A 72,089-nucleotide genomic window follows, 5' to 3' on the forward strand; every position below is an offset into this window, starting at 1 on the left:
AAATCCATGTGTATATATAAATTTTATTTGCTATTGTGAGTCAATTTTATATTTCAGTTTAAGATAAACAGTATGACATTTGCCTAATTTGCAATTTAATCAAGATTATGTTAGACTAGTCAAAATGGAGTCTTTTAAACAATTTTTAAAGCAAAAATAATTGTCAGTTCATTTTATCTTTTGAAAGTATAAATTATTCTGGTTGGATCATTTGCAACAATGACAACAAAGATGCTTTATTTTTCTAACTAGAAAAGAGGTTAATTTACAGAGGCTTAGAAAGCCAAGACTAGACAACATAGACTTGGTTGACTTTTAGTTACTTACAATGCATACAATGACATCACATATTTAAAAAATTTTCTGTATTCAGCTTGTGTTTCTTCCCAAGAAACTGAACTTTTCTGTCAAATGCACTTGGTTAAATGGATGAATTTGCTTCACAAAATGGATTCATTGCAAACTTTATATGTAAATCATAGATATCACTAAAGTTTTTTATTCCATCTTCTTGTCTAACATCATGAAGCATAATAAATCTCATATAGCCTGCAGTAACAAAAGCAGAAACAAATCACTCATTGAATTTGTCCACAGTTTTTGGTTACATATTGTTAGATAGACACATATTTTCATCTATTAGGTCAAGGGCTGCATGAACTATGAACTGGTTTGGGTAATGATGATCATCCTTAGAATCCACTTTTGCAACTGGTTAAAAATTCCACTTTAAAACCTAGATGATCATGATGGCCTACAATTATAATTAGAAGCTTCCAGAAATTGTCTTCAATGTATAGCTCCTGTGGGCAAGATGCAGAACTTGTACCAGTTATGCTAGCCACTTCTTATTAAGGCTCCAACTCAGCAAAAATATTATGGGTTGCTAAAGGCTCAGATAATGGTTAGCATTTTATAGCTACAGTGTATTTTTAAAAATATTTAATATTTTTGCTTTTTTCAAGTATGTATAAAACAAAATATTGAGTTCCAGATTCTCTTCCTTCCTCCCCACCCCCAAACCCCATTAAGAAGACACATGTAAAGTTTTGCAAAATATTTCCATAAATCATATTGTAAAAGAAAACAGAGATCACCCCCCCCAAAAAAAAACCCTCAAGAAAAATTAAGTAAAAATATAAAAGAGTATAAAGGCAGGAACTCACTCAACCTCTACTCCAAACTGCTCCAAATTCTTTTAAATAATGTCTCTAAACAAATTTTAGAGCATCAGAATACCCAAAAAGTAGAACATTTTCCAGGTAAAAGCAATTTAGAAGTTCAACAGAAAAGAGTGGGACTCCAGCATGTAATCCTAGTGCAGGCCATGCCAGCACAGTCCTGAATCCAGCTTTAGCCCTGGCCCAGCTTAACCCAACCTCTGACTCAGTGGCAGTACTGGTGGCTTTCAGACCTTTCAGCCCGGAGATATCAGAGGACCTGGAAGGTCAGCACAAAAAGTCTATGGATCCAGAGGACCTGGAAGGTCAGCAGAAAAGGTCTGTGGAACCAGACTAGGAGCTCGGCATACAATCCCAGCACAGGACCAGTCCCAAAAAGTGACTTTTTAAAATTCCATTTTTTTTTTTTTTTTTAGAAATTATCCCTTCATAGTCAATACACATCTATGCCCTCTCTATACATAACTGTCATAATAATGAGAAAGTTCTTATGAGTTACAAGCATCTTCCTCCCTATGTAGGAATGTAAATATACAAACCATATTGAGTTCCTTATGATATCCCTTTCCCGGACCTGTATGTGCATGAATGTTTGTGGCAGCCCTTTTTGTAGTGGCTAAAAACTGGAAACTGAATGGATGTCCATCAGTTGGAGAATGGCGGAATAAATTGTGGTATATGAATATTATGGAATATTACTGTTCTGTAAGAAATGACCAACAGGATGATTTCAGAAAGGCCTAGAGAGACTTACACAAACTGATGCTGAGTGAAATGAGCAGGACCAGGAGATCATTATATACTTCAAAAACAATACTATATGATGACCAGTTCTGATGGACCAGGCCATCCTCAGCAATGAGATCAACCAAATCATTTCCAATAGAGCAGTAATGAACTGAACCAGCTATGCCCAGAAAAAGAACTCTGGTAGATGACTAAAAACCATTACATTGAATTCCCAATCCTTATATTTATGCCCACCTGCATTTTTGATTTCCTTCACAAGCTAATTGTACAATATTTCAGAGTCTGATTCTTTTTGGGTTTTGTTTTTTTTTTTTTTTTATTTAATAGCCTTTTATTTACAGGATATATACATGGGTAACTTTACAGCATTAACAATTGCCAAACCTCTTGTTCCACTTTTTCACCTCTTACCCCCCACCCCTCCCTAAATGGCAGGATGACCAGTAGATGTTAAATATATTAAATATAACTTAGATACACAATAAGTATACATGACTCAAAACATTATTTTGCTGTACAAAAAGAATCAGACTCTGAATTATTGTACAATTAGCTTGTGAAGGAAATCAAAAATTCAGGTGTGCATAAATATAGGGATTAGGAATTCAATGTAATGGTTTTTAGTCATCTCCCAGAGTTCTTTTTCTGGGTATAGCTAGTTCAGTTCATTACTGCTCCATTAGAAATGATTTGTTGATCTTGTTGCTGAGGATGGCCTGATCCATCAGAACTGGTCATCATCTAGTATTGTTGAAGTATATATGATCTCCTGGTCCTGCTCATTTCACTCAGCATCAGTTCTGTAAGTCTCTCCAGGCCTTTCTGAAATCATCCTGTTGGTCATTTCTTACAGAACAGTAATATTCCATAATTTTCATATACCACAATTTATTCAGCCATTCTCCAACTGATGGACATCCATTCAGTTTCCAGTTTCTAGCCACTACAAAAGGGCTATGCCACAAACATTCGTCACATACAGGTCCCTTTCCCTTCTTTATAATCTCTTTGGGATATAATCCCAGTAGTAACACTGCTGGATCGAAAGGGTATGCACAGTTTGATAACTTTTTGAGCATAGTTCCAAACTACTCTCCAAAATGGTTGGATTCGTTCACAACTCACCCAACGATGAATCAATGTCCAGTTTTCCCACATCCTCCAACAATCATCATTATTTTTCCTGTCATCTTAGCCAATCTGACAGGTGTGTAGTGTATCTTAGAGTTGTCTTAATTTGCATTTCTCTGATTAATAATGACTTGGAGCATCTTTTCATATGACTAGAAATAGTTTCAATTCTTCATCTGAGAATTGTCTGTTCATATCCTTTGACCATTTTCAATTGGAGAATGGCTTGATTTTTTATAAATTAGAGTTAATTCTCTATATATTTTGGAAATGAGGCCTTTAGTCTGATTCTTTTTGTACAGCAAAATAACGTTTTGGTCATGTATACTTATTGTGTATCTAATTTATATTTTAATGTACTTAACATCTACTGGTCATCCTGCCATCTGGGGGAGGGGTGGGGGAGTAAGAGGTGAAAAATTGGAACAAGAGGTTTGGCAATTGTTAATGCTGTAAAGTTACCCATGTATATATCCTGTAAATAAAAGGCTATTAAATAAAAAAAAAATTAAAAAAAAAAAAGATATTCCTTTCCCAATTACCTCCTTATGCTTCTTCTGAGTTCTGTATTTGAAAAGAAAACCGTCTATTCAGTTCTAGTCTTTTCATCAAGAATGCTTAAAAGTCTTCTACTTTATTGAATTTTCACCTTTTCCTCTGAAGGATTATACTCAGTTTTGCTGGGTAGATTATTATTGGTTGTAATCCTAGCTCCGCGGCTTGCTGGAATATCATATTCCAAGCCCTTTAATGTAGAAGCTGCCAAATGTTATATTATCCTAAGTGTGGTTCCACTATACTTGAATTGTTTCTTTCTAAATGTTTGCAATATTTTCTTCTTGATCTGGAAATTCTGAAATATGGCTATAATATTCCTGGGAGTTTTCATTTTGGAATCCCCTTCAGGAGGTGATCAGTGAATTTTTCTTTTTTAAATAAAAGGTATTTATTTATGTGTTTAAAAATTTTAACAGTATTTTATTTTTCCAGATACATGCAAAGATAATTTTCAACATTTACTTTTGCAAACGTTTGTGTACCAAAAATTTCCCCTTCTTCTCCTTTCTCCTCCTGCAAGACAGCAAGCATTTGATATGTTAAACATGTGTTATTCTTCCATACATATTTCTATATTCATCATGCTACACAAGAAAAATCAAATCAAAAGGAAAAAAAACATGAGAAAAGAAATAAGCAAACAAACAAACAACAATAAGCAAAAAATGAAAATACTATGTTTTGATCCACGTTCAGTCTCCATAATTATCTCTCTGGATAGGAATGACACTTTCCATCACAAGTCTATTAGAATTGCCTTGAATCATCTCATTGTGGAAAAGAGCCAAATCCATTACAGTTGATCATCATATAGTTTCTTGTTGCTATGTACATTGTTCTCAGTTCATGTAAGTCTTTCCAGACTTTTCTGAAATCAGCCTGCTCATCATTTCCTACCCATCAATAATATTCTATTGCATTCATGTACCATGACTTATTCAGCCATTTCCCACCTGATGGACATCTTTTTAATTTCCAATTCATCACCACTACAAAAAGAGCTCTTATAAACATTTTTGTACTTATGGGTCCTTTTTGGTAGATTGTTTCAATTTCTATTTTACCCTCTGGTTCTAAAGTAGATAGATAATTTTCTTTGATAATTTATTGAAAGAGGATGTCTAGGCTGTCTTTTTGATCATGACTTTCAGGTAAAACAATAATTTTTAAATTTTCTCTTTTGAATCTATTTTCCAGATCAGTTGTTTTTCCAATGATACATTTCACATTGCTTTCTATTTTTTTCATTCTTTTGGGTTTTTTTTTTTCCTACTGTTTCTTAGTTTCTCATAAAGTCATTAGCTTCCACTTGCTCTTTCTAAATTTTAAGGAATTATTTTCCTAGTGAGCTTTTGTACCTTCTTTCCCAATTGACCAACTTTGCTTTTTAAGACACTTTTCTCCTCATTAGCTTTTTGTATTTCCTTTTGTACCACTTTTTTTTTTTTTTTTTTTTTTTTAATTTAATAGCCTTTTTATTTACAGGATATATACATGGGTAACTTTACAGCATTAACAATTGCCAAACCTCTTGTTCCAATTTTTCACCTCTTACCCCCACCCTCCCTAAATGGCAGGATGACCAGTAGATGTTAAATATATTAAAATATAACTTAGATACATAATAAGTATACATGACCAAAACATTATTTTGCTGTACAAAAAGAATCAGACTCTGAATTATTGTACAATTAGCTTGTGAAGGAAATCAAAAATGCAGGTGTGCATAAATATAGGGATTGGGAATTCAATGTAATGGTTTTAGTCATCTCCCAGAGTTCTTTTTCTGGGTATAGCTGGTTCAGTTCATTACTGCTCCATTAGAAATGATTTGGTTGATCTTGTTGCTGAGGATGGCCTGATCCATCAGAACTGGTCATCATCTAGTATTGTTGTTGAAGTATATAATGATCTCCTGGTCCTGCTCATTTCACTCAGCATCAGTTCGTGTAAGTCTCTCCAGGCCTTTCTGAAATTATCCTGTTGGTCATTTCTTACAGAACAGTAATATTCCATAATTTTCATATACCACAATTTATTCAGCCATTCTCCAACTGATGGACATCCATTCAGTTTCCAGTTTCTAGCCACTACAAAAGGGCTGCCACAAACATTCGTGCACATACAGGTCCCTTTCCTTCTTTATAATCTCTTTGGGATATAATCCCAGTAGTAACACTGCTGGATCAAAGGGTATGCACAGTTTGATAACTTTTGAGCATAGTTCCAAACTACTCTCCAAAATGGTTGGATTCGTTCACAACTCCACCAACAATGAATCAATGTCCCAGTTTTCCCACATCCCCTCCAACAATCATCATTATTTTTCCTGTCATCTTAGCCAATCTGACAGGTGTGTAGTGGTATCTTAGAGTTGTCTTAATTTGCATTTCTCTGATTAATAATGACTTGGAGCATCTTTTCATATGACTAGAAATAGTTTCAATTTCTTCATCTGAGAATTGTCTGTTCATATCCTTTGACCATTTTTCAATTGGAGAATGGCTTGATTTTTTATAAATTAGAGTTAATTCTCTATATTTTGGAAATGAGGCCTTTATCAGAACCTTTGACTGTAAAAATATTTTCCCAGTTTATTGCTTCCTTCTAATCTTGTCTGCATTAGTTTTGTTTGTACAAAACTTTTCAGTTTGGTATAATCAAAATTTTCTATTTTGTGATCAGTAATGATCTCTAGTTCTGCTTTGGTCATAAAGACCTTCCCCTTCCACAGGTCTGAGATGTAAACTATCCTATGTTCCTCTAATTTATTAATGATTTCATTCTTTATGCCTAGGTCATGAACCCATTTTGACCTTATCTTGGTGTACGGCGTTAAGTATGGATCAATGCCTAGTTTCTGCCATATTAGTTTCCAATTTTCCCAGCAATTTTTATCAAACAGTAAGTTCTTATCCCAAAAGCTGGGATCTTTGGGTCTTTTGTACCACTTTCAATTCTCTTCCCAATTTTTCCTCTATCTCTCTTATTTGATTTTCAAAATCTTCTTCCATGGCCTGAGACAAATACTTATTTTTCTTGAAGGCTTTGGATGTAGGAATTTTGATTTTGTTATCTTCTTCTGAGTGTGTGTTTTGATCTTCCTTGTCACTGTAGTAACTTTTTTTAGTCAGAAATTTTTTCTATTGTCTCCTCCTTCTCCTAGCCAATTACTCACCTTTTAACTTTTGGTTAAAGTAGGGCTTCAGTTTTTAGAGTGGTGGATGCATTGTTGCAAGCTTCAGGAGTTTTGCACAGCTGTTTTCAGAGATTTTTCTAAGGACCTGAACACAAGCACTCTTTTTAGCCTTGGAATTGTGAGGAGAGTACCTGATTCTAGTACGCTAGAGTGGTTCCTCAGTGCTAGTAAAGAGACCCCTGTGAGCTGAGGCAGGAAGCTATTGCTACCACTGCCACCTCGTCCTGGTTTGCTGGATTCACTCTCACCCTACTGACAAACCTTTTCTGCTGACCTTCCAAGTCAACTTTGGTGTCTCTGGGCTAAGAGGTCTAGAAACTACCAGTACTGCTGCTGATTCAGAGGCCTCAAGGCCTGTTCCTTCTTTGGTGGCAGCTACCACCTGGTGGGGCCAGGGTTGTGCTGGCACAGCTTGCACCAGGACTGCGCTGGACTCCCACCCTGTTGCCACAGACCTTTCCTACTGACCTTCTAACTTGTCTCTGGCTGAAAAATGGTTCCACTCCATCTTTTTACATTTTCTGAAATTTGTTTAGGGTCATTATTTAAAGGTTTGGGGTAGAACTCAATAAGTCTGCCTTTACTCTGCCATCTTGGCTTTGCTTCTCCAGCAGTGCATTTTTACTTAAGGTATACATATTTTGTTATTTTTATAATATAATATAATAATAGCAAACTTACTAGACTACAGCATTGCATAAACATAACTGGGAAGCTAAAAGCTTCATGTAATTTGCTTTATTTCAAGATTTGATTTATGGTGGTGATCTAGACCTGAACCCACATTATCTCCAGGATATGCCTGTATGTCTCATGTTAGTTATTTAAAAAACATTGGTATTTTTTCCTAAGTTCTTAATAATTCACAAAATAGGACATTTTCTTCAAATCTGCTGATAAAATATGTTGTAATCATTAATATTAAGAATGTTATTGTAATAATGATGGCTAGGTGAGGCAGTGGATAAAGTGCTAGGCCTGAGGCAGGAAGATTCATCTTCCTGAATTTAAATTTGTTTTTATATCCTTACTAGCTGTGTGATCCTAGGAAAGTTACTTAACCCTCTTTGCCTCAGTTTCTTCCTCTGTAAAATGAACTGGAGAAAAAAAAAATGACAAATCATTTCAATATCTTTTCCAAGAAAACCCTAAATGGGTCATGAATAGTTGGACATGACTTAAAACCACTGAACAGAAATAAAAAGATTTAATAAATTTAGGTATTTTCCCATCTAGAGAAGCGGCCAATTGACAGTTGTCATCAAAGTACCATTTGTGCTAGTTCTTCACATAGTATAGGATGCTGTTTTCTGTTTCTTAGCATGTTAGAAGCTTGATAATTTGTGCATAGACTGGAATATTTTAAGTTTGTATTTTTTATATTTAAACTGCTATTAAACCATAGTACAAAAAATAAAAGTGTAATATGATTTTAATTTGAAAATACTACGTTTGTTTTTAGGAACTGAAACCTAAGTTTTATTTGATTTCATTTTCTTAAACTATAATTTGAACATATTACATACATTTAACAAGGTGGTCATTATTTTCATTTTAAGAGTTACTATATTGGAGATTTAAAAAATCAGAGCACTATGAAATGAAAATATAGTATTGACATTCCATTATCTGGTTTATTTGTACTGCTAGCATAGCAAATGCTAGTTTAAAAAAAAAAAAATCAAAATTAAAACTTTAGTGTAACATGCAACAAAAATTATCTTTAAATCAATTAACTTAATTATCTTTTATGAAAACAAATTTGATTAACAAGGGCCTTCTACAAAGTGCCTTTTTCACATCAAACATTTCAAACAGTCTTCTGATTTGTGAGGAAGTTTTTAATCATTGTTTTATTCTTTGACACATGTCATTGCAAAAAGAGCAACTTTTTAACGGTGGTAGTGGTGAGGCGTTTATATATGTATTGTTGGAATATGATAAGAAGCTATTTGATGCATTTTATCTTTTAGGTATCAGATATGGAAAGGAGTTGAAAACGTTTAGAAAATGTGTGGGTATAAGTGGAAATGTTGAAGGTATTTAGGCATTACAAAAATAAGGTAAAAAGGTAAATATAAACCAGTTTTCCACTATTAACTGAAGACATAGTGTTGTGAATACATGAAGAATGGACATGGCAGAATTCACTCTTTAATGTTGCTGAATGGAATTATAGCTCAAGTGGTTGGATGGATTAAAATAGTAATCCAAATTTAAGCATTCATTTTATCTCTGTTCAGTATTTTAAGTTGCAATACTTATTATGAAAAGGTAATTATTGGAAGCTGTTTATTCTAAATGCTTTATTGATAAATCATTAAATGAGTTCATGAATTTTGTAATACATCTTAAAATAAATGTTTTTTTTAAAAATATAGGCCTGCACTCCTCCCCACAATTTCTTATTCTTCTGTTGTCCCTGGAAGAATTGGTTTGATTTCCTGTATTCTTTTTTCCTTTCAACAATATTTATTCTTTGATTGGAAACAACAAGTAACTGTGTAGGAGTTCCATAAGAAAAAAAATACTTATTTGGGTTTCATTTATGAATTGTTAGGTACTATTATAATTTTTATTATGTTGGTATGACCTAAACACAAGTTATTAATATTTCTCCTGTTGGTACTTTCCTTAAATTCATGGAGAAAAAAGAATAATAAACTAATGGAACTTTCACCCAATCATGGCACAAGATCAGTTCTCTCTGCCCTTGATTCCAGTGGACTGGTTCAGCTGCATCATCAAGCAATGATCATCACTAAGCTGGATGGGCAGAGTATGTCTGGATGAGTATGAATAGAGGAACTGTGTTTTCAGACACAGTCTGAATTGTGTGGGTCAGTTTAAATATAGATTTATGCCATTTGGGTTCCATAAGTTCCCTGCAGTTTTCCAGCAATTTATGAATCCAGTCTGTTGCAACCTGCTGGATCAAAGGCTAGTAATTTCCCTCAATGACATCTTGATTTACTCATGGGACCTTTGCCAGGATTTAACTGTGGTAGAAACAGTTTCCAGCACCTGTACCAGAACCATCTGTTCTGAAAGTTGGGAAAGTGTCAGTTTGGTCAAAAGAAAGTAGAATTCCTGGTCTATATAATAAGGCTATAGTAAAGTGCAAATGGATCACTGAAAAGTGAAAATTTTCTTGTTATAGGAGGCAATCACAATAATTGGAGACTTACAGTGATGAGGTGGAATACCTTCCTGAGATGATGGCTGTGGGAGTTATTCTGTAATGGTTGAGGAAGCACTCCTCTGGTGTGCTGGTCCTGCTGGTGGCAGTTAATTAGTAGTTGTTATTGGTAGTGTCAAAAAAGTGCATTAATATTTCAATTCTGCACTAGTTCTTCCAATAATTGCCATTTTTCTTTTCTTTAGTTTTTGCCAATTTGCAAAGTATGTGGTAGAACCTCTGAATTTTTAAAATTTTTATTTCACTTTTTGTTAGTGATTTGAAACATTTTTTATATGATTATTGGTAGATTACATCTTCTTTTAAAGGATACCTCTTCATATTCTTTGACAAATTTATCAATTGGGAAATGGTTCTTGTTCTTAGGTTTTTATCAGTTTCCTATATATCCTGAATATCTATTTTTTACTAGAAAAATGCATCTTCTCTGCTCCTTATCCACCTCCATTAGCTTTCTTGAAGGTTCAGTTTAGGTGCCATATCCTAAAGGAAATCTTTTTTGATTTCCTCAGTTCTTGGTCAGGGGATACCCTCTGTCTCACCTCAAGTTTTCTTGTTATTTATGTAGAAGAGAAAAGATTGGGTTTAAATTTAGGAATATTAGGGCATCTAGTATACTTCAAGTAGCACATAGTCCTGAATTACATATATATATAACTTGATTCCAAATTAGGATTGCAAATTCAGCCTATTGCATATGGAATTCAGGGCAAAGGTGAACCTGCAGACCTTCCAGCTAGCTGATAGTGTATAGAGCCAATAACATTGTACATCAGCTGTAATCAGGAATAACTTTGTAGTTATGTCACTCTGACTCAAGCTGAGATTAGGAGTTTATAAATCTCAGATAATGGATGAAATAATCAGATTTTACTCAAGATTAGACCATTTGGAGCACACTAAAACTTTGTAGGTCCCCCTTGAACTGCCCCATTATCTTTGAAGAAAATAGCACTCAATACTCAAAGAAAGCATCAGCAAAACCCAGAAAAAAATATATAAGGATTCAAAAAAGTTTCAATATTCTCCTTAGAATATATATAATGTATAGAATCTAACCCTAACATAAAGTCCCAATTCAGGAGGCAAAGTTGGAAAAATGAGCAAATAACAATTACCCCTCCAAAAAAAACATCCATGATAAGAAACTGTTATAGAGCCAAGAATACCTAAAACATAAACTAAGAAGAAGAAAATGAACTTCGCAATATCTAAAGCAAAGCTTAAAAAAAAAAAAAAAAAAAAAAACTTGGTCACAACATTCCAAGAAGAAATGAAGCAAGAATAAAAAGCAGTCATTATAAATAAAATGAAATCTCTTAAGACATTGGGGAAAGAAATGAGAGCTCTCAACAAAAGACTTGCAAGGAGATTTAATAGGATTTTTTGGTTTTGTACAAGAGGTACAGACTCCTTAAAATTGGAATGGATCAGAAAGAAGTTAATTTCTCCATGAGACAATTTTTTTAATTCAAAAAATTAAAAAAATAACAAAATATTAAGTACTTCATATCAAAAACAAGTAACCTAGAAAACAGAACAAGAAGGGGAAAAACCCACTAAGAATTATTGAACAATTTGAAGATCATGACCAAAAACCAAGCTAATGACAAATAACCAAATATATTAGAACTATAAGGCAGAATGAAAATTTAAAGAATCCATTGGTCCCATGCTGAAAGAAACATCAAAATGAAAATTCCCAGCGATATCATTGCCAAAATCCAGATAATTCAGGTCAAGGAATATAGTAAGCACTCAAAAAGAAAGGATTCAGCACCAAGTAACGACACATCCTTGCTGCTGTGAAGGAGAAAGCTTGGAATACAGTATCTCAGGAGGCAAAAGATGAAGAATTACAATCAAGAATAATTTATCCAGCAATAGGGAAAAATGGATGTTACAGGAATTCCAAGTATTCTTGATGAAAATATCAGAATTGAATACAAATTTTGAAATAAAAACACAAGAATCAGGAGAAATATAAAAAATATACATATATTTGATCCATTAATGTTGGTCTCCTGGCTATTTACTGAACAAGACTCTCCATCTCTTGACTTGGGTAATTTCTTTGGCTACCTCCCATGCCTGGAATGCTTTCCCTCTTCCTATAAAAGTGGCTTTCCTTAAGTTTCATCTTTTACAGAAAGACTTTCCCAATCCTTCTTGAATCTAGTGCTGTTTTTCCTTTGAGACTTTCCCATTTGACCTATATATGCCTTAAATATATTTGTTTGCATATTGTCTTTCCTATTAGATTATAAACCTCTTGAAGTCTTCAGTACTTAGTAAAGTAGATGGCACAATAGTAAATACATAATAAATATTTATTGACTGATTAATTGGAAGGGATGTCAGTGGGTTTTGGCATCATCTGTATATGTATAAAGATGTATATATGTATATGTACATATCTCTACCACAGAAAAGAGTCACATACTACTGGACTTTGGGACTTGGGTTACAAATGTGAAAAGGATGAACTCAATCAGAAAATAGATTAGCAAAAGACTAAAAAACTTAATTACAAAGAATTGTTTGATTAAAAAGCAAATCAGAAAAACAACAAATAATTTCATCAAACGAAATGAAATCAATAAGAAAACATAATAAAATTATGGGATATGGCCAAAATAGTCCTTTTAAGAAAATTCATATTTTTAAATGTTTTCTTCAACAAAAGAGAAAAAGAAGAGATGAATGGATTGGTCATAAACAACAACTACCACCACCTAGAAAACCAACAAATTAAAATCCCAATTAAAAATAAATGAAAAATTTGAAAAATCAAAAGCATAAATAAAACTGATAGCAAAACGTCACTGAATTAATAAATAAAACTTAGAAATTTTAATTAATGAAAATAAGTCATTAGTTAATTTGATTTAAAGAAATTGCCAGCATCAAAAATAAAAAGGAGAATATACAACAGAAGATAAATAAAATTTTAAAAAACTATTTTACCCGACTATTTGCCATAAAATTGACAGCCTACAAGAAATTAATCAATATTTTTAAAATGTATGAAATACCCAGATTAACAGAATAAAAATCAGATTATTTAAATAATCCAAACTCATAAAAGGGATAAATATAATTTAGGGATTAAAAAAGGGGTAAAAATAAGCAATAAATGTACTCCCAGAGTAGGGTAAATTTATAAGCAAATTCTATCAAACATTCAAAGAATACTTAATTTCAATAATATACAAACTGTAAAAATAAAAAAAGAAGAGATCTTACTGAGTTCTTTATATGATACAAATATGATCTTTATGCCTAAACCAGAAAAAGTTAAGACAAGAAAAAAGTCTATATCAGTAAAGAATATAAACACAGAAATTTTAAATAAAATATTAGCAAAGAGGCTATAGAAATATATGAAAGAGGCTATATATTATGATTAAGTTGGATTTATATTATATTAGAGGAAGGTTGCTCTAATATTAAGAAAATTCTATATTCCACATAAATAAGAACAATAAAATCATGATTATATCATTAGATGCAGAAAAAATTTTTTTAATAAAATATAACTTATTTCTGCTAAAAAAATGCTAAAATATATAAATAAATGGACTTCTCTCTAACATGTGTAAATAATATCTTCCTAAAACCAAAGGTTAGTATTATATGTAATAGGGATAAATTAGAGACCTATTCAATAAGATCAGTGGTAAAGTAGGGATGTCTGTCTGTCATTATCATCACTATTTAATATAGTGCTAGAAATATTAACTATAGCAATAAAAGAAAAAATAAGAATAATTCGAGAAATACTAAGTGCTAAATAGATTGAGCCAATATAATGACACTAGTATCATAAGAAATGATTAAGAGGGTAACTTTGTAGAAACTTTGGAAGAATTTTTGAAGTGATACAGAATGATGAATACAATTTATGTAATAATAATGATGTTAAAAGGACAAACAATTGTGAAAGACTTAAAAAACTCTGACCAATGCACCACAATTTCAGATGATTCATTCCTTGAATGAGAAGTGACGAACTCAGGGTTCATAATAAGGCAAATTTTTGGATGTGGCCAATAAGGGAATTTGATTTGTTTGGCGATTATTATTTATTATAAGGGCTTTCTTTTTTTCCTTCCTTCCTTCCATCCTTCCTCCCTCCCTTCCTCTCTCCCTCCCTTCCTTGTTGAAAGGAGAGATGAGAAGGAAAGAAAACTAATATTTGTTAATTTAAAAAAAACTTTATACTTTTCAAAATATATGCAAAGTTTTCAACATTCACTCTTGCAAAACCTTGTATTCCAAATTTTCCAAATTCCCTCCCTTCCCCCACTCTCTCCCCTAGACAGCAATATATATATATATATATATATATATACATATATATATAATACAATATATATTAAACATATACAATTCTCCTATACATATTTCCACTTTTATCCTGCTGCACAAGAAAAATCATATCAAAAAGGAAAAAAATAAGAAAAAAGTAAGCAAACAATAAAAAAGGTGAAAATACTATGTTGTGATCCACATTTGGTCTTGATAGTTTTTTTCCTGGATGCAGATGGTTCTCTCTATCCATTTGTTAATTTAAAAAAATTTTCTTTTTAAAAATCAATATTGACTATGTGAAATCTTCAAGGTAAAGGACATTTTGATTGTGTCAGGAAAGCAACCATTTAAATACCATGGAACCACAATCAGAATTATGCAAGATTTAGCAGTTATTTCTTAAAGAAGTGAAGGGTTTGGATTATGATATTCTGCAAGGCAAAAGAACTGGGATTGCTACCAAGAATAACATACCCAGAAAATATAATTATTCAAGAGGAAAAAATGGGCGTTTAGTGAAATATAGGATTCTCAAGCCTTTCCGTTGAAAATACTAGAATTGAATAGAAATTTTAATTCTCAATTGTTAGGCTCAAGAGAAACATAAAAAGAAAAGCCTAGGAAGACTTATATGAACTCATGCAAAATGAAGTGAGTAGGACCAGGAAAACCTTGTACACAGAAAAATTAATATTTTAAGGATGATCAACTATTAAAAAAAAAAAACTAACTACTCTGTGTTATTGGAAAGTTCCATTTTGATGTCCTAACCTAGCTTCCCCAATTGTCCTATTTATTCTGCCTCAGGTTATAACTTTTCCCTCTTAATGTTTGAGATAAAGATTTTATATCTTTAGATTATAGACATTCCTTCTTAATGTTTGACAAGATAAAGGTTTATCCATTTTAGATGTCATTAGAATATCAGTAACCTCCCTCCATTAGGTTATCCCTACCTAGATACCTCCATTATGTCATTGTTCTTGTTATTTTATAAAAAAGCTTGCTGTCCCGACACTCGGGGCTAGACTCTTTGAGATGATAGTCTCATCTAGCCCTAGGATCAAACATGGATCCATTGGTCCCAGTATTTCTCTCCATTTAATAAGCTATTGAATTGGTCTCTAATCTCTGTCTTGCTCAGTTTCTTCAGCATTACATTTGATCAAGATAATGACAAGATAATTCAAAAGACCCATGATGAAAAATGGTCTCTACCTCCAGAGAAAGCACTGTCGAACTTTGAATGTAGAATGAAGCCATAGTTGTAAATTTTTTCTTTATCTTGAGTACTTAATTTTGTTTGTGTTTTCTTTTGCAACATAATTAATATGGAAATAGGTTTTGTATGGTCTCACATGTATAATTAAAATCAAATTGTTTATCTTCTCAAGAAAGATGAAAGGGAAAGAGAAAATTTGGAACTCAAAATTTTTAAAATTTGTTGTTAAAATTGTTAAAAATGTATGTGTATTTGGGAAATATTTTATGAAATAAGTAATAATAATTATAAAAAAGAAAAAGACAAAAATTGTTTTCTAGATATATCACCAGACACATTTAAATTTTATCTTCAGTTTCATATTTTTTCTAATTTCTTCTTTTATTAATTTGTCCCTCAAACTCCTCAACCATCCCCCAATGAGCAATTAAAAAAAAGTTATTGCATTATTGATAATAATAATTATTATTATTATTGCATTAATACATAGTTCGGCAAAACAAGTTCTCATCTTGGCTATGTCCTGAAATATATGTCTTTAATACATTTTAAATTCATCACCTATCTTCCAGGAGGTGAATGATATATTATATCTTTAATCTTTTGGATTCATGATTTATCATTGCTTTGATCAGAATTCTAAAATCTTCAAAGTGGCTTTTCTCTATAATGTTATTATTGTGTAAATTGGTCTCCCAGTTCTGCTTTATTATATAATATTTCATAGATGTCTTTCTAGTTTCCTCTGAAACTGTCCATTTCATCATTTCTCTTAATACAATAATATTCCATTATATCTATATACTAAAATTTGTTTAGCCATTTTTCCAATAGTTTCCCCTTAGTTTTCTTTGTGAAACAAAAATGTTTATATAAATGGTTTTGTGCATATTGATTCTTTTTTGTTTTTTAAAAAAAAATTATTTGAGGTATATCTAAGCCTAATAGGTGGGTCAAATGGTGTGCAAAGTTTAATAAATTTTGGCTCAAAATTCTAAATTGTTTTCCTGAATGGGTGGGCCAATTCACAGCTCCACCAACAGTGTACCAGAATATCTTATTTCCAGAAAGCCCTCCAGTATGTGCCATCTTCATCTTTTGCCATCTTTATTTGTCTGATAGGTGTGGTGTGAAACACTGGAGTTTAATTTCTACTTTTGTGTGCCTGATGAACGTATAACAATTGTATGCCAGAATCTTTAATTTTAGACACAGGACTGTCATAACCACTAGCATCATTTCTCTATTGGGCTTCTCACCTAGTTTTGAACTCCTTAAGAAAGATTCCCCAGGTTGTAAAGGTGAAGATAATATAACATTGACCAGGGTGTCAGTCTCTGGCGACACCCTGAATCCTATTCTCACTTTCTTTTTGTGTACTTGAACTTCCTTTTGGAATCATGAAACTATAGGTAATCTTAAACATCACTTTGCTCAATAAAGCTGCTTAAATTTACATTTCTTCAATTAGTAATGTTCCAGAGACATTTATATTGAACATAATTTTATTGCATTGTTCTCATCAAATTATATATCTAGTATTTCTGCTTGTCTATATTTTTGAGTAAGATCTTTACCATCCAATATGTGATCAATTTTTGTAGATGTACTGTATAAATCTTATTAATATATAAGTTCTTTTTGATTCCCATTTAGTAATTACAAGATATTTGTCATTTCTAATTTTTCTAAAGTTCTATTCATGAATTTATAAACAGGAACTCTGACTATTACAATGCAAATTAGTTTAGCAAATTTTCCTCCTCATTCACAGGGGATTTCTAGGACTTATCCCATGTATTATGTAACATAGTCTGAGAGAAGTAAATTCAGTGCTACGGAAATACATGTGAACCTATAGAGCTATCTACACATTTATGTAGCCTCTATAACCATGTTCATCAGTGTGCAAATTGGATTGATACTATCATGTATACTCTGACTCATGTGGACAATTTAGTTTATGGAAGGAAAAGGTAAACTCTAGTATCCATAAGATTTTTTCCCTAGGGGAAAGATTGGTGAGTCTTTTTGATTTTTTTATGAGCTGGGTTATCAGTCTTTTCTGTGTATTTGTTGTATAATAAAAAAAATATTTCCTATATTAAATGTCTTCCTTATTTGAGTTAACTTCCAGGGAATCTTTTTTTGTGAGAGTAAAATGAGCTAGATATCAAAGTTTAGAGCACAGAAGCAAAAGACAGAAAGATTTTATGGGAGACATTGTGAGAGACACAATCTACATGCTAAGTTTTTCTAGGATTTCCTGCATAGAGGGATGAGTTAGAGGCATATGTGAGATACTTTCCCAAATGGTTCCCAGGATTCTTATGTCAGCAGAACACTTTGATGCTAAGATTATACCATTAAAAATGCCTGCACATGAATTGTGGGACATTAATCAATAAGAATTTCCATGATTCTTATCACTCAATATAAAGTAGAGTGATATGTCAACAGTAATAATTGGAATTATTGAATTATTAATAGTATATTGTCTCTAGTGTTGCCTCTATTGTCTTTATCCAGGCTTACATAAGGACTTAAAAAGCAAACAAGAATATATCCTGGAAGCTACTCTTCACATAATTTTACTACAGAAAGCTAGATTTTGCTATGAAATATAGAGTTGGACCAAAATGGATTCTTGCTACTATAATTGAGATTATAAAGTCTATGCCATTTGAAGATCACAGTGCAAATAATATAGTCATATCATCACCATCATCACCCAAAAAAGGCTCTTCTTAAACTAACTTGACAACAGCAGGACCAGTAAAAACATCCCATGAACCGCCAATTGCCTTTGATCCTTTTGGCTATTCTTGAAGAATCACTGAAATCATGAGGTGAATTGAACAATTTTTCTTCTCTAATTATCACAGCTCTAGAAGTGGAGTCCCTGGGTGTTTTGATCTGGAAAAGGACATTTAATCCTTAGCTAGTTAAAAAATTGTCAGCTAATGTCAAAGGATTGAAATTCAGGGAATGCTAAGAAACAATGTAATTATTTTGTGGCATGTGAGTTACTTAGTATCGTGTACTGTGTAAGTTCCCACATTTGTGTGCTGCTGGGAATTTTGGAGTAGGTTCTAAAAGTTTTTAAAAAAAAAAAAAAGGGCAATCATATTCAAGACATATTCATTCTTTAGCTATACTTGATACCCAATACAGAAGACTTTTAAGTATTCCAAGTGGATCCCTTAGTTCTGATACTTTGTATAGTCAAAAATCTCTTCTATTCTGATAAACTAAAGTCACTTACAATCTTGGTTTATGTCAATATCAAGTTGAGTTTCTTCGAGTTTATTTGTTTGAATTCTCCCCCCCCCCCCCGCCCCCAAAAAAACAACCACATTTTGTATTTGAAAATTTCTAGTTATATTAAATTAGTGTTTAGTTTTAGTTTTAGTTTAGTTTTGTGTACCTGATGGATGTTTGGGAATTGGCTGCTAGGATCTTTAATTTTAGATCCAGGAATGTCATAAACACTAGCAACATTTAGCTATTGGGCTTCTTATCCAGTATGGAATTCATCACAGAGGGATCTCTCAGGTTGTGTAGAGGTAGATATATATATAAAACAATGTCCTGGTTATCAGGTTCTTTGGTGGCAGATCAACTCTTATTCTTACTTTCTTTTGGATACTTGAGCCTCCTTTTAGAATCATGAAACCATAGGAGATCTTAGACACCATCTAGTTCAACCCCTTAATTTTCTAAGAAATACATTTTTTATTTATATCTCTGGTTTTGTATCACCTACATTTCTCAATGTGTCTTCTCTAGTGTGAGGCTAGGAGTGAAGAAAGGATATTTTCAGTTGAAGAAACCATATGAGCAAAACCTCAGAGGAAAGAAAGCATGATAGGTGGAGATACTGTTTTTTGACTCTTGGACAGATTACTTAATCTATGAAGGCCTTGGTTTCCTTAGATGTCAAACAAAGAGCTTTGCAGTAGTTTCTAATTATCTCTAATTTTTTAATGTATCAGTGTGGGAGGTAAATATAACATCATGGAGGGAAATGAGATTGAGGGGCTATCTTAGAGGCAACAGAGTAGTGGAAGCAGTAGAGAAGACAATATGATGTTTTTCACTTCAGGGGCCAATTCTTCCTTCTCTATGCTGACAACACTTCCATTAACACTAATGGAAGCTTCAGCTACACGCATCAAGGGGAGAAAATAAACTGTTATATCCTCCAATATGTCAGCATAAAAGACAAGTTAAGAAAAAGGTGTAAGCTTCAAATTTATAAGGCACCATGCTAGTTTTGCCTGTAAAAGGGGGGACCCAATAGCTCAAACCGACTTTAAAAAATATTTGGTCTCTAAGTTCAAACAGATACTGCTTCTTGTTTCAGAAATAAACCATAGATCTTCCTACATATACCAGCAAGACCTTCTAAATACACATAGTCCTTTCCCCCTGCAGCATCAGATCTATAAGATGAAAGTAAATGAAAAGAAATCTAACTTCATCATATGCTATGTAGCTTGTGGTAAGAGAGGCTGACAGAAAAGGTTTCTCTCCCAAACTCTGTTTTATTATTGTTTCCTTCTTTTTCACTATTAAAGATGAAAATAGAACCACTATGCTTTCCAATCCTTCTTTTGAAGAAATGTTCAGATTAACGAATCCACAGATTGGATCATTTATTCAGAAATGGATTTTCTCCTCTTCTATTCAGTAACATAAGAGAAGCTTAGCTTCCCTAGATTAAATTTTTTTTGCCAGCTTGGAAAAGTTGTCTTGTCCACTTATGGAGGCCAGTGGCAATTCATGAACAGCAAATAGGAAAAAAAAAAAAAAAAAAAAAAAAGACCACAGTGCCTCAACTCATACCATCTACTTCCCTACTATAAAATTAACACTGGCTTTGCAAATAGCTGTAGAGAACCATTGAGCACAATGAGACACTACAGATGGTAATCTAAGCATCTTAATTCAAGTCATAGCCCTGCTTCTTGCCAATAGAAAGATCTTTAATTACTTTGGACCTCAATATTCTTAACTGTAAAATATAGAAATTAAATGAGATCAGAACTTTCAGTAAGACTGGTAGGTAGCCCATAATACTCCCCAATGCAAGTCAGATAAAAATTAATTGGGAAATATCTAATAAGGTAAATGAAAATGCAATAAAATATAGATAATATTACATTTTAAAATTGTGTCCCTTGAGGATCTTTATGTATGGTGCCCTGGTTCCATTTGAGATTGACTCCACTGGACCAGATGTTTTTTAAGATTCCTTCCAACCATAAATGAAGATTTTACTAGTATTGTATTTACTGGGTGGTTTATCCAAACATCGACTTTAGTTCATCTCTCTGATGCCTTGAGCAATTCCTTTCTCTGGGTTTTGGAATCCTACTATGAAAAAAGACTGGTATGGGTTAGAGGATCTCTGTGTTCTCTTTTAGAGTGAACGTTCTTTGATTCCCAAAACTCAGTGAATATGTCTAGATTGATTGATGGTGCCTTTTACTATTTCATTTCAGACTCCAAATCTGTACATGAAACATACTATAGAACAGCAAGGCAAATTTCTCTTTTGTCAGTGTCATAGACACCTTGGAGTTTAGCTGCTGTATTTTTGAAAGGCATAAATCTAGTTGACTCTTTCACACATGAAATAGAAGCAGGGACATTTCTGTTAGTCCATGTGAAGGTATGAATTGGAGTGGAAAGGTTGGGGAATGGGACAGGAAAAGCAGAACTACTCAATTCATGAATGGAATCTATCCTTTTTAGCCAAGCCTCTAATCTGGGTAGCTGCTTGTTTCCTTTTCCACTAATCCCCTTTTCCCTTATATTTGGGTCAGCATAACTTCAAATCTAACAGACAGAGAGTTGATGGGCTTAAAGGAAACTCTGGAATGTTCTCCTTGAACTTAATGTTGGGAAGTGATGGACTACAGTACATTTTGTTTTGCTGAAGTTGAGTCTCAAATTGGTGCGTGCCTTACTGATGGGACTTTTTACCCACTTGTGTAGACATTTCATTCAGCCAAAGAAGGTAGAACAATTTTTAAAAATCTGTCAAAAGGATCTTGCTAAAACCCCATCCCGACTCCTTACCTGATTGACAATTTTTTTCCAAAGCCACATCATGGCTCCTTATCTGTCTTTTTTATTTTACAAACTTGTCCTTGCACATAAGCCCTTGTTCCTCATCCCAGGATACCTGTTAACCTGATGACTGAAGCCCAAAATTTCAGTATATAAGCTCTCCCAAACTTTTACTAATTACTAGACTCTTCCAGAGTCTGGTCTGTTTAACTGTTGTGTTAAAGTCTCTATAACCATAAGAAAATATCTTTGAATTTTTTCAAGTTGACTATAAACCATGACTGTTGGACACATTTGCAACGTATCAAGTGTACAATGACTGCCTTCAGACAATTCCTCAAATAAAGACATACAAATTCTAGCACTGGCTGCCAAACCAGTCAGAGCATTATAATATCCTTCCACAGTTTAATATGATACAGCTTATTAAAATGTTAAAAACAAACAAACAAACAAACCACAATCTAAGTTTAATAAAATTAACAAAAAAATCTTAGGGTATAAAAATGAAAAACTAAACTGAAACAAAGATCTTGGAGACTTCAGCAGATAAAAGGACACCACCTAAATGGTTACATTTGAAGATTATAGGAAGGCTTTTCCCCTTTCTCTAAAGACATCTCCTGAGCCCACTCGAATATTTTACCAGTGGAGTGTTATTTCTTTGATGATCATGTCACTTCCCTGCTCAAGAAATTTCAGTAGTCCTCCATTACCATTAGAATAAAATATATATTCCTCATTTGGGCATTTACTACACCTTACAATAAATAAAACTACTCAAATAAATAAACACACTTTGCATTTCAGTAAATTGTCCTTCCATAGTTACTATTCCTCATACGTGACATTCTATCTTCTGATTCCATGCTTTGTAAGAACTGTTTTCCATGCCTGAAATGCTTTCCCTTCTTATTTGCAAACCCTGGATTTCTTTGAGGATCAACTTTGAGGGATATATCTTGCAGTAGGACTTTCCCCCAACCATCCCTTGCCTCTCCCATTTTAGTGCTATTAGCTCCAAATTTCTTTGGATTTATTTTGTTTGTATGACTTATTTATGTCTTTGTTGCTTGATGGTTACTCTACTCAATTACCCCTCTAGAAAATGGCTAGCCCCATTTTAACTTTTTTTTTTTCATTTTGGGGAGAGGAGGGTAGGAAGTGATTTTAACTTTGTATCCCCAGGCAACAAATTCATCAAACTGAACCCACATCATAAGTAAAGTTCCATACCAATTGTGAAAATAAGATACCAATCAATAAACATTAAATGCCTAGCATGTGCCAAGCATTAAAGGTTAAGAAATCAAAGAGAGGCAAAAGAGAGTCCCTGCCCTAAAAAAAAACTTAGAATCTAATGGGGGAGAAAAATGAAACAAATATAAAGCAAGCTATATATAGAATAAATAGGAAATAATTAACAGAGAGAAGGTACTAGAATTAAGAGGATAAGTCTTCTTATAAAAGACAAAACAAACAAAATAACATAAATTCGATTTTAAAATACTCTTTAATGAGATAACTTACATTTTAAAAAATAAATGATTGTTGAATTGAACTGGTTCTTAATTGCTTTTTAGTTTTTAAGAATTCCTTGTTAAATATTTAAATGTACCTAAAAGGGACAGATGACCTTGCAAACTTGCAGACTGTTTGGACTGGGAAGGGAATCTATTCAGCCAATCTAGTTTACCTTTCTATTTAAGAGATTTAGAAGAGGTTAGGTGATCTACTCACAGTCACAGCTTTATCACTCTTTTCAGTTAGGATCTAGGCCTAATGAAAAGAGATGGAAAATAAGGATGGGATTGGAAGAAGAAGATTAGTAAAGAGCTTTTCACAGTGTGTGGAGAAAAGAAGGGGAACATATTATAGGGAGGGGAACAGTCCCATGTCCCCAAGTCAAAGAGATGAGCTCACCCCTGTTTCAGGAGACAAACACACTCAGAAATTTAGGGATATCTCCTGCTTCCTAGGCTTCTCTAACGGTTACTTTTGGAGTTTGATTGGACTGCCTGGAACCTGGAAAAAGGACCAAGAATATCTCAGGCTCTCCTGAGGAACTAAGTAAGACTACTCCTGACAAAGGAAATAGTGGGATTTTGTATGGCTTCCATATAGAAATATGGTTAGGGATCGGATGGAATGACATTTTGTTGCTATCAGCAGCTCTCTGTTAAATTTATAGGATATAAACTTGGAAGGATATCTGTGAGATCTTCTAGTTCATGGGTTCCTTATCTTTTCTAGAAAACTCATGAAGCTATATAATGAAAGTCACAAATTTTTACTGTAGTGAACACAGTAATTGTTATTTCTCTAATGAACACGTTCTACAAAATCTTAGGTAGTTTTAGGCATACTCTGTTAGACCCAGCAGATTATATTGACCTCTTCAGAATTCTAGGGAAACTAACATGATGAGCTAAAACTAACCCTGAAGGAGTTAGAACTCATGAGATTGGAAGCACCAAATCCTTAACCTAGAAAGGAAAAGAAAGTGCATAGAAGTGAACAAAAAACCCAGGCTTGTAGTCAAAGAACCACACAGTGGCTTCAGTGGAAAGTATCCAGGGCTTTCCCCTTACAGTTTTGTGGACCCTATTAATAAAAGAGATAAACCAAAAACAAAAGAGTAGAAAAGGAAAATGGTTGTCTCCTCAGCAGCCAAAGAACTTCCTATTTACCATGTGCTCAACCAGCCAGAACCAGTTACAGAAAAACTATATATTCTCCAGAAAATCCCAAATAATTTTTCTTTACATATCATAACTTTTCCTAGAAGTTCCTAAGACTCCTCCACATGGGGAGATATCATCAGGTATTCTACCCATGTGCTGGTTCCCATTATTCTTAAAACATGGAACTGGACAGATGTTTGAGAAGTCATATCATGCTCCCTCCTCCCTCCATTTCAGGTTTCCATTAAGCATTAATAGAAAAATGGATAGTTACTCAATATTCAGAGAAATAAATTTCATTTTCTTTATTTCCTTGAGTATTAGAAACTCTCCCCTTATAATCCATATGAAACCAGACTCCTAACAAGTTGAAAGGGGAAAAGGCAGCTTTATGCACCATGATACTCATGGAATATAATTCTGGATTGGTGGAGAGAATGGAGATTTAATCCATCCAAGGATACATGAAGAGCAGAGTTGGTGCCAGAATTTTAAAGAGGATAAACATTTTCTTCTTAAAATATATTTTATTTTTCTAATTACATATAAAAATTCTTAACATTAATTTTCTTAAAAATCCTGAATTCCAAATCTTCTCTTCTTTTCTTCCCTACTGCCTCATTAAAAAGGCAATCATTTTGATAGTCTACACATGTACACCCTTGCATATTAGTCTGCTGTGAAAAAACACAGACAAAAAAGCCCCCAACAAAAATAGAGCAAGTAAAAAAATTATGCTTTGATTTGCATTTGGATTGTAGCAGTTCTTTCTCTGGAGGTAAATAGCATTTTTTAACCTGCATTCTCAAGAATTATCTTAGATCATTGTATTGCTGAGAATAACTACATCATTCGTAGCTGAATCACTGTACAATATTGCTGTTATAGTATTCTGGTTCTGCTCACTTCAATTTGCATTAGTTCATGAAAGTCCTTCCAGGTTTTTCTGAAAGCATTCTGATTGTCATTTATTTAAGAGGATAAACATTCTTATTTCTATTTCTAGATAGGATATTTGTAGTTCGATACTCTTTTGGAGACCAACCTGATGTATGTGGAAAGAAAGAGACAGACTTTAGAAGACAGGTATGTAGCTGAATTTCTTCAACAGGAAGTCCTTGGATCCTCAACATATCTGATTTCTAGCTTGTCCTTCTAGATAGAGAATTTTAGGAATTTTTCCCTTGAGTGAGATGGGAACCACAGGGAGGCCGTCTTGATTGAGTTGAGATCTTATCTCCCATCTAAAGAGTTCATTCACTCATGTATTTTCATTTTTATTTATTTAGTATTTTACATTCAAAACCAAAAAAGAGTTCTAGGTTCTCTCTTTTATCCCCACCCACAATTAAGAAACCATATGTGAAGTTATGCGAACATTTCCATAAATGTCAAGTTGTGGGGAAAAAAAAAAACATCTTCCACCCTAATTAAAATAAAAAATCTAAAGAAAAATTAAGTTGAGAGAGAGAGAGAGAGAAAGAGAGAGAGAGAGAGAGAGAGAATGCTTCACTCTGTATTCAGACACAATCAGTTCCTTCTCTAGGTATGGATAAGATTTTTCATAAGTCCTTTTTTTTTTTTTTTATTTAATAGCCTTTTATTTACAGGATATATACATAGGTAACTTTACAGCATTAACAATTGCCAAACCTCTTGTTCCAATTTTTCACCTCTTACCCCCCACCCTCCCTAAATGTCAGGATGACCAGTAGATGTTAAAATATATTAAAATATAACTTAGATACACAATAAGTATACATGACCAAAACATTATTTTGCTGTACAAAAAGAATCAGACTCTGAATTATTGTACAATTAGCTTGTGAAGGAAATCAAAAATGCATGTGTGCATAAATATATGGATTGGGAATTTAATGTAATGGTTTTAGTCATCTCCCAGAGTTATTTTTCTGGCATAGGTAGTTCAGTTCATTACTGCTCCATTAGAAATGATTTGGTTGATCTCGTTGCTGAGGATGGCCTGATCCATCAGAACTGGTCATCATCTAGTATTGTTGTAGAAGTATATAATGATCTCCTGGTCCTGCTCATTTCACTCAGCATCAGTTCGTGTAAGTCTCTCCAGGCCTTTCTGAAATCATCCTGTTGGTCATTTCTTACAGAACAGTAATATTCCATAATTTTCATATACCACAATTTATTCAGCCATTCTCCAACTGATGGACATCCATTCAGTTTCCAGTTTCTAGCCACTACAAAAGGGCTGCCACAAACATTCGTGCACATACAGGTCCCTTTCCCTTCTTTATAATCTCTTTGGGATATAATCCCAGTAGTAACACTGCTGGATCAAAGGGTATGCACAGTTTGATAACTTTTTGAGCATAGTTCCAAACTACTCTCCAAAATGGTTGGATTGTTCACAACTCCACCAACAATGAATCAATGTCCCAGTTTTCCCACATCCCCTCCAACAATCATCATTATTTTTCCTGTCATCTTAGCCAATCTGACAGGTGTGTAGTGCATCTTAGAGTTGTCTTAATTTGCATTTCTCTGATTAATAATGACTTGGAGCATCTTTTCATATGACTAGAAATAGTTTCAATTTCTTCATCTGAGAATTGTCTGTTCATATCCTTTGACCATTTTTCAATTGGAGAATGGCTTGATTTTTTTATAAATTAGAGTTAATTCTCTATATATTTTGGAAATGAGGCCTTTATCAGAACCTTTGACTGTAAAAATATTTTCCCAGTTTATTGCTTCCCTTCTAATCTTGTCTGCATTAGTTTTGTTTGTACAAAAACTTTTCAGTTTGGTATAATCGAAATTTTCTATTTTGTGATCAGTAATGATCTCTAGTTCTGCTTTGGTCATAAAGACCTTCCCCTTCCACAGGTCTGAGAGGTAAACTATCCTATGTTCCTCTAATTTATTAATAATTTCATTCTTTATGCCTAGGTCATGAACCCATTTTGACCTTATCTTGGTGTACGGTGTTAAGTATGGATCAATGCCTAGTTTCTGCCATTTTCATAAGTCCTTTAGAGAAGTCATGGATGATTGTAGAACAACAAATTCTACATTGAGAATTGTATTGAGAATAACAAAGTGATTCACAGCCAGTCATCCCAGAATATTGCTATTACTTTGTATATAGTACATTTCACTTTACTTCACTTTGCTTCAGTTCATGGAGGACTTTCCAGGCTTTTTTTTTTTTCCTGATGACATCCTGCTCATCATTTTCCATGAAACACTAATATTCCACCATAAACACACACCACAGTTTATTGTGCCATTCCCCACCTGATGGACATCCCCTCAATTTCTAATTTTTTTCCCCTCAGAGCTGTTATAAATATATGTTTTTACATATAGGTAAATTTCCCAAATCTCTTTTGGTATTCATGCCAAGTAGCAGTGTTGTTACATCAAAGGATATGCATAAATTTATAGCCCTTTGGGCACAGATCATACTTATTGATCATTTATCAATTGGGACATGGCTCTTATTTTTTAAAATAAATTCAATTCAGTTCCCACTATGTTTTGTCATTCATGTATTTTCAAGTGTATTTTAATTTGCATAATTTATACAATTTCTCCTCATCATTTGCTTGGATAAATGAGTTTGCTCACTATTCATTTTTCTGTAATTAGTATTTCGTGAGAAGAGAACAACTTATAAGTGGAAGTTTAGAGTACCCTTTCCTTTTAAGAATTAGTGACAAGTGAAGACAATAGCTTTTGAACAAAAAAAAATCATACTTCTACACTAGGGGGACAGATATAGATATAATTCTAGTCTTTTTCCCTGTCTCTCAGTGAAAAAACAAAGAGCTCAGACATGTGTTGTTCTTCCTTTGTTTGCAAAGAGGACCAATGACATCATGGCATGATGATTTGACTTGCAGGTGAACTGGATTTAAGTAATTCAGAACTGAGCAAAGTAGTCAGCCTATCCTCTCTTTCAGAGTCATTAAAGTCCAGATGCAAGACAAAGAGTCAGAATGATGGTGATGGCCCAGGATGCAATGTCATACCTTCAGTGTCAGTTGAAGTTCTAGGCACTCCACAATGCCTGCTTTAGCTTTCTTCATGATCATTGGAACAAAATGTTCCCATCCACCTATCCTGCCTGGTAGAAATCTTTGCATGCAAGGGATAATTTACCTATCAGATCTTTGGAGAAGGGAGGAATTTATGACCGAAGAAGAACTAGAGAATGTTATGAAAGGCAAAATGAACAACTTTGATTACATTAAATTAAAAAGGTTTTGCACAAACAAAACAAACAGAAACAAGATTAAGAGGGAAGAACAAAGCTGGAGAAAAATCTTTACATTCAGTATTTCTGATAAAGGTATCATTTCTAAAACATATAAAGAACTATATCACATATATAAGAATGCAAATCATTTCCCAATTGATAAATGGTCAAGGATATTAACAATTTTCAGATGATGAAATTAAAGCCATTTTTAATTATATGAAAAAATGCTCTAAATCACACCCAAGTGACTAAAATGACAGAAAAAGATAATGATAAATGTTGGACGGGATGTGGGAAAACTGGGACACTGATGCATTTTGGTGGAGTTGTGAAATGATCCAACCATTCTGGAGAACAATCTGGAACTATGCCCAAAATGCTATAAAATAGTGCATACTCTTTGACCCAGCAGTGGCATTACTAGGTCTGTACTCCAAGGAAATCATAAAGGAGAGAAAAGGATCTACATGTGCAAAAATATTTGTAGTAGCTCTTTTTGTGATAGCAAAGAATTGGAAAAGAAGTGGATACCCTTCAGTTGGGGAATGGCTGAACAAGGTGTGGTACATGAAGATAATGGAAAATTATTGTTCTGTTAAAAATGATGAGCAAGCTGACTATAGAAAGGCTTGGAAAGATTTATATGAACTGATGCTGAGCAAATGGAGCAGAACCAGGAATATATTGTACATAATAACAGCAAGAATGTTCAATGATCAACTATGAAAAGCTTAGGTCTTCTCAGTGGTTCAGTGACCCAAAGCAATTCCCAACAGACCTTGGACAGAAAATGCCATCTGCATCCCAAAAAAGATCTAAGGAGACTAAATCAACACATGTTATGTTCATTTCTTCTTTTTTTTAATGTCTTTTATCTCTCCCATTGTTTTTCCCTTTTGCTCTGATTTTTTATCGCTCAATTATGATTCATAAAGCAATGTGTATTAGAAACAAATAAACTTAGCAAAAAAAAAAAAAAAGAAATCTTCACATGCTTGGGTAGAAATTCCCCTAAGATAAGAATAGACATTCTCTCTGATGACTTTGAGGCCTATCAGTTACCCTATTATATTATTAAAAGGGATAGTTTCAGAAAAACTTGGGGAAATTTATATGACTGATGCTGAGTAAAATGAACATAACTAGCACAATTAACAATGTCAACATTATGGTGAAGAGCTCTCTGAAAGATATGCTGATATGTGTAACAATCAAATATAATACCAGAAGTCTGATGATAAAATATGGTATCCATCCCCTGACTGAAAATTGAAGGAATAAAAGAATAGAATGAGACTTTTTTTTTAACATCGCCTATGCAAAAATTTGTTTTAATTGACTATACATTTTTGTAAAAGGGATTTTATTTTTCTTTCATTTTCAACTGGAAGAGGGAGTTTGGGGGAGAAAGAAGAGAAGGCACATTTTTGCTTATTGAAAAAATATATGCCACTTTCAAAAAAATACAATAAAGTTAGGGATTGAAAGCAATATACCAGTTTGGAGCCAGACTACTTGGGATTGGGTTTCTGATTTTTCCCTCATCTGCTGTGTGACTTTGGACAACACACTTATCCTTTTTGGATCTCAGTTTTTTCATCTTAAAATGGGAGAATTTCATTAAAAAACTTTGAAGACTCCTTTCTCCTCCAAATACATGATTTTATGGCTAAATTATCTCTAATTTTCCTTTCTCACCAGTGAGTATTTGATTACTACCTCCATTTACTAATCTTTTCAGCAAATCATCAAAGCCTATAAATTTGAATATACCAAACTTAAGTAATCATTTCCCATTTTCCTTTCCTCACTCTGAATAGTAGCAGCAATCTTACTTTTTTTCAATATACAGTTGACTTTTAATTTTTAAAAATTTATATAGAAGATTGAAGACCTTTCATTTTTTTCCTCCTCTGTTAGTTTTCCCTCTCTAAAGCATATCTCTTTTAAATGTTTTTTCCTGTTTTTATTTTGCTTTTTCCTCCTTTGTCTCCTTAGTTCTTCATTTGGACGAAGTGCTTCATCTTGCTGACCTGCTTTCTAGTGACACCCTTTCCATCTAATCATTTAATCTATCTGTCTTCCTACTTGTACAACTACATGGAACCTGGACCTCTTTTCCAACATACTTCCAGGCAAAAAACAATGTTTCCTTAAGGGGCAAGATGCAGAAATAAAAGCAAAATAGGGGCCAGAGACAGAGCAAGAGACTGGTATAGAGGATGAGGCTCTCTGAAAAAGTCCTCATGACTATTATAGGAATTTGCTTTGCTTAATTGTGCATATTTGTCACATGGGATTTTTTTTTTTTTTTTAATGAGGAAAAGTTGGAGAAGGATGGACAGGAACAGTCCCATGGGGATACACACACAAAAAAGAAAACAGAAGGCCTTAAGGAATCATAGCCAAACAAACAAGATAGCTTTAAAAGTTACATGTTGAATTTATTTTATATTTTAAAAAGAAAAGCAAGATCAAGAGAATATTATTGATTTCATTTATAATCATTTCTTCTACAAGATATATGAAAATGTTCACATCATTTGATATTCATTAAGTTGAGAATTTTTTTTTTTAAAAGACCTCATGATTTGAGACAGAAAGGCAGACAAATCACAAAGGAGTGGACATTATAACCCAAGAGAAACAACTAGTAGGAAAAGAAGAGAAAACCAAAAGACAGAGAAAAATGGAGTCCCAGGAAGCATGAGCAGAGACAGACTGAAAGCCACAGAGATAACTAAGAGGCAGGGACACAGAGATAGATTGAATCCAAAGAAAAAGACATAGTTTATGAAACATTTCTTTGGGGAGCATTATACTGCCTTTTCCTATTCTTTCCATACTTTATTTCCAGAGTCATAAGATCCTAGAGCTGGAATGAACCTTATTGATGAGAATAAGCTCATATATAGAGTACTCACATCATAACAATTCTAAAAGGAAAGTTTTGCAAGTGATGATAACCCATGTTGCACCTGCAGTAATTGAGACCCAGAGAGATTAGTTTACTTGCCTGGAGTCACACAGTAAATGTGAGAACTGTGATTTGGAAGTCTCTTCTGATTCCAAGTCCTGAGAGGTCTTTGCCATATAGCCTCTCTGAGATCTTCCCCTTCGATCTTCTTATTTTACAGATGAGGGGAACAAAGTCTCAGTCAGGTGAAGTAATTTACTCAGTCACCCAACCAATTAGTAGCAGATCCAGGACTAGAATCATTCCATAACACCAAACTACTTCCTATATAGCTTTGAGCTTTTCAATTCACTAAAGAACTTGTAAGATTTCTCCAGTTTTCATCTTTTTTCTTTCCCTCAAAAACCCAGGTTTCTTTTTCCATCCGACTCTTTTCTTCCCTACCCCTTTATTTCTCTCCTTTTTTTCTGTCTCCTTTTTTTTTCTTTCAAACTACTTATCATCACATTATTTCCTCCTCTCTAATCACTTTCTGAGGCTGCTAATGGAATACAGCACTCAGGATGCTCACACGCATACACTGCAAATCTTTCCTGGTTCCTTGGCATATTGCAGTTCTTTTCCACTTCAGCACCCTGAGAATGTTTGATGAATCACAGAAGGAAAAGACTCCGAGTGGGTAATAAAGGTAATTCTTTTACAAGTAGACATATTTTTACAATACTCCATGACATCCCAGCTTCCTGCAAGGGACTTTCAATCAGCTCTCATTGAGAAGTCTTTAGGGTATATTATAGTCAAGTATCCTTCCCGAAAATTCACCAAGCAAAGAGGACCGGTAAATTCCATTTCTGTGTGACTCTTATAATGCCCTTGCCACCCACAACAGAAAAAAATGAGTGTCGTTTCAAAGAATCAGGCTCCTTTCCCTTGCTCCCCCTAAAGTATAAATCCATCGGTTTTGATTTACTTAAGGAGCAAAATTGCTTTAGGAAACTTCCTGTCTTTTTCTCTCAGCAACATGCTTTGGGCTTTATCATTTCTATGTCTTTCCTCAAAAGATTCTTTTATTAGGAATGATCTTTCCTCCTATATTCAGTTGTTGAATTCTGTCCATGCTTTAAAATTCAAACTAAAAGGTTTGTTTTGCTGTCAATGTCGGAGGAGTTGTGGGAAGATAGGTAAGATTCTTGTTATTGAAACAGTGATTTGGCCCAATGGATCTGGAAAACAATTTTTGGCAAAAAAAAGAGTAGTTTGCCATTTCCTTTTCCATTGGATCATCTTTTGTCAGAGGTCTCCAGAATGAGCTGTCCATCTTAGGTCACCTTGTACATCACAACTCATAGTTTCATTGAACAAGCCCCTCCACCACAACATATCTGTGATTCATATTTAGAAATATTTGTTCCACTAAACTAAGTTTTTGCAACTATTCAAACACTATGATTTCAAGTCCACTGGTTTCATGCTAAGTATTCTAACTTTCAATGTGAAGCTAAAAAAATTCTACCTCTATCACATGTGATTCTGAGAAGCAATATATAATCTCATAGTCCTCAAAATAGTCATTTGATTTACAATTTCTCAGTTATAACCTCCCAAACTCTGAAAACAGTCACATCAATCAAATGAGCTGATGGACCCAGAATGCCCTGAAGCCATGGTAGCCTCAGTGGGTGAGTGCTCAGCTTTCAAACAAGTCTCTTCGTGAGGTGTTTTTCTCTCTGTAACTCAGAACGGTTTGTATCTCTCTCCAATTTTTTATTTGAGAAGGTGTTTTTTTTTTTTTTTTCAAACTGATTTTATCATTTTTCTGAACATAAAACAGTGAACAAAATGTCCAATACAAAAGGGGCAGTACCTTACACGACCAAGTCAAAACCCTTAAGGATCATTCTGCCTCATCTGTCTCTGCATCAGCCTTCAGCCACAGATGTGACAATTAATTGGCATGACTATCATGAGTAGTTAATAGTCAGTACTATAAATGGTTCACTCCCGGAAGGACATATATAGGTACTCTTATGAAAGATTCTCAGTTTGGTGTAATAAGGGCTATGGACTAGGAAACACAGGGAAGTAGCAACATTTTTAGTATTCTTCATCTTCCAGGTGGCTCTTTCTCCAAGGTCACTCATGACAATCTGTATTAGATATAAGATCTTTGATCAGGAGAATTTTGACTTTATTCAGATACATTTTAATCTTAATTATTCAAAATATTCTTATCTTCAGTATAGATTTAGTGATGATAGTTGCCATATATTTTCCAAACTATATTTCACCAAGGATTTTATTTTAATTTTTAAATTAAATTTTAATTTTTTTTCAATTAAGCAAAATCTGTTTTCTGTCCCCCCTTTCCTTCCCTCCCCCCCACTTAAAAATAGAGCAAAACAAAGCCTTTGTTACAAATATCATCAAGGATTTTAATATATTCTATTCATTAGTATAGTTTGCTGAAGGTCAAAGAAATGAAAAATTAATATCACACTGAAGGCAAAGAAAAGTTGTATAGTGGCAAGGAGTATAGGCTACAACAAGGAACTCTAAAGGACAGTCAAATGTCATTAAAGTATTATATGCTAGGAAGAGAGTATAGAATGATTATGTGCAAAGAGTCACAGATAACAAGTGAACAATTAAGAGTACTACTGCACTAATCCCTTCATTTGTAAAGAGAAATCAGGCACTTTTTCTGTAGACCATTTATGGTGAATTTATAGGAAGACATGGACAAGCTGCATCACATTGACCAGATCAGATCATGGATTCATTTCATAGTCAAACAATTTTCAGAAAACAGACAAATTTTGGTCTGTCTATATCAATTAATAAGCACCTAATATTTTGGGAAAGAATAGACAATCTAGCAGGTTCATAGGAGTGAATTTTGGAGATGAAGGATCTCTAGCCCCTTCAACCCAAACACTTAGGTGATGAGCTATTTCACTAGTGGGCAAGGTCAGCCTATTCCTTATCAATTTGTTTCTTTATTCAGAGCATGTTTCTGGCCAAGCTGAGATGAAGTTCACTCACGGAATTATAATTGAGGCTAGGAATGGAACCAAGATTCCTGTTTTCCACACAATTGCTTCCTCTAAATGAGCTTTTGCACCAGCTGGAGTTTTCTCAAGTTTCTCATTCATTTAATTTGCCAAATACTGGCCAAGTCCAAGTTCAGTCTTTTGGGTCAGATGTTGGCAGGCAGAGCTAGCTTTCAGCTATAGAAAAAATGGTTTCTACCAGTTTCTAAGTACAGGTGCTATTAACTACTTGCCAGGAAAATTAGCCATTTCCTTTTCATTTTTAAGGTCCAGATTGCCCAGATAAAGGTTCAGTTGATTGATCTTGGGCATGATGAGTTGCAGATTTATTCACTAATTGATTATAAAAAGCTCATTGGAATAGGGGGACAATGTAGTGTTGCCTACTTCCCCTGAAGTAAGGGAGAAACAATGGTAATAGAGGCAGTTTACCATACTTGGTGTGGCCTGTTCTTCCCAAAGAGTCCCAAGACAATAAACCAAATATCAGCCAAAGATGATCATCCTTATCCAAGATACCAGCTTTATCCTTTATGAATTTTTGTTTTCATTCACCCAGTTCAGCAGCTACTCACCCTCAACCCCATTGCCAAAGGATACTAAAGCTATGATTTGTTTGTTTCCACAATGAGCCAATTAGTTCCAAGTTAGGCAACCTGGTAATCCCCAGGATCAGGGACTCACCATTTTGGTGCTAGATTTAATGGGAACATAGATCACCTTTAACCCTACTACAACTCAAGAGATTTACCAGCCTGCTTGTTATTCATGCATTCAGTGTGTCACTCCATAATGGATTTTCTTGGCAGGGATACTGTTGTGGTTTGTTATTTCCTTCTCAAATGGATTAAGGGAAATACAGGTTAAGTGACTTGCCCAGGGTCACACAGCTAATATGTGTCTGAGGCCAGATTTGAACAGGTCTCTTTGAATCCAGACCTAGCACCCTATCCACTGAGCTACCTAGCTGCCTCACCAACTTGAGTCTTCCCTAGTGTCAAAGATGAATCCCCTGAAAAATAGAGATGATGAAAAAAACCTATAATATCAGTCAAAATTTATTTTTAAAAACTCAGTGAACATTTATTAATCTCCTACTATGTTCAGAGCTCTAAGGCAGGGTGTCTAGGAGATAACTACATTTAGATAACACCTGGTCCCTGCCCTCCTGAAGCTTATGGGTTAAGAATAGCATTTCAGTTGGATTTAAAAGGAAGATTAGGTATTAACAGACAAAAAATAGAAAAGAAACATATTTTAGGCACAGTGAATAGTAGGTGCAAAGACATGGAAATTAAAGCATACAGGGGAAGGAGGGAGGATAGTAAGTTATTCATCTCCTAGAAGTCTCTAGGAGATAGTAAAATTAGAGAGGATGGCCTAGGATAGAGGGCTGGTGTCAATGAAAGGAGACTTCCACTCAACTCTCCTTTCTTAACAAAGAATAATGCAATTACCCAGGGCAAGGGATGGGTTAGCCACAAAGCCTTCTGGGATCTGTAGTTTGTTTTCTAGTCAGAAAAGAAAAGAAACTAACTCAAAATCAAACTGGGGAACTGAGAAGGATAGGCAGGGAGGAAGAGACATGGAGTTTTTGACAGACTGCCACATGGGTTAAAGAGAATATGAGGACAGAAGAGGGGGGCCATTAGTGACAATAGCAGAACATGAAAACCAGTGAGCAGGACCCCCTCTCCCCACCAATTCCCTTTTTTCCAGACCCAGAGAGGGGTTTTCTGCATGAATCAAGAGAGAGAGATGTGACCAGAGTAGGAGATGAGATTGTTGGGTGCTCAAAGCATAGAAATGCTGAAGAAAAGCTTGATGGGAGGAAAGAGTGGTACCTTTGCCTAACCTCTGTTTCACACCTGTGACTGATCTCGCCTTTAAGTTGCTTGATTTCCTTTGTTTGCTACACAAAACTAGAAAACAGTCAAGAGAGCTATTCTTAGCATGGTGCTAGAAGCTAAAACCCGAGCTCATTCTTAGAGTTCTGTTACTGCAGGATGTGAGTTTGGCCATCACTCATCTTCCTGATCTATAACTTGCCACTGATCCCAGATGACTTCTGAGGAGAGAACAAGGCTGGTGACGTTAGCATCACTCTCCCTTACTTAAATCCAATTCCCTTGCATGCCATCTTTCTCTGATGTCATAGTCACCATCAAATGATCATAGTCATGATGAATGAAGGACATATGACAAATTCCGTGAGTAGATGCTCCCCACTGAGGACTGGGAAACACAGGTCCCTTCCTTTTTTCCTTCTTTCTATGGTACCAAAAAGTCATGGTCTTGATAAATATAAAATTCTTGATTTAAGGAATGAGAGAGATGGAAGGTTTTGAGCTTGAATTTAGAGCTTAAGTTGAACCAATGAATGAAGATATTTATATATATTTTAGTCCTCTCCAGGCAAGACACATTAAGCATAAGTCTATCAAAGAGAAAGCTGAGGCTGTACATTTTAAGAAGCTTACTGGCATCCTAATGGCAATCCTTAATGGAAGAAATACATTAAAAATAATTAATACTTATAAAATACCAATCAACTTTGATATGGTAAAAATGGACAGCACTTGTTAAAGACTGTGTCCAAAAAAAAAAAAAAAAAAAAAACCCCCCACCCCCCCCCCCCAAAAAAAAGAAAGAAGAAACATGGAACATTCAAAGCAGTTATAGAAAGATTAACATTTCCTTGTCAAAAAGATGTGAATGGATATATATTTATTCTCAAAGCAAGCAATATACATTTAAAATTTACATAAATACTTGCTAAACAGACCTCATTTCAGAAAGCAAGAATAGGAGTTATCCACAGATATAAACCACTGGATTTGTCAAATATAACTGAAAATAGTTTTTCTCCCAATTGTCTATAATATAGCTAAAATCAAGAGTAAAACAAAGAGATACTTTGAAGATGACATCCACATGAAATCTAACGAAAATGTCTACATATTGCTGCTTAGAACAAATGGCTGAATCATGCAGATTGGCTTATGGAACCTGAAGACTTTGTGACAATAGTTCAGCATCAGGTCATTTCTATTAGAAATTACAAAAAGATGAGCCTTAAATAACTTGATCAATATTTGATCAACTTTTTGATCAATGCAGATTATTCAGTGAAATGGTAGAAACTGAAATCTAACAAGACAGAAATTTAGATAGTTTTAGTTATAATTATATATCTTTTCATGTATAGTCAGATTTTGTCTGGGTTTGCTGTTCAAAGGACTGTTTGTCTGTCTGTATGTATATGTATATACAGATTATGTTAGTTATTCAGTTGTTTCAATTGTGTCCAACTCTTAGTGACCCCATTTGGGATTTCTATTTTCTTCTCCAACTCAGTTTACAATCAAGGAAACTGAGAAAAACAGAATTGATTTGCCCAGGGTCACACAACTAGTTAAGTATATAAGGCCAGATTTGAATACAAGTTTTCTTGACTTCAGATGTAGCACTCTCTCTACTGTGCTGCCTAGCTGTCCATATGATATAGACACACATATATTCATATACATACAAATATAGGTATCCTTGAACTTGCGATTAGCTTAGGTTGGTAGGCCTCAGTTTTTATATAAAATTAATCAAATGGAATAGGAACTAAAATGATAAATAGACACAAAAGTATAGATAATAGCTGCATTTAATTAGGAATTGAGAAATAATTATACCTCACTTTCTCCTGCTTGTTAAGCAGAAGTGAAACAGAAATGAATTATCCAAAAGTTAAACCAGGAAAAAGGGACTTTGGGCGCGAATTTAACTTCCCTTCTGGTGGTCTGTGGATTGCTCCACTGCAATCCTTGAAAAATCCTGGGAAGTAGAATAGGTGCCAGGGATAGTAGCAAACCACTTTGATTCCACCATGTGAATAGGTAAGATGGAATCTCAGTCTTCAGTTCTTTCCCAGCATGCTTTCCAATGTGAAGGTCAATGGCTTAAGCCCTTGAACTTTAGGTAAAAATGCCCGTTTTGCTGCCATACTTCTGCATCTCATGTTCCCATAGCAACACCCACTAAAATGGCAGGCCAGGGCTACACTAGAAAGCCATGGTCAATTGGGTAAAATTAGATTCAAGAAGCTCTATCCTTTAAAAATTAACAGAAAATAAATCCCTCTAGTACAAAAACAATTCTCTAAATAGACTTGAGAATTCAGCAGACAATGTGTGTTGGATTCAGAGCATCACTTTAGACAGAACTGTTGCCCACAACCACCTAAACATAGTAATGATCTATAGACATTTAAAAACGTTTTAAATAGAAGTCACTATGCCAGAAACACATACTCTCTAAATTGTGTGGCCTGAAAAGCTTTCAAGACATAATAAAAACCTAGTAGGAGAAATTAAAACCACCATGTGGAAACAGGATGAACATCTGTGCCATCTTATCTACCTGCTACTAGAGTTATCCCAAAGATAATTTCAGTGAGCCTTCAAAAGATGGGCTTACATCTCAAACCCTTATTCCATTATAATAGCTACCAATTTATCCAACTGTGTTAAAAAATATTAGATATAAAATAATACTAGCATGATATTAATTTGTCTTCAAATCTTTTAAATCTCAACACTATAAAAATGAAAATAGTGAAATAATGTTTCATTTAATTTATTTAGCACTTTTAAGGTTGGAAAAGTACTTTACACGTGACCTCATTTGAACTTCATGACAACTCTATGATGTAGATGATTATGCTTCTTAAAATGAAGGAACTAACTCTAGAGAAATTACGTGATTCACTCAGCATCACATATTAGGAAATGTCTTCAGTGGGATTTTTTTTTTTTAAGTCAACAAGACCTTTATTAAGTATATTGTAGGCCAGCACAGAATGCTCTATTACTTCAGTCTCCCAGAAGGAGTCTCCTACTGTCTTCCACAAAGCCAACTTCATCTTAAGGGATCTAAGCATATGTCAAACCCCCATTACATCTGAGAGCTAAATTCAGGTTTCCCTCTAAATGCCACATCTCTATAAGAAAACATTAACATCCTTTTGGAAGTTTCTGAAAAGAAGATAACTTGTCTGTATTATTCAGGTTCTGAAAGTAAAGGCTACAGAGTGAGCTCAGGATTCCTAGAATTCTAGCTTTTCTTCTTCTTTTAAGTGTTAGGTAGAGCATCTGGCACGCAATAAGTTCTTTATAAATGCTTATCTTGCTTTAATTTTCATCCCACAGAAAATATATGAGAAACAACAATGTCCTCATAGGAACCCATGAACAGAAACAGAAAGACATAAAACAATCAAATAGTCCATTAGACTCACTTCAGAAGGTAAACAGACCTTGGGGTCTATTGAATGAACTATTCCTTTCACTTAAAATCTGCTGCTCCTGAAGGGCACATAGCAAAAACAGGGAGAATTGACAAGGTCCAAATCACCCATCCATTCCTCATTTCCAAATCTATTGTGAGACTACCATCTTTTAACCACAGGACAGGGGCCATGTTAATATGCTTCTTCCTTCTTCCACAAGCTTTCTATTAAGGAATTCTTATTCCTCAAATTAAGGAATTTGAAGGTCAATACTCAAATTCTCAAAATTAGGGATTTAGGATTTTTTTAGAATTATTCACAGGTTCATTCTCAGGATTTTTCCTCTCATAAACATGTCTATAAAGTTTTTATTGTTCTTATACTACCCTCACATTTTTGAATAGCTGAGTATATTTCTCCTCGCATCTCTACCAAATTGGTCATCTCTTATGCAAAAGTTTTTAAAAGAAAGAGAAAAAAGAAACCACAATTCAGCAAAACCAATGGACATATTCACCTCAGAGTCCATTTAGTACCACCCTATTATTTTATAAAAAACTGAGGCCAAGGAAATTCTATGAATAAAAACCATTCATTGGGCACCCTCTGTGTGTGAGGCACTATGCAAAAGTACAAGATGTCTCTACTTTCAAAGATTTCTTATTCTAAAGGCAGAGACAACACATGTAGGAGGTTTCAGTTGCAAGTCAGGTAGAAAAAACAAAAACCAAATTACTTTTAATGATTTTCATTTACACACACACACATACACACACACACACACACACACACACACACATGAAAGTCTGGACAGTAAAATTCTTACTGCCAAAATCTTTGACACCATCAAAAAGGAACCATTGGTGGTAAGCATTTTCTTTTCCAGATCTTCCTTAGATGATGCTGTTGGTTGTAGCAAGGATGGTGGACCCTCTCTTTTTCCTTCCTTTTTTTCTTTCAAGAACTATGATTTTATAAAATATTAAAGTGAAATTAAAAATATGCCACATATTGAGGCCAAATGGTATCTAAATGTATATCATTTATTCATTTAACAAATGTATATTAAGAATCTACCATATTCTATGAAAAAGCCAATAAAATAGATAAGCCTTTGGTAAATCTGATTAGAAAAAGGAGGGAGGAAAATGAAATTAGTAGTCTTAAAAATGAAAAGGGAGAGCTTTCCACCAATGAAGAGGAAATTAGAGAAATAATAAGGAGTTATTTTGCTCAACTTTATGCCAATAAATTTGATAACCTAAGTGAAATGGATGACTACCTCCAAAAATACAGACTTCCCAGACTAACAGAGGAAGAAGTAAATTGCTTGAATAGTCCCATTTCAGAAAAAGAAATAGAACAGGCAATTAAACAACTCCCTAAGAAAAAATCCCCAGGACCAGATGGATTTACATGTGAATTTTACCAAACATTTAAAGAACAATTGGCCCCAATGCTATATAAATTATTTGATAAAATAGGGAATGAAGGAGTCCTACCAAATTCCTTCTATGACACAGACATGGTACTGATACCTAAACCAGGTAGGCTGAAAACAGAGAAAGAAAATTATAGACCAATCTCCCTAATGAATATTGATGCTAAAATCTTAAATAAGATATTAGCAAAAAGACTACAGAAAATCATCTCCAAGATAATACACTATGATCAAGTAGGATTTATACCAGGAATGCAGGGCTGGTTCAATATTAGGAAAACTATCAATATAATTGGCCATGTTAATAACCAAATTAACAAAAACCATATGATCATCTCAATAGATGCAGAAAAAGCATTTGATAAAATCCAACATCCATTCCTATTAAAAACACTTGAGAGTATAGGAATAAATGGACTTTTCCTTAAAATAATCAGCAGCATCTATTTAAAACCATCAGTAAGCATCATATGTAATGGAGACAAACTGCAACCATTCCCAATAAGATCTGGAGTGAAACAAGGTTGCCCACTATCACCGTTACTATTTAATATTGTATTAGAAACGCTAGCTATAGCAATAAGAGCTGAGAAAGAGATTAAAGGAATAAGAATAGGCAATGAGGAAGCCAAATTATCACTCTTTGCCGATGACATGATGGTATACTTAGAGAACCCCAGAGATTCTGCTAAAAAGTTATTAGAAATAATCCACAACTTTAGCAAAGTTGCTGGTTATAAAATAAACCCACATAAGTCATCAGCATTCTTATATATCACTAACAAAATCCAACAGTCAGAGTTACAAAGAGAAATTCCATTTAAAGTAACTACTGATAATATAAAATATTTAGGAATCTATCTGCCAAGGGAAAATCAGAAACTTTATGAGCAAAATTACAGACCACTTTTCACACAAATTAAGTCTGATCTAACCAATTGGAAAAATATTAAATGCTCTTGGATAGGGCGAGCAAATATAATAAAGATGACAATATTACCTAAACTAATCTATTTATTTAGCGCTATACCAATCAGACTCCCAAAAAACTATTTTAATGACCTAGAAAAAATAACAACAAAGTTCATATGGAAAAACAAAAGGTCAAGAATTTCAAGGGAATTAATGAAAAAAAAATCAAATGATGGTGGCTTAGCTGTACCAGATCTAAAATTATATTATAGAGCAGCAGTTACCAAAACTATTTGGTATTGGCTAAGGAATAGATTAGTTGATCAGTGGAATAGATTAGGTTCAAGGGATAAAACAGTCAACAAATATAGCAACCTAGTCTTTGACAAACCCAAAGATCCCAGCTTTTGGGATAAGAACTTACTGTTTGATAAAAATTGCTGGGAAAATTGGAAACTAATATGGCAGAAACTAGGCATTGATCCATACTTAACGCCGTACACCAAGATAAGGTCAAAATGGGTTCATGACCTAGGCATAAAGAATGAAATTATTAATAAATTAGAGGAACATAGGATAGTTTACCTCTCAGACCTGTGGAAGGGGAAGGTCTTTATGACCAAAGCAGAACTAGAGATCATTACTGATCACAAAATAGAAAATTTCGATTATACCAAACTGAAAAGTTTTTGTACAAACAAAACTAATGCAGACAAGATTAGAAGGGAAGCAATAAACTGGGAAAATATTTTTACAGTCAAAGGTTCTGATAAAGGCCTCATTTCCAAAATATATAGAGAATTAACTCTAATTTATAAAAAATCAAGCCATTCTCCAATTGAAAAATGGTCAAAGGATATGAACAGACAATTCTCAGATGAAGAAATTGAAACTATTTCTAGTCATATGAAAAGATGCTCCAAGTCATTATTAATCAGAGAAATGCAAATTAAGACAACTCTAAGATACCACTACACACCTGTCAGATTGGCTAAGATGACAGGAAAAAATAATGATGATTGTTGGAGGGGATGCGGGAAAACTGGGACATTGATGCATTGTTGGTGGAGTTGTGAACGAATCCAACCATTTTGGAGAGTAGTTTGGAACTATGCTCAAAAAGTTATCAAACTGTGCATACCCTTTGATCCAGCAGTGTTACTACTGGGATTATATCCCAAAGAGATTATAAAGAAGGGAAAGGGACCTGTATGTGCACGAATGTTTGTGGCAGCCCTTTTTGTAGTGGCTAAAAACTGGAAACTGAATGGATGTCCATCAGTTGGAGAATGGCTGAATAAATTGTGGTATATGAATATTATGGAATATTACTGTTCTGTAAGAAATGACCAACAGGATGATTTCAGAAAGGCCTGGAGAGACTTACACGAACTGATGCTGAGTGAAATGAGCAGGACCAGGAGATCATTATATACTTCAACAACAATACTATATGATGACCAGTTCTGATGGACCAGGCCATCCTCAGCAACGAGATCAACCAAATCATTTCTAATGGAGCAGTAATGAACTAACTGAACCAGCTATGCCCAGAAAAAGAACTCTGGGAGATGACTAAAAACCATTACAATGAATTCCCAATCCCTATATTTATGCAAACCTGCATTTTTGATTTCCTTCACAAGCTAATTGTACAATATTTCAGAGTCTGATTCTTTTTGTACAGCAAAATAACGTTTTGGTCATGTATACTTATTGTGTATCTAATTTATATTTTAATATATTTAACATCTACTGGTCATCCTGCCATCTAGGGGAGGGGGTGGGGGGGTAAGAGGGTGAAAAATTGGAACAAGAGGTTTGGCAATTGTTAATGCTGTAAAGTTACCCATGCATATATCCTGTAAATAAAAGGCTATTAAAAAAAAAAAAAAAAAAAGAATCTACCATATACAATGAGTTGTCAAGAATATAAAGATATAAATGTTGCAGTCTCTGCTCTCAAGGAGCTTAGATTCTCCATGGAGAAAGTGGAGAGATGCAACATTTACAAAGAGGAGTGTTATCTAAGACAACTTTCAGACAAAGGAGAAAGCCAAAATGATCTGGGAGAAAAAATTTTCTGTCTTTTGTAATTTAATTTAATTTTTTTCAATTATTCTCTCTACTTTACCTACTTTCCCACAACTGAAAAAGAAAAAACAAAATTCTTGAAAGAAATATCCAATTGTTGAGGTTGGGAAGGGGGGACTCCAAAAGTCCCAGACTGGTGTCACAAGGTATCTCAAAAGAATTTTCAGGCTTGGATCCCTCACCTAGTCAAGGGGAAAAGTTTTATTGAAAGTAATGTGATCAAGGGGGCAGCTCCATGGCGCAGTGGATAGAGGACCAGCCTTGAAGTCAGGAGGACCTGAGTTCAAATGTGATCTCTTAAGACACTGCAGACATCTGAGCTGTATGACTCTGGTTAAGTCACTTAACCCCAATTGCCTTAATTAAAAAAAAAAAAAAAAAAAAAAAAAAAGCAAGAAAGAAAGTAATGTGATGCCATTACCAAGTGGACTGAATTCTAAGGGAATCCAGTAAGCAAGGAAATACACTTATACAACTTTCAATCATAGATATGCTAATTCTAGGACTCATAGTAGGAAGGAGTGGTTCTCAGTTGATCAGATAATTACTGACAAGATTACCAGTCAGCAATAAATTGGAGTGGTCTTAATTCATTTTTGTCTCAGGAGTTTTCTGATGCCAGAAGCTATCTGGCTAAGGAGTGGTCAGAATCAGATAGACTGGGAGTTTCCTGAGGCAGACTACACAACCAAAAGTTTTAAGGCTTCATATTACATCATTTCCCCCCTCAAAGTAGTCATCCCAAATTTATTTGGGACAAAGGAACAGAAGTCTCATCTTCTGGAGCTGCTTCATGTTGATAAGGGGCATGGAGCTGGCCCTGCCGAATGGGGTCCACTATGAGGAGGGGAGGCAAGATGACAGCAGCAGCATTCAGAGAGATGCTGGGTGTCAGAATCAGTTAACCAGTGGTATTCAGGGTGAACAAATAGTTGGAAGTTCATAGCCTGAAGCTTGGAGGAAACAAATCTCACAAGTAGGTTAAAAATGCAGGAGCCAAATATAAGCAAAAAGGATAATTGAGAGTGGAGTTAGTAGGGACAGTAGCTGGGAACCCACCCAGAGGAAGGCTGGGGAGAGGGAGATTTATACCTCAAATTCAGAGGTAAACTGATAAGGTTTAACATGATGACAATAGCTCCAAGTAACTTCAAGTAACTCAGTTAACAATTTTTAGAATTTTTCTAAGTAATAACCAAATAGTTTTAGCTGTATTTTCTATTCCCTTAAATAAATTTTAGGGAGAAAACAAGACAATTCTTAAAATTGAGCTAGAACAGATTTTTAAATTGACTTAACTTTAGTTAATGAGCCTAGATAAACTGAATTGCAAGTTGGTTATTTTTGCAAATCTACGCAAATCATTTCTCTTTTGTAAGCCAGGAAAAGGTGCCAGTTTTTACTGACAGGGCCCTCAGAAGTCTGACTCTAGATAACTAGAGTTTTTTAAAGTAGTGAAAACTGCTTTTCTGTTTACTTAAAAATTGCAAAACTCTTCTGTTAACATCAGTACAAATAGCAGGCTTTAGTATGTTTCCCTTTAAAATTGCTTAGAAATCATTTATCTATTGGTCACCCCCCCAAAAAAAAACCCACAGAGAATTATCAAATATGAAGCACTTGTATCCAATAAAGCTGTTAACATTCATATAGAATGTTTTATGTTAAGTGCTTCACAACAACATTATTTCTCTTGACAAATTAGAAAACTGGGCAGATAAAATAATTTGCCATAAATTTCATAACTAATATATATCCATAACTGAGACTGAGAATGGTGGTCTTACCAAATGCAGAGGTTGACTGGCTTTTTGGATGCTTCCAGGGGTACCCAAATTCTTCCCAGGCAGTTCCTGGACAGAACCTGCTGAAAACTGCCCGGTCCAGATCAGGGAATGCTGACCATAAAGCTTGATCCCCAACTCCATTCCCATTCCCCCAAGCAGACTTGGAGGTATCTGGGCAAGGTTGTTGGAGTCCCCACAGTTTTGCTTCCTCTATTTCTGCAGGTGAGGCAGAATTTGAATTTCCCTGTAGTTCTGAGATGAAAAGAGTTAGCAAACAGAGACTTGGGCTGTATTGATCTTGCTAACAAGCCCCACAACTGAGATGTTTCAGAATTTTTTTTGCAATTTTAATCTAGCTCATAGAATAAATATGACATAGACATTCTACCCAGACAGATACACACAGAATGACATGAAAAAGATCTGTCCCATCTTTGCCAAAAGCTGTACAATTTTGTCAAAAGCTATCCTATAGCATTTCCATCTTCTCTGGTGTCTCAGAGACATTGCCAACAAATTGCAAGAATTTCCCAAGCCCAGTGGCTTGGGGTGTCCCATTATAAGATTGTGGGAGAAAAAAATAAGAGGCTTACCTTGACAAAGAGGGAATCAAGCCAGGAGAAGCCAGACTCTCCCTGTACTGAGGCACCAAATGTTGAGGTTGGGAAGGGGGAATCCCAAAAATTTGGGGTCCCAGACTAGTGTTGTAAGGTGTCTCAAAAAAAATTTGCAGGCATGTTCTAGTCAACAGGCAAAGTTTTATTGAAAGTGATTTGATGCTATTACCAAGCAGACTGAATAATAAGTAAAGAAACTTTACATCACAGTAAAGAAACTGAAGCAAGGAGATACACTTATACAGCTTTTGATCATGGATATGTTAATTATATGCCCCAAGAGTAAGGCTAGGGAGTAATCTCCCGATAAATTGAGGGTGGTCTCTGAAATTTGATTATCACTGACCAGATCATTAGTCAGCAATGAAATAGTCTTATTTACTATTGTCTCAGGAATTTTATCTGTTGGAGTTTCCTGAGGCCAGAAGCTATCTGGCTAAGGAATGGTCAGAATCAAATAGATTGGGAGTTTCCTGAGGCAAACTCCAAAACCAAAAGTTTTAGGGTTTCATATTACAAGCAAAACAAATTCCCACTTTGGTCATATCCCAGCCCCCTTGCTTCAAAAAGTCTCAATCTGATGTGGCTGATGTAGACACCAAATGATGGCAGACCCAAAAGCTGGGGTTCAGTCATGTGAAGAATTCACAATGGCCATTCTCTTTGGCAAAAGGTAGATTTATTTAAGGGAATAGGTTACAGGCAAAATAGATACCATAGACAGCAGGATTGGTAAATAGGAAATAGAGTGGGAGAGCATATGAAAGACAATTTGGAACATGTCCTTTGCTGACTGGCTAAATCCTGAAAGGGACTTGGCACCCCAAAAGACTTTAAGTATAAGGAGGAGAAGTGCTGTGAGGAGACACCATGTGGCGGTGAGGAGACACCATGTGGCATGAGTAAGGGTTAAGGGGAAATATACCAGGAGACAGAGTACTGTGGTGGACTGACCAAAGGAAGGCAGTAAATTTATAGAGGAAATTTAGCCTCAGGCACTTGACATAACTTGGATTTTTGACTGGATTACCTCCAAAGTGGGAGACCTGAAACTAAACTGATTATCAAACCCTTCTTTCTGCCTGCTCCAGGGAATAATTTTTATCAGTTCTTTAGTTTCTCTCTGCTTACAACATCCACCAATCAAATTTACTATCTGCTATTACCTTTCAGGTCTTCTAGAAATATAATTAGTCACTGCATTAATAGAATTCTTATCTTTCAGAGTTGTTTGTTTTTAGGATGTCACTGTTAAGGTGTCCATTGTTCTCCTATTTCTGTTTCCTTCCCTACACTTCAACAAAAAGATCACATAGATAACCTGCAAGATGGAATCTAAACCCATCTCCTCTTAGCTGAGAGCCAGCCACTTGTACCAGGCTGCCTGATTCACGACTATATGTGATGGTATGTACAATATTTCATACTATTTATTCCCAGCTCTACAAATTGACATCATACTGCTGCAGGAATTCCATCAATGCCCTTGTATTGGATAGGGAAGACTTATTCTCAAATATGTGAATCTCTGACCTATACTTAGAAAAGCAAATTTAGAGACCAAGAATATTAGGTCACTTGGCAATCATGTATATCTGCTTCTCCTGCAAGTCACCATTCAATATCTCTTCCCAATAAAGGTCTAGTCTGCACACCACATTGTTGTACCAAAGTTCCCTTTTAATGTTGTGACTCAGTTTCTCCAATTGTGCTATTTAGTTATTCTGCCTCAGGTTATAACCTTTCCCTCTTAATGTTTGATGAGATAAAGGTCTACCTCAATTGCTCTGTTCCAAAACCCCAGACTATAATCATTCCCTCTTAAATGGTTGATGAGATAAAGGTTTTATATCTTTAGGTTATAGAAATTCCTTCTTAATGTTTGACAGAATAAAGGTTTATCCATTTTAGATGTCATTAGAATATCAATAACCTCCCTCCATTGTGTCATACTAGGGGCCTCCCACCATTAGGTATCCCCACCCAGGTACCTCCTCCATTGTGTCCTTGTTCTTGTTATCCCATAAAAGGCTTGCCCTCTGAGTACTTGAGGGCTGGACTCTGAGATGTTAGTCTCCTCCATCCCTGGGACCAACCATGGATCCATTGGTCCTAGTATCTTTCTCCATTTAATAGACTATTGAATTGGTCTTTAACCTCTGTCTTGCTCAGTTTCTTTGGCATTACAACATGACCAATCCACGTTTGTAAAACGTGAGGAAAGTTTGGCTATTTTGAAAGTTTTTATCTCCAAATCTTGATCACTAAACATCTTAAAAATAGCTTTAATTATTGGTGATTTATCAAATTAGTGCAGGAACTCATTAAAATGATCAGAGGCGCTAATAACTGACCTCTTACATTCTTATATCACATTTATTTTTGAATATAGCCCTCTCCCCTACCCAGTGATTCTTCCCTTACAATAAAACTTAAGTTTGGAAAACCAAAGAAAAATCACAATTTCAAGTATTTTATTTTTCCAAATGTGTGTAAAGATAGTTTTTGCCATTTATTTTTGTAAGATTTCGTGTTCCAAGTTTTCTCCCTCCCTCTCCTACCTCTGATATAGGTTAAATATGTACAGTCCTTTTAAACAAAATCAGACCAAAAGGAAAAAACCATTAGAAAGAAAAAAGCAAAACAAAAAAGGATGAAAATACAATCCTTTGATCACATTCAGTCTCCATAGTTCTCTTTCTCTAGATGTGGGCATTTTCCATTTTCCATCCCAAGTCCATTGGAATTGCCTTAATCACTGCATTGCTGAGAAGAGCCAAGACCATTTTAGCTGATTATCACATAATGTTGCTGTTATTGTATACAAAGTTCTCTTGATTCTGTTCAGCATCAGTTCACGTTCAAAGCTCTACAGGCTTTTCTGAAAGCGGGCTCATCATTTCTTATAGAACAACAACATTCCATTACATTTATATATCATAGCTTATTCAGTCATTCCCTGATTGATGAGCATGTACTCAATTTCTAATTCCTTGTCGCTACCAAAAAAAAAAAAAAACTGATACAACATTTTTGCTCATGTGGGTTCTTTGTCCTCTTTTATGATCTCTTTGGAATACAGATCCAGTAGTGCCGCTGCTTCTGGATCAAAGAGTATACAGAGTGTTATAGCCTTTTGGGCATAATTCCAAATTGCTCTTCAGAATGTCTGGATCAATTCACAACTCTACCAAAAATGCTTCAGTGTTCCAGTTTTCCCACATCCCTCCCAACATTTATCATTATCTTTTTTTCTGTCATTTTAGCTGATCTGAGGGGTGTCAGGTCTCTATCAATAGTGATTTAGAATATTTTTTTTATATAACTACAGATGGCTTTAATTCTCCATCAGTTATCTTCTTTAATTGTCTATTCAAACCCTTTGACCATTTATCAATTGGGGAATGGCTTATATTATTATAGATTTGAATTGGTTCACTATATATTTTAGAAATAAGGTCTTTATCAAAAACACTGTTTGTAAAAATCTTCCCAGCTTTCTGTTTCTCTTCTAATCTTGGCTGCATTAGCTTTGTTTGTATAAAACCTTTTTAATTTAATGTAATTAAAATTATCCATTTTGCATTCCATAATGTACTCTAGTTCTTCTTTAGCCACAAACGCCTTCTCCACAGATCTGAGAGATAGACTATCCTTTGCTATCACTCTTTATAGTATCACTCTTTATGTCTAAATTAACAACCTTAAATTGGTATAGGATGTTAGATATTAGTCAATGCTTATTTTCTGCCATTTTTATCTTATTCCAGAATCTGGAGTCTTTGATTTTATCAAATACTAGATTACTATAGTCTTGTATACTTAACCTATTCCACTGATGCACTGTTCTCTTTCTTAGCCAGGACCAAATGATTTTCAGGAAGGTTACAATTTCCAAACAAAACCAAGGAGCGCATTAATTATATCTGCCAGCACATACAACATTCTACCTCATAGTCTCCTGTTGTTGTTCAGTTTCAGTCATATCTGACTCTTTGGGACCCAATTTGGGATTTCTTTAGGAAAGATACTAGAGTGATTTACCATTTTCTTCTCCAACCTCATTTTACAGATGTTTACCCAGAGGCAAATAGGGTTAAGTGACTTGTCAGGGTCTGGGACTGGATTTGAACTCCAGACTGCAGACTCAGCCCTCTCAACACCGTGTTACCTAATTGCCTTTTCTCCAATTCTTCAATAAAAAGAGAAAGGTGACTTTTCTCATTTCTGGGGCTGTTTTTTCATTATAATTATGCCCCATTTAGTTTCATTTAATTGTTTTTTTCCCTTTCTGTTGTTGGTCATTGTGTATGTAATTTTTTTCTGGTCCTTCTTACTTCTCTGAATTAGTTCATAGAAGTTTTCTCATATTTCTTAGACTTCCTCCCATTCTCATTTCATTCCATTCACGCATCACAACTTGTTTAGCCATTTCTCAGGCTATGGGCACCCACTTTGTTTCTTTGCTATTACAAAAAGTTCAAGCTCGTCTTCTTTCTGGTCATTACCATAAAGGGGCTATTCAGACTTGTGAAGAGAGGGAGATGGCTTGATAGTTTGTTACCAATTTCATAAATGTATTTATGTTTCAGGCCAATTCACTGAACAAATATGAGGGCCACTCAGCAGCTCATTAAAAATTAAAATGAATGGAAAACAAAGCTCTCTCTGAGGATAAAGAGCTTTAAATAGAGGCAGCTCACCACAATTCATTTATTACTGCTGTCATTACTGACAAAAGCAGTTGAAGCTCTAGAATATGGCTTAGCCTCCAATCCCATCATTAAAATCCATCTTGGAGGCGTTATCTCTGAGATGACAGTGCCCCCATGTGCTCTCCCATATTTCTTTTTCCCCATCAATGGAGTGGATCCAGTTAGAGTGAGCTTCAGAGCAGTTTTGGTATATAATAAAAAGGAATCAGTCTGAGGCAACTGTTCTCTCTCAGTACCTCTGAGTGAGTGGGAATTGTATCTATTTTAGGGTGTCTCCCACTGGCTTTGTACTTTGTCTATAGATCTGTAAAGGATGGGAAGAATGTTAGTATGTTGGCACTGAGGCAGTGAGATATAATAAAATAAATGCTGGATTTCAAGTGAAAAGACCTGTATTTGAATCTCTTCTGTGAGTTCAAATATGATTTCAGATATTTATTATATAGTCCTTTTTGTTGTGCAGTCATTTCAGTTGTGTCCAGCTTTTTGGGATGGTTTTCTTGGCAAAGATATTGAAGTAGTTTACCATTTCCTTCTCCAGCTCATTTTATGATGAGAAAACTGAGGTCAATAGAGTTAAATGACTTGCTGAGGGTAATATAGCTAAGTGAATAATTTGAACTCAGGAAGATGAGTCTTCTTGACTTTAGGCCCAGCACTTTATCGAAGGTGAGCCTCTGTAACCCAAGGCTATAAAACAGGAATAATAATAGCACATACCTAAAAGGTTTGTTGTGAAAATCAAGAGATAATATTTGTTAAGAGCTTGCTTAGCACAAGATCTGGCTCATAGTAAGTACCATATAAATGCTCTTCTTCTCTCCTTCCCTAACATCTTTTCCAACTCTAAATCTATGAATCTATCATCCCTGTTTATCAAATCCCTACACACTTTTTTTGGTCCATGAAACTTTGATTTCTTCTATTTCCCAAACCAGATGTAATTCTAACTTCCACAAAACTTTGTGGCTCTCTTATAATTCTTAACATATTTTGTTTTATTTATATACGTGTCTATGTCCTCTGCTAGACTATAAGCTATAGAAGCTCCTCAAAAGTAAGAAGACATTTCTTCTTCTTTTATTCCCCATAGAATCTAGAAGGTATTTCACAAATATTTGTAAAATTAATGAATCACTAACTTCTTATTTTACCCTATTACTACAAATCTCCACTCTACTAGCCTGTCTCCTCTACCATAGCTGATATGTCTATGCAATATTCTACATCTCTCCTCCAACCAAAGCCCTCCTCTACATCCTTATCCACACCAGAAAGTCTCCTTGGATTTTCACACTAGAAAATTACAAGTCCTGGCAGATCCCAAAAAGCTGGAGAAGCAGCTGAGTAGGAGCCTGCCAATGATTAATATACCTAGCAGAAGAAGGTTAGGCTAGCCATGTTCTCCAGAAAAGCTTGTCACCAGAAATCTGGTCCCCAGGACCCCAACACCCAAAGACCTACTAAGTCTTAGAATCAAAGATTAAGGATGTAGGTAAAGGGAGGGATAAAATCAAGGATGTACAAAGTATGAAAGTAGTAGAAGCAGATTTTTAAAAGTAGTATTTTGTGTTTAACAATTAGTTAATGTAAAAACAATTTTTAAACATCCACTTTTTATAAAAAATTTTTAAGTTCCAAATTTTCCTCTCCTTTTTCTCCTGTCTCCCTGAGATAGTAAGCAATTTGATTTATATATGCAAAACATATTTCCATAGTAGTCATGCTGTTAAAAATGAAAGAGAATAAAAGAGGAAAAAAACATGAAAAAAAATTAAAGTGAAAATATTATGCTTCTATCTGCATTCAGACTCCAGCAGTTCTTTCTCTGGATGTGGACAGCATTTTCCATATGAGTCTTTTGAAATTATCTTGGATAATTGTATTGCTGAGAATAGTGAAGTCATTCATAGTTGATCATCATACAATGTTGATGTTACTATGTACAATGTTGTCTTAGTTCTGCTTGTTTTATTTTGCATCAGAGCATGCAAATCTTAACAGGGTTTTTTTTTTGTTTTTTTTTTTTAAGTCCTGCTTGTCTTTTCTTATAGGACATTCCATTATAATAAAATATCACAACTTGTTTAGGCATTCCCCAATTTATGAATATCTTCTTACTATTTCAGTTCTTTGCCTACCACACAAAGAGTTGCCATAAATATTTTTATACACTATAGTGTCCAGGCTAGCTTTCTGGAGGATCTCCGGACCAGCCTTGGTCTTAGTGGAGGAGTGAAGTAGGCAGGAGAGCCACCAGGAGGACGGTCAAAGATGGAATGTCTTGCTTCCAGTCCTTCTTAGTCCTTCTTAGTCCTTATATACCTTATTGTAATTACATCATTACAACATACTGATTATGTGTGAACTAGAGAACCATTACATCACCATGCTAAGTACTAAGTAATTAGAGAACCATCATCTCATCAATTCCACTGAGTTAACATCTTGTTTCAAGTATACTTCTTCAGATTTCTAGCCCTTCTACAATACATATAGATCCTTTTTCTTTTTTTAATCTCTTTTTTTTATCTCTTTGGGATGTAGACCTATTAGTGATATTGCTGGATCAAAGGGTAGGTAGAGTTTGATTGCCCTTTGGGCATAGTTCCAAATTGAGAATCGAGGATTTTTAACTGTGCAGTAGTTCTTGTTCTGGTAGCTTTGTTTAAACTTTATATAATATAAACCTCACAGAGAGTAAGGGAAGGAGTCATACCTTTTTTCTGGCCTCTTTGCTGAACTGACTTAATAAAATTATTTCTTAAAAACCTTTGAAATTTTTTTTTGACTGGAATAATTTATAAGGGATATAAGTTCCATTAGGTGCTTGTATATTTAAGATTTTCCCCTGAGCTACACTTTTTTATAATAGCTTTTTATTTTTCAAAATACATGCAAAGATAGTTTTCAACATCCACCCCTGCAAAACCTTGTGTTCCAAATTCTTCTTCCTCCCTCCCTATCTCCCTCCCCCCCTAGACAGCAAGCCAGCCAATATAGGCTAAACATGTGCAATTCTTCCAAACATATTTCCACATTTATAATGCTGTACAAGAGAAATCAGATGAAAAAGGGGATAAAATGAGAAAGAAAAAAACCAAGCAAGCAAACAACAGCAACAAAGGTGAAAATACTATGCTGTGTGATTCACATTCAGTCCCCATAGTCACTTTGATGAGGTTCGGCGCAGGGCAGAGAGTTGTGGGAAACCCTTCTGGTAGGTGCAGGTCCTTCATAAAAGAATTTACAAATCCGAAAAGTTAGACTGGCAAAAAGTTTATTGGCACTGAGAAGTCAGCTTTTGCTAGGAGGCTAACTTCCTCAGTGGCAACGTCCTGACAGAGAAGTAAAGGTCTAGCAGAGGAGTCCTGGCAGAAAGATAAATAAGGGGTGTAGAGAAATCCTGTCAGAGAGATAAACAGGGGTGTGTTAACACTGAGAAGAGGGAGGTCTCTTCTCAGTGGGTAGGGTCCTGGTAGGCAGCTATGCCAAGGAGAGAGGGGGTTCTTTGACAAGATGGTCCTGTTTTGGGCCTCTGCCAGGTCCTGACAGAGAAGTAGTGAGAGAGATAAAGAGGGGTTAACACTGAAAAGAGAATGGCTTCTCAGCGGGCAAGGGGTCTTCGCAGGCAGTTATGCCAAGGAGATGTCCCTTGGCCTGGCATGGTCCTGCTTTTAGGTCCTCTGCAAAATCCTATTAGGAAATGGAGGCTGACACAGAGGAGAATGCCTTCTCAGCGGGCAGCGTCCTAGAAGCAGAGCAAGCTGCTTTGGACCTTCTGCAAAGAAACGAGTTTAAAATTGCCATTTTCCTAAGGAAATCTTGAAACTGAAGTTTCAACTGAATGAGATTCTTTCAATGCTATCACTGCCCCCCAGGCCTAGATGAGACCACTTACTGGGAGTGGTCCTGAGCCAATTTTCAGCTCAATAGGTGTCTATAGAAATCTAGATCTCCAGCTAAATGAGACTAAGTAAGTTTGAGCTAAGTAGGAGTGGTCCTGGACTCAACTAGACCCACCAAAATAACAGAATAAAACCACTTTATCTTAATTCCCTTAAAACCCAGGTTTCTCCCAGAGGAGAGTTTGGAGGAGAGTTTCTCAAGCGCTCCCTCCAAAGTCAGAGGGCAGCTTCACTTCAACTTCACTCAACATTAATTCATGCAAGTCTCTCCAGGCCTTTTAGAAATCATCCTATTGATTGTTTCTTGTAGAATAATAACATTCCATTACTATTCATATACCATAACTTATCCAGCCATTCTCCAACTGATGGGCTTCCATTCAGCTTCCAGTTTCTTGCCATTACAAAAAGGGCTGCCACAAACATTTTTACACATGTGGTTCCCTTTTTCTCCTTTATGATTTCTTTGGGATACAGCTCCAGTAGAAACACTGCTGGATCAAAGAGTATGCAGAGTTTAATAGCCCTTTGGGCATAGTTCCTAATTCCTCAGCTATACTTTTAAAAAAAATCTTCTTGGTATGAGGTGACTTTCAACAAATCCAAATTGTCAGCAACTGACTGATTAGTTAGAAACCTTCAATCTTTCTACCCCATCTTTAAATTTTCATCTGGAAAACTCATGCTTCTTTGTGCTTGATCATGCACTTTCTGTTTTGGATAGTCTGTTTATGATGGGCAATTTCTCAAATTTGGTTATTTCCACTTTCCTGGAGTTCCTGACCTTCGAACTCCAGGCATTCTCAAATGCATTTGACTTGCAAGAAAGCAAAATGTATCTTTGTGTGTTTATGTCTTATTATGGTACTTTCTCAGATTCATAGAATGTTAGAAAGATGTTGAAAACTCTCAGGAGATAGGATTCTGTAACTCCAATCATTTCAGATGTATAACTCAAATTATTATGCCCTTCAGAATGATAGTGAAGAGGTGTGAGAAGGTGTCAAGGCCCGAGAAACGCTAAGGCTAGTAAGCCTTGGGAGTGACACAAACAATGCTAGCCAATAAAAGTAATTCAATACTGATTCTTTTGGTCAGTAAGCTGTAGAACTCAATGATGGGAACTACCCGACTTTTACCATTTCTCAATTGTATTTCTAAATCATAAGATTAGCATATTGACCTAATCTGTGTTTCTCTTTCCTATAAAGTTATTTCCTTGATTCTGACTGCTAGATTCCCATGGAATTAGCCCATTGTCAAGCATAATTTCTTCTTGCTTCTGTCTCTTTGCTAAACTCCTTTTGCTAGATGGATTTCCTTGGAACTTTAGCCTATTTCAATTGGAATCACAATTATCTCCCTAATTCTGTCCCTTTGCTAAAAATTCCTATGGAACTTAGCCCAACATCATAATTCTTTGTCCCTTAACTTGGAATCAAACTGTGTGTGTGAATTCTTTCACCAAACCCATGATACTGACAGGAGATGAGGGGGATAGGGATGGGTTGGGGGAAACTTTAATCTTTTGGGGATGTCTTTCTCCTTAACAATAGTAGAGCAATATTAAGCAAGTTCCCACTTTGGTAAATCATGAGGCAGGTAGGTGGTGCAGTGGATAGAGCACCAGCCCTGAAGTCAGGAAGACCTGAGTTCAAATCTGGCCTCAGATACTTAACACTTCCTAGCTGTGGGACCCTGGGCAAGTCACTTAACCCCAGTTGCCTCAGGGAAAAAAGAAGAGGAAATCATCTAGTTTTTAGTTTCTCATTTTATAAATGAGAAAAGTGAGTCCCAGAGAGTGAAGCTTACCCAAGATCACTCAGATGGGAAATGATAAAGCTAAAGTAAGAGTTTTTCTACTAAACCAGATTTCTTTTGGAATAATAATAACAGATATTAATTGATGAGATCTTATACACCAAGAAGAAGGCTCTGATAATGGAGATCAGTTTAGTTCCTTGGTCTCCCCCCACCTCCACCCCCATTCAGAAATCTAAGTTATATCAAGATCTTGAGGCTAAATTTTCCCTATAAAACAACTTATGGCCCATGATTTTGCTGCTACCTTCCTTTGGGTCAGTGTAAAGTCTGAGCTAGCTCCCTGGAGGCCTCAGGAACAGCTGGAGTCAGGATAAATAAAAGTCCTTCACCTTTAGAGAGAGAAGTGAAGGAGACAAACCGCCACAGGCTTGCCACCAATCTTTCTCCTCCTTCTCGTCCTGCTGAAAAGTGAGTCTGGCTTGTCTCACCCCATCCTCTAATCCTTCCTACAATTATCTGTATATATCAAACATCGAATCAGCATGGAACAGTGAGAAGGGCCATTTTTCCAAACATATGCTAATAGAATCATTGTCTAATAGGTAATTGGCCTTAAGTGCTTGGTTGTCTGATTCAAGCATGCCTTTTAAGAGTTTCAGCCCTTTACATCTCCCACTTTCTTTTGTTTTAGAACACAGGTGGTCATGCCATCCCTGACTTCTTAGGAAGGGAGATGAAAAACACCAAAGGGAAGTGGGGAGTCAAGCCAGATATTGTTAGCGGGTTTCTGGGCTGAAGGGTCTTACTAGAAACAGGTATACACAAATCCATCAGCATGGGAGGTATTACACAAGCACATAGCAATAAAGCACAGGCTAGCAGTGATGACTCTCCCCACAGTCAATGCAGGCTCGATGTGGTGTAACAAATACGAATTGTATATGCAAGTAGTGATAGAACAAACAATATAAATCAACATGGTATTGTAAAAGATTTCCAGAAGTCCTAGAAGGAGGGTATGTAAATAACAATCACACATACACCTCCTTCAACAGCCAAGAGACAGTCCAAAACCAATCTATTGTCCATTGCTTCACGTGTCAGGGAATCCAATGATTCCTGCTGATTTTGAAGTCTTGCAACAGTCTTATCATGTCTCAGGGAATCCAGTGATTCCTGAGGGTTTTCAAGTCCTACAACAGTCTTATCATGTCTCAGAGAATCCAGTGATTCCTGAGGGTTTTCAAGTCCAACAATTTTTGATGTCCATGAGTCAAACGCCATAACTACCAGGCTCTTTCAGTGGTGGGCACAGTCAGAGACAAAACCACCTGATGTTTCTTGGATCTTCTCCTTCATTTCAAGGGTCTGCTCCATCTCTCTCCAATGGACAAGGTGAATACAGCTTGTTGACACCCATCTGATTCCTTCTCCACCTGTAGAGATACAAGCAAACCCTCTCCCCCAAGCAGTTGACCTATCTGGTCCCTTCCATTAACCACTTTCTGAATCTCTCCACACCACCTGGCGATTATCTAAAGATAGTGGAGCTGCTGGCACTGGATACTGCTTTTCTGGTGGGTTATAAAACCTGTCTGCCAGAGCCAGTGTATCTTTGCCAAAAATCAAGAAGTTAATTGTATAAAGAGCTAAATTTAGAAGTTCTCTAGGGTTACCTGTGGCTCTCCCTTTCTTTTGTTTTTGAAGAAGTGTTTTGATGTCTCTGTTTCTCCTCTCTACTACTGCCTGTCCTTGAGGATTAAAGAGTATGCCAGTGGTGTGTAAAATCTGATACTGTGCACAAAAGTATGCAAAATGTTTAGAAGTATATGCAGGTCCATTATCTGTTTTTATTGCTTGTGGCATACCCATAATTGCAAATGCCCATATAAGGAATTCAGTAACCACTCAGGCTGTTTCTTTTGCTGCTGGTATTGCAAAAGTGAATCCTGAAAAGGTGTCTACCACAACATGGATAAAAGACAGACAACCAAAAGATTTATAATGGGCCACATCCATTTGCCAGATTTCATTGGGTCTCAAACCATGAAGATTCTTCCCTGAAGGGAGCATAGGAGCATGGAAAGGAAGGCAAGCTGTACAGGCTTTTACTATGCTCCTAGCTTCCTCTTTTGTTATTCCAAACTGTAAAGGTAAGGCTCAAGCAGATTGATGATATTTAGAATAAAATTCTTAGGCTGCCTGAAATAAAGTAGTATTGATTAACATAGTTAAAAGGTAATCTGCCTTGAATTTCCATTAAAAATAGGACCTGAAAATCATCTCCAAGATAATACACTATGATCAAGTAGGATTTATACCAGGAATGCAGGGCTGGTTCAATATTAGGAAAACTATCAATATAATTGGCCATATCAATAACCAAATTAAAAAAACTATGATCATCTAAAGATGCAGAAAAAGCATTTGATAAAATCCAACATCCATTTATTAAAAAACACTTGAGGTATAGGAAAAATGGACTTTTCCTTAAAATAATCAAGCATCTATTTAAAAACCACGAAGTAATTAATTTAGACAAACTGCAACCCATTCCCAAAAGATCGAGGAAACAAGGTTGCCCACTATCACGATTTATTTAATATTGTATTAGAAACGCTACAAGAAAAGAGCTGAGAAAGAATTAAAGGAATAAGAATAGGCAAATGAGGAAGCAAATTATTACTCTTTGCCGATAATGATGGTATATAAGAACCCCAGAGATTCTAAAAAGTTATTAGAAATAATCCAAACTTTACAAAGTTGTTTATAAAATAAACCCACATAAGTCATCAGCATTTTATATATCATAATAAACCAACAGTCAGAGTTACAAAGAGAAATTCCATTTAAAGTAATATATAATTAAAAATATTTAGGAATCATCTGCCAAGGGAAAATCAAAATTTATGACAAAATTAAGACCACTTTTCACACAAATTGTCTGATCTAACCAATTGAAAATATTAAATGCTCTTGGATAGGGCTAAAATATAATAAAGATGACAATATTACCTAAACTAATCATTTATTTAGCGCATACCAATCAGACTCCCAAAAACTATTTTAATGACCAGAAAAAATAACAAAAAGTTCATATGGAAAACAAAAGGTCAAGAATTTAAGGAATTAATAAAAAAAAATCAAATGATGGGGTTTAGCTGTACCAGATCTAAAACTATACTATAAGCAGCCAAAACTATTTGGTATTGGCTAGAATGATTAGTTGATCAGTGGAATAGATTAGGTTAGGATAAAAATCAACAAAATAGCAACCAGTCCTTTTTGACAACCCAAAGATCCCAGCTTTTGGGATAAGAACTTACTGTCTGATAAAATTCTGGGAAAATTGGAAACTAAATGGGGAACTAGGCATTGATCCATACTTAACGCCAGAACCAAGATAAGGTCAAAATGGGTTAGACCTAGGTAAAAGAATAAATTATTAATAAATTAGAGGAAATAGGAAGTTTACCTCCAGACCTGTGAAGGGGAAGGTTTTTTATGACCAAAGAGAACTAGAGATCATTACTGATCACAAAATAGAAAAATTTTGATTATACAAACTGAAAAGTTTTGTACAAACAAACTAATGCAGAAAGATTAGAAGGGAAGCAATAAACTGGGAAAATATTTTACAGTCAAAGGTTCTGATAAAGGGCCCATTTCCAAAATATAAGAATTAACCTAATTTATAAAAAAATCAAGCCATTCTCCAATTGAAAATGGTCAAAGGATATGAAAGACAATTTGATGAAGAAATTGAAACTATTTCTTTAGTCATATGAAAAGATGCCCGTCAAATTAATCAGAGAAATGCAAATTAAGACAACCAATTAATACACACCTGTCAGATTGGCTAAGATGACAGGAAAAAATAATGATGATTGTTGAGGGGAAAAAATTGGGACTTGATTCATCATTTGGGGATTGTCAACCAAATTTTGAGAGAGTTTGGAACTACCCAAAAGTTATCAAACTGTGATACCTTTGATCCAAGTGTTACTACGATTATATCCCAAAGAATTAAAAGAAGGGAAAGGGACCTTTACAATGTTTTTTTTTAGTTAAAACTGGAAATGAATGGATGTCCATATTAGTGGGAAAAATTGGGATAGAAAATTATGGAATATTATTTTCTTAAGAAATGACCAACAGGATGATTTAGGGGAAAAGCTTAACTAATGTAATGAAAAAGGACCAGGAAATTATATTCAACCAATACAGAAGACAGTCCTGATGGATCAGGCCATCCTCAGCAAAAAATCAACCAAATCATTTTTAATGGGAGCAGTAATGAATTAATAATATGAAAAGAATTTGGGAGATGATAAAACCATTAATTGAATTTCCTTAGTTATATTTATGAAATTGCATTTTTGATTTTTCAAAGTTTAATTGTAATAATTGGTTGATTTTTTTGTACAGCAAAATAATGTTTTTTATTATATTTTTGATTGTTATATTTTAATATATTTAAATCTACTGGTCATTTCCAAGGGAGGTTAAGAGGGTAAAAATTGGAAAAGAGGTTTGGAATTTTAATGCTAAAGTTACTTTATATATCCAAATTAAAGGCTATTAAATAAAAAAATAAAAAAAAAATAAAATAGGACCTGAAAGTCCACTATGAGAGTGGACATGCAAGATCTAAATCTTACCTGGATGCTTTCTCACTTGCTTTTGAAATTCCTTAAAGAGTTGATATAAAACAATATAAGAAGCTACAAATTTTATTTGGGTGTGGCAATTTTTTGTACTAACAACTGAATAGGCCAATTGATATTATATTCATTCCTGGATATTTGGGAGCAGAATGATTGAAACCTTATTTGCTGAGTAGACTAAAAAAGGTCTGACTACTCCTTTATAGTTAAGTCAAGGAGTATAGAGCACAAATGTTATTTTTGGCATCTGTAAAGATAGTTCATCCTTTAAGAGGAACTTTAGAAACCTTTTCTTCAAGAATCCATCGCCAATTATGTAATAGTCTAGTTATCTTTAATGGAGACCTGTGTGTAAAATTTGGAGCCATGGCCAATAAAAATTACTACTCTGGGATGGTTTCACAGCATACATTAATTTGTGCATTAGTATAAAAGGTGTATATCTTTTCAGGTCTTATCCCAGATAATTGTACTGCTCACTTAATGGCCTTTAATAAAATCCTAGCCACAAGCACTGGGTAAGGAGTAAGACTTTGTTCTGGTTATGCTGGGAGGTTCACACACTCTTATCACATTGTTTCCTTGATGAAGGACTGCTGTGGGTGCCTCTTATGTAGCAAAAGCTGATATTTCCAAGGGTTTTTGAGTGACTCTTTCAACCACGTTGGATAAAGTCCAGAGGTAGGACCAAGGAGTCATCTCTGGAATTTAGTTATCACTGACTAACAGACAGTCATGTTTGTTGACAGATTGTTATACTTAGATTGGGTGTGGGAATTCTCTGAAGCAGACTCCAAAACCAGGAGATTTAGAATCACTTATTGTTAGAACAGAATCTCCTTAAGGTCAGGGGACCTCAAAATCATTGACGTTTCCACTAGAAGCTATATTACATCACTTCCACTGAGCAACTTGTCTTTTATATACTCTCCCATTCTATTTCACATTTCCCATTCCTGTTGTCTTTATAGCTCTTCATTTTTCCCGGAACGTATTCCCTTAAATAAATCTACCTTTTGCTAAAGAAAATGGCCTTTATGAATTCTTCATATGACCAAACCCAGCTTTTGGTGTCTGCCATCATTTGGTTGCCAAATCCTACATAATAGATCACATCATTAATAACACTTTCCTGACCACTGATTGTGGTCAGGAGTATGTTGTGGAGTATGACTCTAACCCAAATTAAAATCAGAGACTCTCAAGGTAAAAAAGCAAAAAAAAAAAAAAAAAAAAAAAAAAAAAAAAAAAAAAAAGATTTATTATGGTTTTGTGAGAAAGGGTACTGTCTTCAGTAAAAGAGTACAAAGTACAAGCTGTAAACATTGGATTATATAGACTCTAACACAGAAGCCCCTTCCCTCACCTTTTCTTCCATTGTTTTGGGAAGGCCAGGCTTACAACCCTTTCTCAAAATTTGCTACTTTCTCACATCTCATTACTTTCATATTAACTTATTGTGTTTTAGGTTTTGTGATAGAGAAATTTATCCCCTGTATCATTCCTCGCTGTACTCCACCCACCAGTCCTTTCCCTCCACTTTGGTCTGAGTAGAGACTTCTTGTATGGAAACTCCCTCCATTTATGCAAATCAAGAAGTTGTTGTTTGTCCTTTCTTCTCAAAGAATTCCATGACAACCAGGAAGTGACGCCATAACATGCAAGTGAACTGGATTTAAGTGAGAAAGGATCGTGCAAGGTCACCTGCCTCAATTTCCCCTCCAGAGCTATCTGGGTCCAGTGACCAGATATATATCAAGATAATTGGAGATGGCCCTGGATAAAAACAGGAGACCTTGGCCTTTTTAAGCTAAAGTCTTTAACAGGTCTCAATTTGACTGAGACTGCACCCATTCAGTGATTTTAGGTAGTAGTTGAGGCAAGAAGTCTCTTTGATCTAGTCCAAAAAAATCCAAATAAATAAATGAATTTGGGAGGGAAGACTCTCAGGAATTATTGTCTAAACGGAAATGACTACTACTCAATCTGAATTAATCAGGACCTAAACAGTGACCCAAGATCTACTGGTCAAAGTAACTTGATAAACTACAGAGTCAATTTGGCCAATTCTCTATCAATTATGACCTTATGGTACTGGGTGCATGTTAGGGTTTAAACTTTTGTTTTTAATACTCCCACAAATCCTAACATGACTTCCCAACTTATTTTTAGATCATTATTTATTACTTTATGACCTAGTAGCTAATCTCAGTACTACAAATGGAAACTGAGGGGGGACATCATGGCCCTTGTTTTAGGGAATTTTTTAATAGCTTGTGCTATTTCTTTTTCTAAAATGGGACTATTTAAATAATTTATTTCCTCTTCTGTTAATCTGGGCAATCTATATTTTTGTAAATATTCCTCCATTTCATTTAGATTATCAAATTTATTGGCATATAGTTAGACAAAATAACTCCTAATTATTGCTCTAATTTCCTCTTCATTGATGAAAAGTTCTTCCTTTTCATTTTTGAGACTAACAATTTGATTTTCTTCTTTCCTTTTTCTAATTAAATTAACTAAAGGTTTATCTATTTTGTTGTTTTTTTCATAAAACCAAATCTTAGTTTTATTTATTAATTCAATCATTTTCTTATTTTCAATTTTATTAATTTCCCCTTTTATTTTCAGAATTTCAAATTTGGTGTGTAATTGAGGGTTTTTAATTTGTTCTTTTTCTAGCTTTTTAAATTGTAAGCCCAATTCATTGATCTTTTCTTCTCTATTTTATGCAAGTAAGCATCTAGAGATATAAAATTTCCCCTTATAACCATTTTGGCTGCATCCCCAAATTTTGTTATGTTGTCTCATTATTGTCATTCTCTTGTCTCATGTCTCATAAAATTATTGATTGTGCCTATGGTTTGCTGTTTCATCCATTCATTCCTTAGGATTAGATTATTTAATTTCCAATTAACTTTTTGTGTATTTTCTCCTGATGGCCCTTGTTTTAAAAAGCACAGCAAAGCATCCAACAGAAATTCCCCCCAAAGTGAAATCGGGTCAGTATGAGAGCTCCATTGTGAGAACTCTTATGTTTTGGACCTTCTTTGCAGCTCAGGAGTGTGATGATTGCTGCATTCGAAGGGAGAGAAGAAGGGCACTTTGTATCTGAATTACAACAGGAAATGCTGGAGGTTCCGGCAAGGGTCCAATGGGATGCTAGGAACATTGAAGACAAATTTGGACCATGCTATAATTTTGGCTTGGGCTATTGGAAATACTGAAGACAAGCTTTAACCATGCCATAATTCTGGCTAGAGACAACCTGATAGATGCTTAGCCCAAGGGGTAGGTACCCAGCCTTTTGTTGAGATTCTAGAGGGTTTTGTGGGTAGCTTCTAGCAAAATAGATTATATGATCTGTTGCAAATCACCTATCCTCCCAGGGCTCTGAAGCTGATTTAATTGTAAAAATGTTGCTGATCTGCCTTGACAGAGGGAATTCTCTACCTAATGAAGTCACAGATGTGGAAAAAATAATAACAACCACTGATATTTCATTAGCCCTTTGCTTTGCAAAGAACTTTATATTCATTATCTCATTTGATGTGTACTGTTATCATTATTGCATATGGTATTTTAAGGTTCACATAACTTTTCCCTAAAAAGCTCATAATACAAAAATAACTTCCCTCATTTTATAGGAGTAAATTGGGGGAGTTTGGAACTTGTAAGTAATTGAGCCTCCCATTTCACTAAACATTTATTTACTGAGATTAATATCCTGCTATCATGTGTTTCCCTGCTTCCATCCCCATTTATTTACTTAATTTTTGTTGTTGTTTTTTCTTGTTAGTTATAGGACCAGGATGTACAGCTTCACTTTAAAACAACTTCTTTCACGTATCCTGCATCCATCTATTCTAATCCAACTCCACCTTGGATCACGACTTTGTCCTCAACCTTCAGGAAAGTTTGATGGAATTCTTTCCTTCTCAGTGGTTAGTATTTAGCTTTTCTTAACAAATTGCACAGTGTCCTTCCTATTCTGACCTTCCCTGGACTTTCTTAGTGGAGAGGGGGTGATATTAAGAGGCATTCAAGTTAAACCCATAAATGTTACTCCTTCTCTGTGAATATTTGGCAGCATACCATGAAAGCTTAGTAATTTGTCAAAACCTTCAGTGCCAGACAGCTCTATTTCTTCTAAAGTAAAACTAAGCAAATCCAGCTACCATGGGCCAAATTTAATCTTCTGATGGGCATAAATTGCCTAAAAAGAATTCATTTGACCATAGATCCAAGCAATATATCAATCAACAAATGTATATTGAGTGACCACTCTGAGTGTTAACAGTTTACTAAAAACTTGATGAGGAATAGGGGATAGAACAGAAATGAATGAGGCATGGGCTCCATTTTCTTTTCTTTTTTTTTTTTTTAAATAGCCTTTTATTTACAGGATATATGCATGGGTAACTTTACAGCATTAACAATTGCCAAACCTCTTGTTCCAATTTTTTACCTCTTACCCCCCCACCCCCTCCCCTAGATGGCAGGATGACCAGTAGATGTTAAATATATTAAAATATAAATTAGATACACAATAAGTATACATGACCAAAACGTTATTTTGCTGTACAAAAAGAATCAGACACTGAAATATTGTACAATTAGCTTGTGAGAAATCAAAAATGCAGGTGTGCATAAATATAGGGATTGGGAATTCAATGTAATGGTTTTTAGTCATCTCCCAGAGTTCTTTTTCTGGGCATAGCTGGTTCAGTTCATTACTGCTCCATTAGAAATGATTTGGTTGATCTCGTTGCTGAGGATGGCCTGGTCCATCAGAACTGGTCATCATATAGTATTGTTGTTGAAGTATATAATGATCTCCTGGTCCTGCTCATTTCACTTAGCATCAGTTCGTGTAAGTCTCTCCAGGCCTTTCTGAAATCATCCTGTTGGTCATTTCTTACAGAACAGTAATATTCCATAATATTCATATACCACAATTTATTCAGCCATTCTCCAACTGATGGACATCCATTCAGTTTCCAGTTTTTAGCCACTACAAAAAGGGCTGCCACAAACATTCATGCACATACAGGTCTCTTTCCCTTCTTTGGGATATAATCCCAGTAGTAACACTGCTGGATCAAAGGGTATGCACAGTTTGATAACTTTTTGAGCATAGTTCCAAACTACTTTCCAAAATGGTTGGATTCGTTCACAACTCCACCAACAATGCATCAATGTCCCAGTTTTCCCGCATCCATGGGCTCCATTTTCAAAGAAACAGGGTAAAGACATGTTGGGAAAGTAAGCTGGACAAATCAGTAATAACAAAATAAATGCAAATTAAACCTGAGATTATCTTTCCCACCAGCAAAGATGGTAAAAGATAGAAATACTCAATGCTTGAAAGAGCATGTGAAGACACACTTCAGGAGCTGAAAAGTCATCCAGTTCTTCTGAAAAACAACATGAAATTGAACAAGAGAATTACTAAACTGTTCTTAGCCTTTTACTGAGTGATCACTATTGGGCAACAATCCCAAAGAAGTCAAAGAAAGAAAGATATCATGTATGCTAAAATATTTATAGCAGCACTTTTATGTTAGCAGAAAATCTGGAATTAAAGTGAATACTGATGAAATGGGAAATACTATAAATTCCATGTGAATGTAATGGAACATCATTGTGCCATAAAAAAGGCATAATAGATGCAAAAGATAAAAGGATAAGGAACTCAGAGAAATCTGGATAGATCTGAACTGATGCAGACTTAAGTTAGCAAAACTAGAATAACAATATACACAAGGGATATAATAATGTAGATGAAAACAAAAATTAAAAACATCTGAAATCAGGGGCAGCTAGGTGGCACAGTGGATAGAGTACCAGCCCTGAAGTCAGAAAGACCTGAGTTCAAATATGATCTTAGACACTTAACACTTCCTAGCTGTGTGATCCTGGGGGAGTCACTTAACCCCACTCAGCAAAAAAACAAAAACAAAAACAAACATCTGAAATCAGATCAAATGCAGTGACTAATCTTTTTCTGGGCAGCTAGGTATTGCAGTAGATAGAGTGTTAGACCTGAAGTCAGGAAGATGGGAAATGCTTATTAACTGTGAGACCCTAGGCAAATCACTTACCCCTGTTTGCCTCAGTTTCCTCATCTATAAAATGAGCTGGAGAAGGAAATAGCAAACCATTCTCATATCTTTGCTAAAAAAAAAAAAAAAAACCTCTAAATGGGTCATGAAGAGTCAATGAGTAAATAACAACAAAAATCTTTGTTCCAGAAGACAACTGATGGAACCCATTTCATCATATAAAACTATATATAAAAATATTAAATATATATAAATATGCATAAAATGCAGGATAGAAAAATATATAAAAATACAGGAATCACAGTTACATAATATCGCATATGCTATCAAATGTGCTCACTGTATTAATTGGCTTTGCTAAATTGCTTTTCTTTATTACAAAGGAGAATGGGGAGGATTGTAAAGTTACTGTGATATAAAAAACAAAAAAGCATCTCTAAAATTTTAAAAAACAACATTGAAGGAAAAGATGTGCTCATGAAACTTTCAATGCAATCAATTCATTATTTAATTGTATACATTTGAATGATTCCACTCTCCTTTTTGATGAATCCCTGTTGCTCCCCCAACCAAACTTTTTCATTACTGCAACCACTATTGTTGAATTTTCCTTACATAGATGATTCTATCATTTAAACTATTCGGAATCAGGGATTATTTATTATTCCTTGACCCTTATTTTTGGGATTCCATATCCTTATTGCTAAAGGAAAGAGCTATTCCTAGAATCTTTAACTGAAATTCAGAATATATTGTTCTCATGGGGGAAAATATTATAAAAGTGATTGGCTTCTATAACAATACAAAATAATATTGATCCAGAAAATCACTTTTCTTCTGTATTTGAAAAATGGAACTCCTTGGAAAACTCACCTCAAAGACTGAATCATTTAATGGAAAAAGTAGAGAAAATATACAGAGGTATTCAACTCTCTATTAACTATATAACTAACCTTGGATACCAGGATCTTTTACTTAACTTCATAGAAAGCTTGTTCAATTGGAAGGATGCCTTGTGATTCAGATCAAAGATCAGAGTTCAGTAATCCAATTCTCCTTTGTTACTACCCTTATTATAATCTCACTAGAAGAACATGTCTACAAAAGTAGCATCAGCTATTTTGGATCACATGTCATGGTAGTAATTGGTCAATCTTCAAAGTGCCCTCTTTATCATGCACATGTTTCTATGTTCATCCCTTCTTAGATCTGGCTTTGTTTTAAGTTATAACTTCTAAACCAATGATAAGAGGGAGGGTGCTCCTCTCTTTGTTCTGGATGATTTAATGGATATACATAAATCCAGACATCTTACTTTTGCCAAACTAAACAGGGTGCAAGTACTATCTAAAACTGAGAAACAATGAATATCACACTATTAATTCCACAAATAGTAATTCATTGACCACTTTTTGGCCAAGCATGGGTACCAATAAATTTGCTCCCAGCCTCAGTGAATAACTTATCTCTTCTAAGACAGGCTTCAAATTTTAAGACATGCTGTACAGATCACTGCATAAATTTCACTTACTTCAAGGATCTCTGATTTCATCAGTGTGAGCATTCCCTCCAGCGCAGATTTGCAATGTCCTTTCTCTCTCGTGTCATAGTAGATGGTTTAATAGGTTGCTATAACTGAAAAAAGTCATCACTTAGAGGTCAACTGGCCAGACTTCTTTTGGTGATAAACTTTTCCAGGTATATTGAGGCCACCCTTCAGGTGTTTTGCTGGGTCTGTACTTAAAGACTTTCCAGGTTGATTTCTTCAACCTGGGGAAAAAAACAACAACAGTTATTTTCTTGCATGATGAAGCATTAAAGTCAGTCTAAAGCTAAAGAGATGCCCATCAATTGAGGAAATGGATAAATAAATTGTAGTATATGAATGTGATGGAAACTATTGCACATATACTTACAAGCCAGATTGAGAAACTGATCACCATATTCAGTGTTATTAAGATGGTAGGGATGTATTTCAAGGAGCACAAAACTGATTGACAAAGACACTTTGGGAATGCAACTCTTCACAAGTTAGATATTCCCTTCTGATGATGTATCAAGTAAGTGATTTAGAAAAAAATATTTTATAGATTGATTACTATGAACTCAGGTAGTCAAGGAAGACTTTATATATAAGCTGGAAGCTTTAACATACTGTCAATATCAATCAATAAATTAAAATGTATTTATTTAGCATCTCCTAGATGCCAAGTTCTGTGTTAGGTACTAGGAATTTAAGTAAGAGAATGAAGTCATACCTCAAGGTGCTTACATTTGATCAATTCTAGCAGTACAAAGAAGAAAAGAAGAAAGAAGAGAGTTCTTGTTTCAATAGTATTTTATGGCATATAAATTACTTTCTGATCAATAGGAAACTTCAATGGCTTCCTATTGCCTTTAAGATAAAATATAAATTCATTTATTTGGTTTTTAAAGTCTTATATAAAGAGTTCTAGACAAGCAAGGTAATTTTATTACTATAATGTTTATATTACTAATAATACATACTATAGTATAGTATGTAAAATAATAATACATACTATAGTATAGTATGTAAAATAATAATACATATTATAATAATGTATTACTATAAATGTTTACCTTAAAAAACTCAAACTATATAACAGAAATACAGATTCCCACAAAATCTCCTTTTTCTTTTCTTCTTTGCATAGCTCAGTTTTTGAAGGTCCATCAAAAGAGCAAGGTAAAAGAGGAGCAGAACTTACTGCTTGCTCTCACTGGCACTTCTTTGCTCAGAGTTATTAACTACAAAGGGATTTCAGACTTCACCTAAGAGCAAAGGACCCAGAAGGCCTCAAGCTCCTTTTCTTAACAAGGAACTGATGGGTAAGAGACAAGCTAATCTAAGAAAGCACAACAGAAACAAAGGCTTTGGCTTCAAGGATCAGTGGAAGAATAGCAGAAGTTTGAAGCAGGAGAACATTCCAGTCAGGTGACAAAATTCCAGAGATACTCATTATCTATCTGAGTTGTGGGAATGAAGTTACTGGTGAGATAGCTCTTGAGACTTCCTCCTTGGTTTCTGGGAGGGGGAGGAGGAACTATTGTCTATTTCTCTATTGTATATATTGTACAGAATTTATTCCCTTAATCGATCCATTTCCTTAATGGAGAACTAAATCAAGGATAGTGAGTTTTCTCCTCACTTTCTACCCATCCTTCCAGATTCTCCTCCATTCTATTCCCTGAGTTTGCAGACTATGTTCGCCATTTTTTAAAGCTGTTGTTTTTGCAATTAGTGTTGGATTTAAGTGTTTCTGAGTGACAATATATTATAATCTAAATGGCTATTGGAATCTGAACTAATTCTGTTTCTTGAACTTGAACAGTGAAATTGGGAAGATAGAAGGCCAAAAATTATAAAGGAAGTTTTAATCTTTGCATCATCTGTGCTCAACACACTTAATTGATTAATTCAGTCTTTGGTGGGTCCACATTCAATCAAACTTGATAGACATAGGGAGAAAAGAGAAAGATGAACTTTGGAAGAAGTAAAGTCACCTTACTGCAAAGGGGAATATCAACCTATTGACAGGGACCTGGACTCAAAAGAGAGGTTTCTATGTAAAGGAAGTTTCTCCATAAATAAGAACTGATATCTCCCTAATTGTCCACAAAACAACTTGAGAGAGATAACTATGTCTTATTGTCCGGGTAACTCATTTTGAATATGAGAAATAAATGAATATTTTAAAATATATTAGATAAAATACCCATGACCTTCTCAAGACTTAGATCTAGCTACCTCAATCTGAAGATAAGAGTTAGTGATGGTCACTGGTCCATTAGTTGTTTGTTTGTTTTAAAACTATTTGGTTGATTCTTAATCTAAATGCAATAAACAAATAAAATTAGTATTTCTATAGATATAGTAGTGCAAAAAAAGGAGGTTATACATAAAATAGTAATATATTATCTACATTTTACTTTTGTTTTAAATATGCAATAAATTCAACATGTAATATTCAAAACATTTTTATTTATTTGTGATTCTTTTGGGCCTTCTATTCTTGTCTGAACAGTTTTATTGCAATTTATATTGATTCAGTCACTTTCTTTTACTTCTGTTTTTCTTGCTCTTTTTTGTTTTTTGACTATACAATTCCTACCCCATCCTTCTCCATGAAAAAAAAAACAAAACTCAATTAACAAATATACATAAGAAGCAAAATATTCTTCCATTGTCAATATCCCAAAATTTACATTTTATTCTGAAACTTGAATCTCCTCCATATCTACTGCATTTCTTCCATCTTCATGTCCTCTATATCAGGAAGTAGTGACA

General features: G+C 34.8%; 1 long non-coding RNA gene and 1 pseudogene across 1 annotated transcript; one reads left to right on the forward strand and one right to left on the reverse strand.

Annotated features, from left to right (window-relative positions):
• Positions 1-343: 343 nt before the first annotated feature.
• On the reverse strand, positions 344-28,386 carry LOC100924036 (annotated as a pseudogene).
• A 36,389-nt stretch (positions 28,387-64,775) lies between these two features.
• Positions 64,776-65,660, forward strand: LOC116423021. Its single transcript, XR_004233512.1, has 2 exons — positions 64,776-65,006; positions 65,515-65,660. It is a non-coding gene; the product is annotated as an uncharacterized LOC116423021 (long non-coding RNA).
• Positions 65,661-72,089: the final 6,429 nt, after the last annotated feature.

This window comes from Sarcophilus harrisii, chromosome 3 (assembly GCF_902635505.1).
Source record: "Sarcophilus harrisii chromosome 3, mSarHar1.11, whole genome shotgun sequence".
In the NCBI taxonomy this organism is placed as follows: Eukaryota; Metazoa; Chordata; class Mammalia; order Dasyuromorphia; family Dasyuridae; genus Sarcophilus; species Sarcophilus harrisii.